Source organism: Lactuca virosa, chromosome 8 (assembly GCF_052849685.1).
Source record: "Lactuca virosa cultivar CGN04683 chromosome 8, Lactuca_virosa_CGN04683_v6, whole genome shotgun sequence".
NCBI lineage: Eukaryota > Viridiplantae > Streptophyta > Magnoliopsida > Asterales > Asteraceae > Lactuca > Lactuca virosa.
The window spans coordinates 40,448,501-40,520,589 of record NC_136433.1 but is presented as its reverse complement, the minus strand read 5'-3'; the positions used below and the strand labels follow the sequence as shown (position 1 = coordinate 40,520,589).

The window sequence follows — 72,089 nt, the reverse complement described above, 5'->3', positions numbered from 1 at the left end:
ACCTAAGGATATTAAAGTCAATAAGTTTGACTCTACTTCGGGTAAAGTCCACTATCTAACTCTGCTAAGTTTCTATTCTGAGATTCTTGATACATGATGTGACTGGGTCACATGTTGATGTTTTAAGAATCAAAGAAAAAGTGAAGAAACTTAAAGAAAGATTATGCTGAATCTGATCGCGTAGATGGATTTCTATCGCATAGTTTGAAGATCAGATTCTTAAGCTACATCTTAGGAGTTATGATATATTGCATAGGATTAGATAACAACAAAGTTTTCATGTGCTTTTGCATTGAAAGGATAGTTTTTCCGCAAAGTTCTAAAATAAAAGAAATTTTTTTTTTGATTTTATTTATTTTAAAATATCCTTACAATGGCATTTGTGAAAACTTTTGTTGCTTATAAGATTCCAGTAAGAGCAAGAGTGGAAATATGAATTTGATTCTTTCATTTGTGGTAGTGTCTAAATTTACCAAATAAGGAAAGATTCTCATCACCTAAGTTTCAGTTGGATAGAAACTTGGAATCATGCAAGTTGTATAGCATGATGAATAAGAACTTTCAAGCATTGGAAAAATTAAGACTAACTACTTGTTCACATGGATGTGTGAGTCAAGTAAAGGATCGAGTACACATTCTTGTGCACTGATCAAGCCCACCACAAATAATCGTTAAGACTATTCGTCATTATTTACTAAAATTCAGTAAATATGGTTATACTTACATGCTTAAGTGTAATTCTGAGACATTGGAAAAGGTTTCAATGTATGGCAGAGCGAATAAGAAGAATCAACTTAGGCAGAAAGATAAAAGTTTCTCAAATCTGAAAAGATGGGAGAGTACTTTAGTATCATGTTATATAATCATCTTAATGATTAAGAGACCTTATCACAATTCATCCTCTAAGTGCATTCTGGTAGCTAAGAAGAGGAGCTATGAATTGTTGAAGTGGTTAAATCAAGAAGATGATTTATACTTCGTTCCAAAAACAATTCTTAGAGTTATACTCTAAGATAGTAACTTGAGTGACATGTCTTAACGAAGGTTTAAAACACTTGTCAAATGTAAGAGTAAAAGTTTTCTACTCTTGTACATTTGAAATTGGTAAGTTGTGATGTTTTGGATAAAACAAAGACCAACTAAGGCCAATTGTGTGAAGTGTTTGTCTTGATTAGAATCCACACTATCTCTTGAATATCTGACAAGAAAGTCTTATATGTCAAGAGGACAGTGGGAGTCTTAAAGGTCTTGAAAGTCTCAAGAACTAATCAAGAATAAAACCTGAAGTTCTTCACTAGCACACGACTTGAGGTTTATAACCTATCGTGTCGACATGTCTGTGCCTATTCAAGTTGGCTTTGCATAGGAGTTCTGAGAGTTCTCAATTGGTTGCACAGCTACTTGGAAGCAATGGCAGGCCCTTGAGCTGCCAAATGGCAAGAATTTAAGATTGCACAAGTTTAATCCATATAAGTGTGGATTTGTCAGTAACCTTGTCTTGTGATTATGGTTTTGACAAAATTCATATGGATAGGAACTCATACACCATAAAATCTAAGTGTCATAAGGTTTCTCTCCGATTCATGAAAATGATGGTGAGGAAACACTTTCACTAAGTAGATTTTAGCTAGATAGCAATTGTGATATTTGCATTCTCAAAGTCGTTAGTGGAGCGTGTGTGGTTAACCAGCACACTAACATGGACTTGTGAGAAGTGGTAAAGGTCTAAACAATCGAGACTATGATTACGGCATCCCTTTTCACAGTTCTTAAAATTGTTTAGACACATCTGTGAGCTATCTAAGATAAGGTGTATGATATTGATAAAGTTTTATCAAAGCAATCTAGTATCAGAAATCTGAACTTTGGTAAGAAAGTCAATAAAGTATTGATTTCTAGAAGTCCAGCTGATTTCTGATTACATGTCAAAGCTAGTGGGAGCATAAGTGTTATGCTAATAATCATCATGTTAGTGGGAGCATGATAATTATGATAAAGGTTGCAAGTTAGCAATGTTAATTATAGAAAACAAAAGTTTCAATTCGTGAGGCTGCAGGGGTTGAAAAAGTTGTTTTGCTATAATTAAGGGAGAGAAAATTATACTTCATTTCAATTCTAAAAGCTTAGATTGAGATTTTAATCGTATTTAGTCAAGGATATATATATATATGAATTTCATGTTGGAATGACTCAACAGAAGGAAATTCTATATATGGGTCCATTATTTGCGTTCTAAAATTCGATTATGATTACGGCATCCCTTTTCATAATCTGAATTATGAGAACTTGGCAAATAGAAATGGAAATGTTATAGCAAAAGACTGGTGTAGTCTTTATGTGAGACATCATGACTCGTGTCCCATATGCTTCGGATATAGGATCGATTTCATGTGCTATATTCATCCTTTCTAAAATTTTCCAAATGCCTGGGGCATTAAGAAGGGAAAAGGTCTAGAACTGGATATGACTAAAAGGATTAAGCAATTGTCGAGGACAATCTAAGGTTTACCAAAGATTGGTTGCTCAAGGACAGTTGGAAGTATAATGTTAATTCTGGAAGGACCATATTGACATAATCTGTAAGGAGGCAACTCTTGTTCAGAAGTGATAGTCAAAATGGAATATGGAAATGTTTCAAAGTTGGAAATTATTCAATCTGTGTAAGATTAGGAAACTTAATGCAAGAAGGATGTTTCCAAGGAGTTGATCTCCTTGGAATGCTCTGTAATGTTTGTTGTCAAGTCCTTGTGACTCTGTGCATAATCATTACAGGAGGATCAATGCATATAAGTTTAGAATCTAACAGATTTCAGTAAATGGCATGAATTTGGAATTCTTGCATTTGCAGTAAGGATTTGGGACTGTGAAAGAGGATCATTGGAGTTATGTTCAATTGATCTAATTCACAAAGTGAAGATCATAGACAAACATAGTATGCATACTTGATGTATGGCATGACTAGTGTTTAGAAAACATAGTGTACATGCTTGGAGCATGGGACAACTATTGTTTTGAATTCAAGAATAAAGTTGATAGCTGAAACAGTATACAATGAATAATGTGTAATCATATGGTGATAAATAAAAGGTGTTTTATTTATGTTCATAGGTTTTGATACCATATTAGATTCTATTATTATTGTGTTTCATTTTGCATGTTTTGACTTCCAGAATAACTAGGTCGTTCTTCCTGATTGACTAAGTTATTCAAACTATCCACAGTCGGTCATATGTTGGAAGTAGATATGAATCAAGACTGTCATGGGTTGGCTTGTAGAGGTCTAAGATGTTGGACAAGGGGCTACAACACTCATGAGTGCTCATAAGTTCTGAGTATTGGATTCAACCCGCGCTCATTGGAATCACTTCATGGATTTTATCACGAGTGATCATGAGACGATAATATCTTATATTCTTCAAACCTAGAGATATGAGTTGTTACTATGAGTTGGTTGTACATTGATTGCACGAAAACGCATTCGGTAACTCGGTGTTATAAAACGTGCCTTTGTGTATGATTCAACAAGTAGTAGAACAAGCCATATGAGTCGAAGTTTATCCATTCCTTTTACCTTCGGGATAAAAGCGATATCTGTGGGCCCCTCGATGATTTGGTGATGACAAATGTAAGTGCTCGGCCGGGCCTGGACTGATTTGATTTGTTCAATTAGTCAATCGTTATAAATCGGAAATCGGGAAACAACAAATGGACAGAGAGAATGATTATAATCCATGTCTCAGTCCATATGATATCTAGAATGGAGGAATATATGATCCCTTATCTAATGGACAAGTCATTGACAAAGGTCAGAGTTCATCTACAAGGTCAGAGTTCGACAGCGGCTTTTGAGAGCTACGATTGCCAGTTGGTTCCTGAAGTCATACGCAATAATAGTTTTAGACTTATCCAAGTGGGAGACTGTTGGATTAGTGTCTAAGTCCATAACTATAATTGGTATGTACTTGACCCGACTCGGCATGGTCCATTTGGGTTGCATGGCATCGGAACATTTGGATAGACCGTTTATGAGGAAAAGACATTTTGTGACATATTAATATATTATAAGTTCTAATATATTAATATGAAATCATGTTATTTAATTAGTATTGATCAAGAATTAATTTGGACTTAATTTAGTGATCAAAAAGAGACTAATTAAATATATTGGGATTGATTGTGTAAATCATTCATTCTTATATATGTGGGCTTATGATCCAAGATTCCTTTATGTTGGGTTTAACCCATGTGGTGATCCATGGATACTCCATGGAGGTTAAAACCCATGGAGCATAAGGAATGGGAAAAGTCATGAGTTACATGGTGTAACCCTAATAGCCACACTATATAAGAACCCCTTTAGTTCAAGAAATTGGCACTAGTGATACATATTTTGAGGGCTAGCCAATTTGAACATGTATGTCTTCTTCTCATGGTTATTCCAAGAGTTCATGATGTTGTGTGAACCATTTGAGGTGTCACACTTGGGGCACTAGGCTATCAAGCTTCATGGAGTCAAGCAACAACAACAAGGTATGTATTCTATCTATTTTATTATCCTAGTATCAATGTTTTGGTATGCTAGTTAGGATAATACCTTGGATAATCATATTTGCATGTATAATAGAGAAAACATAGATCCAAGGTATTTAGGGTTGCATGTACACTTAGGAGTGTTAGAATGCTCAAAACCCATCAGTGTGAACCATTTGAGGTGTCACACTTGGGGCACTAGGCACTCAAGCTTCATGAAGACAAGTTACATAAAAAAAAGGTATGTATTCTATCTATTTTATTACCCAAGTATATGATATTTGTATGCTAGTATAGGGTAATATCTTGGAAACTTCATATTTGCATGTATAATAGAGAAAACATAGATCCAAGGTATTTAGGGTTGTATGTGCACCATAAGATGTTGTAGTATACTAAAACCCAACATAAGGATACTGAGAGACAGTAGTAAGAGCCTAATTGGACTTAGTCAAAGTACCTACTTGGATAAGGTGCTGAAAAGATTCAGGATGCAGGATTCCAAGAAAGGTGACTTACCAATCCAGAGTAACGCCAAACTGAGTAAGACTCAGAGCCCGAGTACAGAGGCTGAGATAGCTGAGATGAGTCGAGTACCATATGCTTCCGCTGTAGGCTCGATCATGTATGCTATGACTTGTACTCGCCCTGATGTGGACTTTGCTTTGAGCATGGTCAGCAGATATCAAGGGAATCCTGGCAAGGCTAACTGGACTGCGGTGAAGAACATTCTCAAGTACCTGCGGAAGACTAAGGACTAGGTCCTTACCCTTGGTGGGAGTGATGACTTGAGAGTAGTAGGGTATAGTGATGCCAGCTTTTAGACAGTCAGGGATAATTTCCGCTCTCAGTCGGGATGGGTATTTACCCTAAATGGAGGAGCAATTACTTGGAAAAGTTCCAAGCAGGAGACAGTAGCTGATTCAACTTGTGAATCAGAGTATATAGCAGCAAGCGAGGTGGCAAAGGAGGCAATATGGCTGAAGAACTTCATTGGAGACCTTGGAGTTGTACCAACTATAAAGGAGAGTATGGATATTTTCTGTGATAACGAGAGTGCAGTTGCCTTAGCCAAGGAACCAAGGGATCACGACAGATCCAGGCACATCGATAGAAAATACCACTTCATTAGACATCGAATAGAAGAATGACTCCTCGTGGCAAAGAGGGTATCATCAGATGAGAACCCAGCAGATCCCCTCACGAAGGGACTGTGTAGGGTTAGGCATTTACAACATGCGAGGCACATTGGGCTGAAGGATGATATTAGTTTTAGTAATTAGATAGCTTTCGAAACTTGTAATAGTTGAAATGTAATTGACATTTGATGTTTAAATAAAAGGTGTTTTTATTTAGTAGTATGGTAGTGTCTTGTGTCAATCATTTACTATTGTTTCATTTTACATGTTTTGACTTCCAAAATAATTATATTATTCAAACTGTCCACAACCGATCATACTTTGGAAGTAGGTATTGAAATAAGACTGTCATGAATTGGGTTTGTAGATTTGTCTGAATTGTATTAGACATAGCAAATGTTGCTGCAACATTCATGAGTGCTCATAAGTTCTGAGTATTGGATTCAACCCACGCTCACTTGTATCACTTTATGGAATTTATACTCATAAGTTCTGAGTATTGGATTCAACCCACGCTCACTGTCATGAATTCGAGCCAATTTAAAACTTTTTAAATCATTTGAAACCATTCAATTATTACAATTTGTTTTGAAAATAGTTTATACATCAGAGTTCCCAGAAATCATAATCATCAATCGAGGAAGTGTACGGTCACGCCTTCACCTACCCGCAGCCATCCGCTGAACCTGAAACAATAAACTGAAACTGTAAGACCGAAAGCTTAGTGAGTTACCCCCGCAAAATACCAACCTCATATAACCATAATCATATCATATCAACAAATACAAAACAGCCATGCATCTCGAGTCTACAGTGTGACTCGTCCGCCCGCACCGGGCCTTCAGTCCACCTGGTCCACTCTCTGAGTCTACAGTCTGACTGGACCGCCCGCACCGGGCCTTCGGTCTATCTGGCCCAATCTCCGAGCCTCGGCACGTCTGGACCGCCCTCTGGGGGCCTTCAGCCTATCTGGACCGCTCGCCGGGCCTTCAGCCTGACTATGTGCCCTCCCGGGTCTGCAGTCTATCCGATCCACCCTGGGTATGTTGGCCTACAGCACGAAGCAGGACCCGCCTCAACCCAACCCCCAATCAACAACCATGTGCACATATAACAGATAATCACATAACAGTCTATAGACAAACAACCGATCTAGCAGATCATATAGCATAGCAACATCCTATAACCAGGATACCGACCTAACCGGTCACTAACATAGCATCATCCTATATACCAGGATACCGACCTAAACCAGGTCACTAAACATAATACCGTCCTAACTACCAAGACGCAGGTCTAACAGATCAGTAAACATATCATGCAATTACCCGGATACAAATCTGATAAAGGGCCGGCCTTGGTGCCATAGACCCTGTTGATATAGTGAGGATAACTCACCTCGAAATGCCGAACCGGAAGAGATAAGATCAAACCCCGAGTCACAGTCCCGAACTCGACCACCTATAACCACCACAGGACCAAATTCATAAATTCCCGAATTACCAAAATACCCTCAGGAGACAAACTGGTCAATTCTTGGTCAAAGTCTAAGTCAACTGTTAAGGTCAACAGTCCATGTCGACCTCAACTCGTCGAGTACCCTCAGCTACTCGCCGAGTTCCTTGCATAACTTGCCAACCCGCCGAGTCACTCGTCTGACACGCCGAGCCCAAGGCAACCTTCATCGGACTCGTCGAGTCACTCGTCCGACACACCGAGCCCACGACCATCTTCAACGGACTCGCCGAGTCGACCATGCCACTCGCCGAGTCCCTTCAGACCTTCTTCCATACAGATGCATTTTAAGCCATGCAAAGGCTCCATATTGTAGATCCAAGCTCCTAGGGCATGTTTATCACGTAAAGTTGCAAACTTTACGTGCATACAAGGCGCTAATCACTTAAATCAAGCTAAAGAAGAGGTTCTAGGCAAAAGAGCATCACCAACATGCTAAAGACTGAGACTTTATGATGATAAGAGCCAAGATGATCCTAGATCTAAAGTTGCAACTTCAGATCTTGGCTCATCACTCGAAATGCAACACCAAATGCCCCAAAATGGTCCCAAAACTCAAATATAAAAGGGATCTAGCTAGAAGAAGCTCAAGGTGATGACTTGATACCTTCAAATGATGATAAACTGAGGTAGACTTCAGATCCCTAACTGTTCCTTGCACAAAGCGTCTTGATCTTTAAGCCTTTCCTCACCAAGATCCACCTTTCAAGCTTAAACACACAAGTATGGAGAGAAAATGGAGATTTAGGGTTTCTGGACTCACAGGGGCTGTAAGGGAAGGCTAAGGGGGAAAATGGTTCCTTAAATAGGGTGCAAAACCACGGAATTAGGGTTTTTCCTCCACCAGCTCCTACTTGTCGAGTCCTTCTTGGACTCAGCGAGTAGGTCACTTAAACACGTGGCCAACCCGCTGCTACTCGGCGATTCAGGCAACCAACTCATCGAGTAGACCTCGAAATCATGAGAATTTATAACCATAAATTGATACTCGGGAAAGCGAGGTGTTACAAGCCTCATACTAGCAAACTCGGCACTTAAGAGATACAAGTGAGGGCTAGCCAATTTTGGTGCAATATAATCTTCTCTCAAGTTATTCCAATGGTTGGTGGTGTTGTGTGAAGCATTTGAGGCATCATATTTGGGGTGCTTGGCTCACGAAGTCTTAAGGAATCGAAGCTACAAGAAAGGTATGTCATTCTACTAGAATTTTGTATTACATATACCCCATGATTTGCTAGTTAGGATGAAACCTTGGAAAAAAAATCAAAGTTTGCATGTATAATAGAGAAAACATAGATCCAAGGTTTCTAGGGTTGCATGTACACCATAGGAGTGTTAGAATGCTCAAAACCCAACAAATCGATTTTGAGCTAACTAGCCTATTCTCTCAAGCCTCCTCTTGCATTTAGTGTTTGTGACACATTAGAGGCATCACACTTGAGGTGCTAAAGCTTTCTAAGGCCAAGAACTACAAACTACACCAAGAGGTATTCATCTAACTTGGTTTTTATGTTGTATATCCTCTATTGTATTCTAGTTAGGATGTATGCTTTGGAAAATTGAAACTGCATGTATAATTAGAGAAAACATAGATCCAAAGCATCTAGGGTTGCATGTGCACCATAGGAGTGTTATAGTGCTTAAAACCCAACAAGGTTGTCGTTGGGTGTACAAGATAAAAACAAAAGTTGATGGGTCTGTTAAGCGGTACAAGGCCAGACTTGTAGCAAAATGGTATTCCCAATAGCATGGTTTTGACTACGAGGAGACATTTTCCCCAGTTGCAAAGATGACGACAGTACGTACTATGATTGCAGTTGCATCCGTTCGACAATGGAAGATCTTTCAAAGGGATGTCACGAATGCTTTTTTGAATGGTGACCTCCATGAAGACGTTGATATGACTCCCCCCAAGTAATTCAACACCGGCCGGGTGAGGTTTTTCGGATTCGCAAAGCTTTGTATGGTCTCAAGCAAGCCCCTCGTGCTTGGTTTGAGAAATTCTCCACAGTGATTACCTCTCTTGGATTTGTCCAGAGTAATCACGATTCTGCTTTGTTTGTTAGATGCTCGAGTGCAGGACGGATTCTTCTGTCCTTATATGTGGATGACATGATTATTACGGGTGATGACCATGGTGGTATTGAGTCTTTGAAGCATGATCTAGCTAATTGATTTGCCATGAAAGATTTGGGCTTGCTGCGTTATTTCTTGGGTATTGAGATAGTTCAGTCTAAGAAAGGGTATCTTCTTTCCCAGACTAAATATATATCTGACTTGTTTACACGGTCGGGCCTCTCTGAAAATCGGACTGTTGATACTCCTCTTGAAACCAATGCACGGTACTCTCCTACTGATGGTGTTCCTTTGTCCGATCCGAATCTTTATCGCACTGTTGTGGGAAGTTTGGTCTATCTCACAATTACTCGTCAAGATATTGCTCATGTTGTTCATGTTGTCAGTCAGTTTGTTACTGCTCCTACCTCTGTTCATTGGGGAGTTGTTCTCCGTATTCTAAGATATCTTCGTGGCACTCAGTTTCAGACCCTCTTGTTTCCCTCGACGTCTTCTCTTGAGTTACGTGCATATAGTGATGCTGATTGGGATGGTGATCGCCATGATTGTAAGTCCACCACTGGATTTTGCGTATTTCTCGGAGAGTCTCTCATTTCATGAAAGAGTAAGAAACAGGACGTTGTCTCTAGATCTTCCACGGAGGCTGAATATTGTGATGGGTTTTTGAGCATTCTAACACTTCCTAAGTGTACATGCAACCCTAATAACCTTGAATCTATGTTTTCTCTATATACATGCAAATTTCTTTTTCAAGGTTATTTCCTAACTAGCATGGCATGGGGATTACATAAAACATAAAACTAGTAGAAATACATACCTTGTTGTTGCTTGGATTCCTTCAAGACTTTGTGAGCCTAGCACCCCAAATGTTGTGCTTCAAATGCTTCACATAACACCACAAGACTTGGAATAACTTGAGAGAATACTTCTAGCACTCAAAATCGGTTATGCCCTCTCTAGTAACACTATGTCCACTAGATCCACTTTTTGCTAGCCATAGGGTTCCTTTTATAGTGTTGTCACAATTAGGGTTTACACATGAATGCCCTTAATTGTCATGACTCTTGATTTCCCATGACCCATGGATTTGTAACTCCCATGGACTATCCATGGAGCTCCATATGGTTACATCCATAACCCATAAACCATGGATCATTAATCCACCATAAAAGAATTGATGATTGTCATAATCAACCCTATATATTTAATTAGTCTCACTTTGATCACCAAATTAATACTAGATTAATACTTGATCAATACTAATTAAATAATACTATTATTAATATATTAGAACTTATAATATATTAATACTGATAAGTGCCTTCTTCTCTCATTTAGTCTATCCAAGTATTGCAATGCCATGCAACCCAAATGGACCATGCCGGGTCGGGTCAAGTACATACCAAATAAAGTTATGGACTTAGACACTATATCCAACAGTCTCCCACTTGGATAAGTCTAATAACTATATTTGCAAATATGACTTCAAAATCCGACTAGCAATCGTAGCTCTTTCAAAGTCTCTCGGAACTGAGATGATGATGATACGCCATTTAAGATAAGTGATCATATAATCCTCTATTCTCATGATATCAGCCGGACAAACACATGGAACATGGTCTTACTTATTGTCCAACATTTGTTTCTCGATCTCTGATTTGTTTCGACATAGAACTAAATTGAACACATCAATTAGGTTCTGACCGGGCCCGGTACATAGGTCAAAACCAAATCATCGAGGGGCCCAGATATCGCTTCTATTTCTAGAAGCAACAGATAAACTTCGACTGATATGCTTGTACTAACTACTTGTTGAATTATTCACAAAGGCACGTTTTATGACATCGAGTTACCAATGCGTTTTCGTGCAATCAATGAATAACCAACTCATAGTCAACAACTCATATCTCTAGGTTTGAAGATTTATATGATATTACCGTCTCACGATCACTCGAGATAAATTCCATGAAGTGATGCAAGTGAGCGTGGGTTGGATCCAATACTCAGCCCTTATGAGTACTCATGAATGTTGTAGCAACCATTGCATTGTCCAAAGCACTTTTAGACAAATCATACAAGCCAAATTCATGACAGTCTTAAATCAATACTTACTTCCAAAGTTTGACTGACTGTGGATGGTTTGAATAATTACATAATTATTCTGGAAGTAAAAACATGCAAAATTGAAACATAGTAAACAATCAACACAAGATAGTAACAACTTACTCATAAATAAATAACAACTTTTATTTATCATCAAATGTCAATTACATTTTACAAGTTTCAGGAATCTAATTATTGAAACTAATATCATCCCTCAGCCCAATGCGCCTCGCATGCTGTAAATGCTTAACCCTGCTCAGTCCCTTCGTGAGGGGATCTGCCGGGTTCTCATTTGATGATACCCTCTTAGCCACGAGGAGTCCTTCTTCTATTCGATGTCTGATGAAATGGTATTTTCTGTCAATGTGCCTAGATCTCCCGTGATCTCTTGGTTCCTTAGCCAAAGCAACCGCACTTTCGCTATCACAGAAAATTTCCATTGGCTCTTTTATAGCTGGTACAACTCCAAGGTCTCCGATGAAGTTCTTTAGCCATATCGCCTCCTTAGCTGCTTCACTTGCTGCTATGTACTCTGATTCACAAGTAGAATCAGCTACTGTCTCCTGCTTGGAACTTTTCCAAGTAATTGCCCCTCCATTTAGGATAAAGACCCAGCCTGACTGAGAGCGGAAATTATCCCTATCAGTCTGGAAGCTAGCATCGCTATATCCTTCCACTCTCAAGTCATCACTGCCTCCGAGGGTAAGGACCCAATCCTTAGTCCTCCGCAGATACTTGAGAATGTTCTTTACCGCTGTCTAGTGTGCCTTGCTAGGGTTCCCTTGATATCTACTGACCATGCTCAAAGCAAAGGCCACATCAGGGCGAGTACAAGTCATAGCATACATGATCGAGCCCACAGCGGAAGCATATGGTATATGACTCATTTCAGCTATCTCAGCCTCTGTACTCGGACTCTGAGTCTTACTCAGCTTGGCATTACTCTGGATTGGTAATTCTCCTTTCTTGGATTCTTGCATTCTGAACCTCTTCAGCACCTTATCCAAGTAAGTACTTTGACTAAGTCCAATTAGTCTCTTACTCCTATCTCTCAATATCCTTATCCCTAGGATATAGGCAGCTTCCCCAAGGTCCTTCATAGCGAAACACTTCCCAAGCCAGGACTTAACCTCCTGCAAGGTTGGGACGTCGTTTCCTATGAGAAGTATGTCATCCACATACAACACCAAGAAGCTAACTATGCTCCCACTAGCCCTGACATACACACAAGACTCATCCTCACTCCTAGAAAAGCCAAACTCTTTGACTTTCTCATCAAAGCAAAGATTCCATCTGCGAGATGCTTGTTTCAATCCATAAATGGATTTATCAAGCTTACATACTCTATTAGGGTATCTTGTATCGACAAAACCCTCTGGTTGAGCCATGTAAACATCCTCAGCCAACTTTCCATTAAGGAAAGCGGTTTTGACATCCATTTGCCATATTTCATAATCATGAAATGCAGCTATGGCTAACAATACTCTAATAGACTGAATCTTAGCTACTAGTGAGAAGGTCTCATCATAGTCAACTCCCGGAGTTTGAGTAAAGCCCTTCGCAACCAGTCGCGCTTTATAAGTGTGTACCTTCCCATCCATGTCGGTCTTCTTCTTGAAGATCCATTTGCACCCAACTGTCTTACGACCTGGTACATTGTCAACCAAGTTCCAAACTTGATTGTCATACATGGACTGAATCTCGCTGTCCATAGCCTCCTTCCATTTAGCAGACTCAGGGCCTGCCATGGCTTCCCTGTAATTATTAGGTTCATCCAAATCTATTAGTGTACTATTACTAATAAACGTATCACCTTCAGTGGTGATGTGATAACCATAATAAAAATCAGGTGTGTTCCTCACCCTAGTGGAACGTCTTGGAGGTACAGACTCATGTATCGGATCAACAGGAGTTTCCTCCTCAGGTTGGTCGATAGCATTTGAGGTTCCTTCACCACTTGACTCTTGAAGCTCTTCAAGGTCAATTTGCCTCCCACTGTCCCCTTGGCTTATGAATTCTCTCTCACGAAAGACTCCTCTTCTTGCTACAAAGACCACATTATCACTGGGTCTGTAGAAGAGGTAACCAAAGGATCTTTGTGGGTAGCCGATGAAAATACACCTCTCACTTCGAGGTTCAAGCTTATCATGAGTCTCACGCCTCACGAAAGCTTCACAACCCCAAATCTTGATGTGGTCCAAATTAAGAACTTTCCCAGTCCACATCTCGTGAGGTGTTTTGGCAACCTTTTTAGTAGGGACTAGATTAAGGATATTGGCGGCAGTCTCTAAGGCATACCCCTAGAAAGAGATTGGTAACGAAGCTCGACTCATCATGGAACGAACCATATCCAACAAGGTTCGATTGCGCCTCTCAGCTACACCATTCAACTGTGGTGTTCTGGGAGGTGTCAATTGTGAGACAATCCCACATTCCTTAAGATAGTCAAGGAACTCAATGCTAAGATACTCTCCTCCTCGATCGGATCGGAGCATCTTGATGTTCCTGCCCAATTGATTCTCAACTTCCTGCTTAAACTCTTTGAACTTTTCAAAGGTTTCTGACTTATGCTTGATTAAGTAAATATATCCATATCTACTGTAATCATCAGTAAAAGTCACATAATAGCGATTAGCATCCCTTGTAGCAACTCTGAAGGGCCCACACACATCCGTGTGTACAAGGTCCAACAAACCTTCACCCCTATCACAAGTACCTGTGAAGGGTGACTTTGTCATTTTTCCAAGTAAACAAGACTCGCAACTATCATCTGACTTGAGGTCAAATGATTCCAAGACTCCAACCTTTTGGAGTTGGCCTATGCGCTTCTTGTTAACATGTCCAAGACGACAATGCCACAAGGATGCTTTATCCAAGCTATCTGAAGAATCAATATACAACACATTATTTCCTAGATTGTCTACAACATTCACGGCTTCATATACACCATCACAAGGTAATGCTTTAAAGTAAAATACATCATTGTAATAAACATTAATAGCACCATTTTTATTATCAAATGAAAATGTAAAACCTTGTTTGTACAAGCCATGAAAGGAAATAATATTTCTCGCCATTTCGGGCGAGTAACAACACTTATTCAAATCTAACATTAACCCATTATTAAGCAATAAAGAATAAACTCCTATCATGGTAATAGGTGATGCTTTCCTGTTGCCCATGACTAAGTTTATCTTCCCGTGCTCCACTTGCTCACTTCTTCTTAGTGCCTGCAAATCAGTACAGATGTGAATACCACAACCTGTATCAAGCACCCAAGAATTAGCATTAGATGAGTTATTAGACAATATTGTGTAAATACCTGCATGGTTGGGTTTAACCTTCCCATCCTTTAGATCTTGCAGATATTTGGGGCAGCTTCGCTTGAAGTGTCCCTTATCCTGGCAATAGAAGCACTGTGCTTCCTTTGGGTTTGAAGAAGGAGTAATGGGACCTTTCTTTGTCCCACTTGAAGAGGAACCATCAAGAGTCTTACCCTTGGTACCCTTCGAAGGGCTTTTCCTCTTCTTACCCTTTCCCTGCCCAATAGCTAGAACATGGGCTGTTGAAGGAGTAGAAGTAGCAACCGCTTTACCCTTAAGGCCATTTTCAGCTGTCCTTAAGAGTCCTTGAAGTTTGCTAAGTGTGACTTCCTCCTTGTTCATATGATAAGTCATACGAAACTGATCATAACTTGGAGGTAAGGAATGGAGAATGATGTCAATCGCCATTTCCTCAGGAAAGTCAACATTTAGCTTCAGCAACCGGTCAACAAACCTTTGCATCTTCTGCAAGTGACCGGTGATGGGTTCACCATCCTTCATCCTTGCGGTTATCATGGAGGAGATGATTTCATACCTCTCCTGACGCGCGCTCTGATGGTACCTTTCCATCAGATCCAGGTGCATCTCATAGGGGTAGAAATCTTCATAGGATTTTTGAAGTTCAGGAGTCATGGTGGCCATCATGATGCATGCTACTTTAGTAGCATCCTTTTCATGTGCAACAAACTCCGCAAACTCTTCAGGAGTAGCAGTGGCTTCATTCACAACCTTAAGCTCCCTATCGAGGACATATTCTTTGTCCTCATAGCGGGTAATCATTCTGATGTTTCTGATCCACTCATTGAAATTGGATCCATCAAAGATGACCTTACCACACAAGTTCATAAGGGAAAAGGAGCTTGTTGTGTTTGAGCCAGAAGCATTTTTGGAAGACATCTGAAAGGAAAGAAAGACAAGTTTCATTAGATTAGGAATCCTTAATAATTCACCCAAATGAAATATTAAGGCTAGGATCCAACAAACTATTTATAGTTGGAAGAGGGATGCCGTAATCCATACTATAAAATATTTGAAGGTAGGTAAATGACGATTTACCAATTTCCACCATAAGAACGAAATATTTTATTATTAGGTTTTATTGGTTTTGAAACTCCTAGATCTTTTGAGATACATTGAACTTTTCAATGGCATGTTTGAATCTCGATTGTGCCCTCTCAAGTTTGTGACTGGGATGCCGAGGATCACAAACAAGGTGTGAATAACCATACAAATTGACTTGGTACCCTTAACAATATTACCTAATCGATGTGCCGGTTAACTACACACGCTCCACCGATCTATAATAAGGTCAAGTTACCCTTTGCCACTCTTACTAGTCCATGTTAGTGTGCCGGTTAACCACACACGCTCCACTAACGACTTGGTAAGGTACAAAGTGTAATTTTATGGGCTAGCACCAATTTCACATTTTCCTAAAGTAACTAAGATTGGGAATTTATAATGTATAGTTACTTTATAATTCATTATACTTTTAACAAGTATTTAAAGTCGTATCCTACCCGTTCGGCTAACGACCCTCCACCGATCAAGGAAGCGGTGGGTGAGAGTGGACACCCATTAAGTCACCATTTTATAGGCAACAACCTTATACCCCCCTTATAGACCGGCTTCGTGAATGAGGCCTACTAACGGTAAGAATGACATATTCTTATACATATCTATATAATAAAATTATAATAATAATATAAGTGTTGATTTTTAAACTTTTTTAAAAATCTAAGGTTTAATTTGGAATTAAAGTATTAGAGTGTAAGACTTTTCAAATTCCAAAACTTGAGGGCAAGATTTGAAACTATTCCAAGTCTCTTCAATTTGTAACTTATGAGTTTTAATGGTTCATAAAATGAAGACTCTTCATTTTATGAAACCTCTTTAGTTCTTTAATCACAATTAAAAGAAGTGACTTTTGGTTATCCATAACTTGAGGACAAGTTATGGACACCATCATAGCCATTAAGATCATGAATTAAACACACATGGTGGTTACACATAATTCCTATGATCTTCCTAAAACTCATAAGAACACAAATTCATGTCAAGCAATTTCAAGAAATCATATAACTATATACAATACTTGAAAATTGATAAAAGTCATGTAAAATGGGTTAACATAATCATTATCATTTTGAAAAACAGATTTTACAAGTCCAAAACAGATTGGGATAATGATCTTAATCCATTTCCAGCAACAAAACTCGAAAAAACTGCCCACCACGCTCCTACTTGCCGAGTGCACTATTCTACTCGGCGAGTAGAATGAATTTGTTCATGGACTCGGCGAGTCCTCCCCATGGACTCGGCGAGTACAGTCGTCAGAGTGCAGAATTTTCGATTTTTAAGCAGTTTTGCATCAAGTATACAGAAAACAATCCTAGGCTCTGATACCACTGATGGGTTTTTGAGCATTCTAACACTTCCTAAGTGTACATGCAACCCTAATAACCTTGAATCTATGTTTTCTCTATATACATGCAAATTTCTTTTTCAAGGTTATTTCCTAACTAGCATGGCATGGGGATTACATAAAACATAAAACTAGTAGAAATACATACCTTGTTGTTGCTTGGATTCCTTCAAGACTTTGTGAGCCTAGCACCCCAAATGTTGTGCCTCAAATTCTTCACACAACACCACAAGACTTGGAATAACTTGAGAGAATACTTCTAGCACTCAAAATCGGTTATGCCCTCTCTAGTAACACTATGTCCACTAGATCCACTTTTTGCTAGCCATAGGGTTCCTTTTATAGTGTTGTCACAATTAGGGTTTACACATGAATGCCCTTAATTGTCATGACTCTTGATTTCCCATGACCCATGGATTTGTAACTCCCATGGACTATCCATGGAGCTCCATATGGTTACATCCATAACCCATAAACCATGGATCATTAATCCACCATAAAAGAATTGATGATTGTCATAATCAACCCTATATATTTAATTAGTCTCACTTTGATCACCAAATTAATACTAGATTAATACTTGATCAATACTAATTAAATAATACTATTATTAATATATTAGAACTTATAATATATTAATACTGATAAGTGCCTTCTTCTCTCATTTAGTCTATCCAAGTATTGCAATGCCATGCAACCCAAATGGACCATGTCGGGCCGGGTCAAGTACATACCAAATAAAGTTATGGACTTAGACACTATATCCAACATATTGTGCTATGGCTGTAACTACATGTGAGATTATCTGGTTACGGTGGCTGCTTGCGGATATGAGAGTTCACATATCTTCATCTACTCCCTCACATCGTGATAACAAAAATGCGATACAAATTGCGAAGAATTTTGTTTTTCATGAGCGGACGAAGCACATTGAGATTGATTGTCATTTTACCCGTCATCACCTGCAGCTCGGGACCATATCGCTTCCGTTTGTTTCATCAACCTTGAAGCTTGCGGATATTTTTATGAAGGCTCTATCGGCTTCTCGGTTTCGGTTCTTATGTGACAAACTCTCAATGCTTATTGTTGCGGCATTGTGAGTTTGAGGGGGGATGTTAGCCTATATATCATTAGCCCACTTGTTTATGGGCCCTTTAGTCTTTAGCCCGTTAGGGTTTTGTCTAGCTAGTATTTATATCCGCTTTATTCTTTGTAGTCTTTATGCTTTCCATTGAGAACCCTTGTAATTTTATCTTTATCATAATCATATGGCAATGTTATCACATTTCTATGATAGGGATGTCGTGGATCATATTACAAATGATGAATCAACCAGGCAAAAACCACATTGACCTCGACTCTAGTTACGCTTGATATTCGCGAGTCTCACATCATTTCAAACCGTAATTCTCATTTGATGTGTCGGCTACCTACATACGCTCCATCACCAAATTATAAGGAAATATGTGTTTTTCATGGGTAACACACGATTCATGTTTTTATAATTATATAGAATGAAAATTTTGTTTTATTACTTTAGTTAATACTTTTAATGTTGACCATGTATCCTATAAAAACCTTTTGGTAACTCCACTCTCAAAATAAAAAAAAAAGACGGTGAGGGCGGTAAGCTATGAGATTTTAAAAATTAACCTCATTAGGAATCTAAGAGATTTCCTTAAACTTCTATTATAACATTAGAATGGATGAGCCTAGTCATGGTTCGATTGATAATGTCTTAATTAAACATGTGAGAACACATGTTGTAATTATGTCATACATATAATAATCATACTGTATAATAAATTTAAATCTTTTAAATTTTGTCATATTAAATATTCAAATTTAATTCTCTATTAACTAGTATTTAAGTTTTCAAATTAAATATTGAAATTTAAATCAATTTAAATAATATTTAAAATTTAAATATTTAAATTTTAAATCTAATTATGATAATATTTAAAATTAAGAGACTTATAAATTCAGATTTATCTTAAATATTCAAATTTAATTAACTATTAAATAATATTTAAAATTTGATTTAATTTAAATATTCAAATTTAAATCATTTTTAAATAATATTTCAAATTAAGTGTTTATCCAAAGTTAAAAAGTTGGCAGAAATCCGACGAGGTACGACGCATCTTACGAACATTTTTTGTTTTTCTTATTAGCAATGCATGTAACTAAAACCTATTGACTCTGATACTACTATTGGGAATTGATACAAACTATACACAATAGTTTGCGTAGTGGAATAAATATTTAAACCATATCTGTACATGCGTTCTAAGAATCTAGGTTTACTATTATAATAGTCTTCTTTAAATAAGAAAGTTACTAAACTCTTGATCTTATTGGTTTCTCAATTAAGATCTTGTGAACCATAATTGTAAGGAGGATCCAAACCGAAAATCCCTTTAGTAGAATCACACCCAAAACACCAACTAGCAAAAACAACTTTAGGAGAGATAGTGTTTTATTCAAAAATCCTATAATCCTAGAAAAAGGGTTATGATTTTCGTATATATAGAGAGAGGGGAGAGGGTTAGATGAATTTCTGGAGAAAAAGAAGTGTTATGTTTTGACCCGTATCATTTGTTTTATAATATCCAATTTAATTCAAATCTCCAAACATAACTTTTTTATCCTTATTTGAATTAGTCCATATCTTTTTATCTCTATGATAAAATTGATCCATTCTATATACACCAAGGTTCTGAACTATTTCAATTAATTACTATTCAACTCATTTAGTTAATTAAAACTATTTAATTAATTCCAAAATAATTTCTAATTAATTTATTAATTAATAATAAATTAACAACTTTTTTTCTCATTATTCCTTGTTACTAAATTGAGTCATGAGGACAACCTAAAAGGAACATTCTATTATTAGATTTATTACCTATTGGTTAACGACCTTGAACATTAAATCTATATATATATATATATATATATATATATATATATATATATATATATATATATATATATATATATATATATATATATATATATATGTGTGTGTGTGTGAGTGTTGCAGAAATCTGCATTGGGGACTGATTAATCGTTTAACGGCCTTGAACCGATTACAAATAGGGTGCTTGGCGGAAATTGGTCAAAATCGGTCAAACTCGGGCTTGGCGGTCATAGGCGGGAAATATTTAAAATTTTCAAAATTTTTAATTTTCAAATATTATACCAAAATTTCAAAATTTAAAATTTTCAAATACTTACTTTTTTAGGATATATTAATTTTTTAAATAATTTAATTAATAATTTAGGGTCTCCGATTAATTGCTGCCTAGTCCGATTAATCGCTTAATGTCAGTCGACCGCCGAACAAATTTCACAACCTTGATATATATATATATATATATATATATATATATATATATATATATATATATATATATATATATAGAAGTAGGTTCATGCGAAAACATAAATAACTTGCGAAAACGCGAAAACAGATTTTATCTTATAAAAATCAAACACATGTACTATAAAAAAATAAATTTATTAGCAATAAATTAAAGATAGTAAATTTACATTGGATTGTGTTATGGTAATATAAATTTAAAGATGGTTTTAATATTTTTTTTCACGTCCTTAATCATTTTTAAATTCATGTTTTCATAATAAAAATGTTAAAAATCATACTTTGCTAATATGAAACAATTTCTCATCTATCATCGATTATCATCATGTATTTCAAAGTTTGGATGAATTATTTTCCAAAATATAATGTTGAGGTGACACAATATCAAAGGTTTTTCTTGTTTTCGCGTTTTCGCAAATTATTTTCATTTTCGCATGAACCCTCCCCTATATATATATATATATATATATATATATATATATATATATATATATATATATATAGGCTTAGGTTATTCTATTCAAACTAATTATTGTGTTATTGTATGCATAAATGTGGGCCAATCATTTTACTTATTTTAAGAAAGTGATTAATACATATTATTGAATTAAATATAATTGAAAAATATCATCCAATTTAACTAGAAGGGTATTTTAATCAATTAATATATATTTAATAAAGGAAATTTGCATATTTTAAGGGATTATAAATTCTATTAATTTTAAAAATCCAATTTTTACTAATTATAAGGTTTTTAATTCGAACATTCTGACAGAATATGTTTGAGTATGTTCAAATTCTCGAACCAGGAATTGAAGAATTAAAACAAAAATTACATTAATTCTTATAGAATACATGTAACAATTGTTAAGAATTACATTTATTGTTAAAGAATAAAACTAAAAAACTTTCAAATCGGGAAAAAAACATCAAAATCTAATAAATACACTAATTCATTCTAAAAGAATAATGTTGCTGAGAAACACTTTTAATTTTGTTGTCTGTTCTTCAAGCATCAACTTCTGTGAAAACAAATCTAATTGTAGTTTATAATCCAATAACGCATTAGCAAATGATAAATAAAAAACTATATTCTTTGGAAAAATATGCGGACTTGTTAACTGCACCAAAACCAATAACCAAAAATTGTAGAACATGTATAATCAATGAGAAAATATCCATATTCCATTCCAGCAGAATTAGAATTTGTGTTTCCATCCCGATAGAATTTGAATTCGTGATTCTATTCCGATAGAATTGGAATTGTATAAAATACACAAACCGATTTAATGCTTCTAGAACATCAGAAGGGGCGAGATTAAGTTCATCAAGAACTATCCAATGACCATTTCTAACTGCTTTAACCAACACCCCTTCTTGGAAAACAAGTTTCCCACTTGCATCAGTTATATAAGAACCCAAAAACTCATGTAAATCAGTGTGTTCATGGTTGTTAATTCGAACAAACTCATGCCCAGTGATCGCAACAATATACTGAACAAGGCTAGTTTTTCCACTAGATGTGGGCCCCTGGAAACTCGAAATTGAAGCTGGAAACATCATCACCCACTGTCATCATGGAAACGGTTTCCGGAAGTGGCTGTCACCACCGTTACGGTGGTGGTGTTTGCGGTTTTTGATTAGAAAGAAGGAAGAAATCAAAGGAATATCGAAATTAAGGTACCTTTAATGAATGATCCAATCTCAATCAGCCCTAGGTCGAGTTCCTTTCATTGAATTTCTGATCTCCAGTAACTACAAGGAAAGGGATGGCCGCAGGTGGCGGTTTTCCGGATTTCGTCAGTGTGAGATCCGTAGACGCCGGAGGTGTCGAGATGAGTGACGCCGGAGTTGATGGCGTGGTGGATGACTTTGATAATCTCTTCTTCAGGTTTGGGAAGTCCATAGCCTTGATGTCGAATTGAAGATATGAAGTTGCTATGGTCGGCCGATGATAAGGGTGTGAGGCCGATTTATGAAGGGGATAAATTTAGGGTTAGAAAAAGTCAATACCATGATTATAGGGATTATTTTTGGAAGTAATTAATCATATTACTAAATTACCCTTATTTATTTAATTTTAATTGGTCCACATTTATGCATACAATAACACAATAATTACTTTAAATACATGAACCTAGGTATATATATATATATATATATATATATATATAGAGAGAGAGAGAGAGAGAGAGGTTCAGTTGAGAATTAAAAAATATTGAGAACTCGAAAATGAATATGACCCATACATTCCATCATCTGTGGTTTAAACGTTTTGGCGTACCGAGGTTACAACTGTAAAAATTAGGTCGATGTCCGTCAAATCAATGACCGTAACCAATATTAACGGAAGACTTAACGTACGATACTCTTATAAATATAAATACATACTTTAATAATGAGGATGGTTTTATATACATTACCATTAATACATGACTAGATATACGCAAATAAAGTCAATAAAATACATATATATATTATATATATATATATATATATATATATATATATATATATATATATATATGTTCTTGTAGTGAAGGAATTAATTTATAAGGATATCTAAATCCATACAAGTAATACATGAAATAACAAATGGACCTTAACATCATATGACAGGTATATAACAAATTAAATGAATTACGAAATATATGTGTGTCTGTATATGGGTAGTAATCTCGAAAATTTGCACCTTAAATACACAAAAGTCAAATTTTGACATATTGTACCTCATTTAAGGACTTGTATCCACCTTGCTTTCAACTACACTTAGAACTAGAATTAAAAACCCAAAGGTCAACCCCTATGAGTCTAATTTTCTTCTACTTGCATGTTTAAGGCTTCCAACCACCAAATCCCATCTTTCCATTATGGGTGAAAGTACACTCATTTAATAATGTTGATTCCAAGAATCAATTTAAGGTACATAGTAGTTGGAGTCTCCTACACCCTAACCTAAACCCCCATGTTTTTCTTTTCTTTCTCTTCTCCCTCACATATTTCTTACACTCATTTATGTTACTGGTACACATGCATGATGAATGTATGGCAAAACTTCTAACCTTCTCAATGAGTCAAATCAATTGTAACATCATGTTTTGGGTAGTCTATGGTTAGGGTTCGTTGGCTGAAACCCGGTCATGAGGAAGTCTCGGGGTTGCGACGAGTTACTAGAAGCATAAGGCATCTCGTCACCTTTCCGTGGGTATGAGGCTCTTTGGAAACGGAGTCATATCGAGGAAGCATTGGAAGTTTGAAGTGTTGGCAAGATAAGTCCCTTAATTGAGAAAGGTGGCAGCTGAGTACGTTGGGCGTACGTGTGTGTATGCTTAGCATACTCATGTGTGTGGTTTTTAAGTGTAGCCACCTAGTACGCTGGGCGTACTAGGCACATAGTGAAAACCCTAATTTTGGGCGTGTCCCTATATAAAGAATGAGATGGCCTCATTCTTGGCCACCATCCTCAGATTTAAAATCCTCCTAAACCCTAAACCTTCGTTCATGGAGTTTGTGGATGCATTTGAGAGACTTTGAGTGTTTTATGTGTTCTTGGAGCGAAGAAGAAGCTTTGGAGAAGAAGGAGTAAGAGTCCAAGCCCTTGGATCTGAGCATATCTATGTTGGAAGCTTCATATAGAGGTATAAAGCTTCAAGCTTTCTCACTCTTTTGATTTGTGCATCATAGTGGAGTATTTTAGGGTTTTTGTCCCAAAGTTGGAGACTTTATGAGTTATTGAGCTCCAGAGACTATGACCAACCCCTTTGAGTGTATTTAGTGGTGTTGTGTCATAAAAATGAGATCTTGGACGTTGAGATCGAGCCATGCTTGAGTTATGAGCATTTTGAGCTAAGAAAGTGAGAGTTTTGTGTGTTTGTGACCTTATCAGCCATGCAAAGGCTTAAAGTCACTGACTTTATGGAGTAAGTCCCATTAAGGAGTCCAGATCTGGGATTTGAGTTAATGTCTTAACGGGTTAAGACCAAATGAGTAGGAAAAAGCAATCTTGGTCGTACGCTGAGCGTAATTCCTGTACGCCCCGTGTACTGACCAGGTGTCCCCGATGGCTAATCCGGATTCGTGAGTACGCTGAGCGTACCAAGAGAGGTACGCCCCGCGTAACCTCACTGTGGACTTTTGGGCTAAGTCTCATCTTGGGCCTTGAGTGTTGGGCCTGGAGTTTGGGCTTGTTGCAATAGAGTTTTGGACCAGAGGAATAAACATTTGTGCTTTGGGCCCTTGAGTTGGGCTTTCCATTTAGTTTTGAGAGTTGGGCCTCGGGTGAGCCCATTTATTATTGGGTCTTGGTGGGCCCAATGGGTTTTAGGATATTGATGGGCTGGTTAGTGGTCTACCCTTAGACCTAATGAGTGAGAGTTTGGACTTAGTTCCTAATTGGGTTAATTGTGGGTTTGGCTCAGAGTTAGAGGCCGGTGCGCAACAACAGCGTTTATAGGGGCTGTTCTTCATCCGAGGTGAGTCTTCTCACTATACTTACCATGAGTGGTATCCTTGTGTGACTGAGATGTCTTATGTGCTTATTTTTGTATTGTGTTATTCTGCATTATGTCTCTATGATTTATGTTGAGTATTGTTATTATGAGCTTATTAAGTTAGGACCGGAGGGTCCACCTGAGTTTTGGGACCGGAGGGTCCCACTAAGACACATTAACCGGAGGGTCTTATCTGAGTATAGCCATGAGAGGCTACTGAGATTTGTGTGGTATTTTGGGGAACTCACTAAGCTTCGTGCTTACCGTGTTATGTGATATGTGTTTCAGGTTTCTCTAGATCGCGGGAAGGCGTTGGCTTGATTGTACACACCAGTGAAAGAGTTATGTTTTGAGGATCCTGGATTATTAATCAAACAATTATGGAGTTGCGATTTGTAATTTAAATAATGAGATTTTGTGAAATGTGTTATGAGAAGTATGTGATTTTTAAATGAAGAATTTGTTGAAAATTTACGGTGTTACAAGTTGGTATCAGAGCCTTGGTTTGAGGGATTCGGATGCACCTTCGGGTATATCTAGACTCAAACTGAGGATTTGAGAAATTTTTTCAAAAGAAATGATTTTCTAAAACGAGCAAGAGTTTCTAAGAGAAAAACGAGAAGGAGCAGTGTGCACAATCAGCCAGAGCCCGAACAGTGATTTCCCAAAATACCCTTACTTATTTGTGTTATGAGTTATTATTAAGATATTAGTGATGCATGCTGGAAGATAGGCTAAGTATTTCATATTCTAGGGCTAGAGTTGCTTGATTTATGATGCCTTAACCTAGGAATTTTTCTATCTGTGATGTGCTTTGAGTATGTGTTGAGTAAGAGTATCCAGCAGGAATCTCTTAGAGAGAACTTTGAGTAGAGGAGTAATCTAGGTGAGATACCTAGGTGAGTATTGGAGGAGTCTACTGAGAGAGTAGTTAGATATCTGCGAGGGGGTAGAGTTGCTTAAGTTCAGTGATATCTTTTGAGTACGAGTAGAGCAAGTGGAGTTGTAACCTAGAGTGGTTGTTCGTGTTGATAGAGATTATTCGATGCTCGAATGTTGCTTGCTTCGTGCTTTGTGGAACTCTTGATGATGGGAGTCAGCTACTAAGTGAATATGATGATATTCAGGAGGTAGATGGCTGGCATCATAAGGAGTTCTTCAACAGCTGATGGCAGAGAAGTGAGAGAACCTAGGAAGCGACCTTAGTCAGATGAGTACGCTGATAGAGGAGAGTATTCGCTGGGTAGCGACCAGGTATATCGGGATTGGCAATCGAGAAGGTTGGGCAACTACTTAGGAAATCTGGGATGATCCGTGTGGAAAGTATGGGTAGATGTGGCAGGTAGTATGGGCCCGTACTACTGAAAGCAGAGGACCCATACTCGATACAGGGAGAATTCCAGAGGTTCTAAGTAGCAGATTGAGAGGTGATCACATGGTTCGAGTGCCATGATTCGTAGCCGATTGAGAGGTGATCACATGGTTCGAGTGCCATGATTCGTAGCAGATTGAGAGGTGATCACATGGTTCGAGTACCATGATTTGTGGCGATTAGTGCTTCTGGTTTTACCAGTTGTCCCGTTGTGGTTGATGAGACTAAGATCAGATGATAGAGTGTGGGGCCAGAGGTCCATGACGAGCGAGTTTTAATAGAGTATACCTTGAGAGGGAAATCGAGTTAGTTTCCAAGAGATTTATTAGTGAGATGCCAGTTGGAGTCGCAAGGCTCAGGGATGAATATAGATGATGCTTATTGGAGGATCACGGTCTGAGTTGAGCAATTAACCGATAGATGAGACGTCACCTTCTGTGGCAAGAGTTCGCTGTCCCCATTTCCTTGGGGAAGCAAAAAGGGATAACGAGTTTCCGGGTTCAGAGTTTGGAGGTAAACCCCGTGGGGGTAGCATATGGTGGTGACCTTTTCACCTGAGTATTTGGGCAGTATGTCTGTTGTGAGGTATTTCTTGTACCATGGAGTCATTAGTGGGAACTGAGATGGAAGAGACCTAGGAAGGTGCCTCTATGAGTGTGGCATGCGTTTAGCAGTAGTTTCAGATGGTTAAGAGGAGTATACCGGGGTGGTGGCCCTCGTTGGTTGTGTTGTGTATCGACTGTGAGAGTGAAGTCTCTTGCTTTTATGATGATTACCGCGTTGGGAGGCTGGTCGAGAAGTCAGAAGCGAGGTGTGTGATAGTGCATTATTTCTGGACCTAGGGTTAGGATAAATTCAGAACAGTTGAGGTGTCCGGCGGTATATCGGTCTGAGGTTTCGAGATGACTAGAGGCAGTCATGTTGGGAGGATTCTGAGACTTATGTCTGAGATACAGGATGTTTGGAGTCGTTTGGTTGTCATCGGGAAGATCATTGATTGATTATGTGGTACACTCCAAGAGTCAAGTGTGATGTACCTGGTGGAAACAGTCTATGGAGTAGATCGTTGGTATGCCGATTGGTGGTGGTTCTAACCCTGAGTGGGGGAGAACTGAGGATTCTATCAAGAGAATCAGCGATCCGTTTGAGTGCGGTTAGAGAACTGGTTATGGAGGTCCGCGGTGCGGACACATGAGACATGGGTTATTGGTGGATGAGACGAAATGCAAGGTGGGATTATGTATGAGTATATGTGTAAAGAAGGATGAGTGAATCCACGACAGATGGCCGTTAGTCGGGGAATTTATTGTGGCCAGGGATTTTTCGGGCTTGCAAATGTTGAGTTCGAGGCGGTTGGGTCGCTGAGTTCAGGGTGCAATTGCTGAGATTTGTGGGTACAGGTATAGAATGTGATCTATACTCCAGGAGGGGCAGCAGTTGATTTGTCAACCAATTTCAGAGTCGATATGAGTAGTTTCATAAGGGTGGTGATCAGTAGAGGATGAAGCTTCGGATTTTTTTGGTCAACGTGTTTTCAGTCGTTGACGATTCCTCCGTGTTCCAATTTGTGAGATGGGAGTATTTCAAGGTTTCGAGTTGCGTGAGTGGAAGATCAGTGGTTGAGGCAAGACATCGTGAGATGTTGTGATAGTGTACCGAGGTACCCACGTATGATGCCCTAATTTTTGGTCATGTTGAGACTCGAGTTCTGAGGTGGCGAGTGGAGTACCGAGTGACTTTTGTTCCGGTGGGAACCCATCAGTTAATGGTCGCTGGAGTGGGACTGTCTAAGGGTGTATCTGCTGAGAAAAGTGCCTTGCCTACGAGAACTTACATCAGAGTGGTGGTGCATAAGTTGGGTGGGTGTAAGCACCTATCTATGTTGAGCTGCGGAGCATGAGTTGGTGAACTCAGTGTAGTGTTGACTTGATGAAGAGATTATGGGGTGATAAGAGAGCAAGTGGATCCGGGTGGGAGTAATCACTTGGGATTATCAAGAAAACCATGTAGTGAGCCCATGGTGATTTAGTGAGCGAGAGAGTGTTGTAAGACTACGGAAAGCCGTAGCATCCATGAGTCAGTGGGAGAGAGTATCGTGGTACTGCGGGGAGCCGTAGTATTCTCTAGTAAGCGAGAGAGTATCGTGATACTGCGGGGAGTCGTAGTATTCGCTGGATAGCGGGGGAGTGCTGTAATACTGCGGGGAGCCGTAGTACTCACTAGGCAGTGAGGGAGTGTCGTGGTACTGCGGGGAGTCGTATTATTCACTGGATAGCGAGAGAGTGTTGTGATACTGCGGGGAGCCGTAGCATTCACGAGTTAGTGAGAGGGTGTCATAAGTCTGCGGGGAGCCGTAGCATTCATGAGTCAATAAAGGAGCGCCTTAAGACTACAGGGGAACCGTAGCACTCAGTAGTTGATGAGAGAGATTACTGTTCATCGGAGGGCTGTAGTATTCACTATTCAGAGTATGACGCAGAGGAGTTCTTAGGCTGGGGTATCCTTACCACTTGAGTCTTCGGAAGCCTGGTTTCCGAACCAGGGGCGAGACGGGGGTCTCCGTGTCGGTTGGGAATCGTTGTGTCCCTGGAATGAGGAGGGATTATCGTAATCGGAAGGAATTAGAGAGATGGTGTGTGCATAAATCCGTGAATTTTGGGTCATGAGTTGAGTACCAGATTGGAAATGAGTGGCTCCAATTCTGCTGTTGAATCAGACTCTCGAGCTTGAGTATGGATCCCTTCGTGTATTGAGTAGGCGAGATGAGGTTTTGGATTTGTGGATGGGTTTCATTTTGATGGGGGTATTGATCTCCATCTGATATCTTAGACCAGAGTGGGTCGGTTTTTGTTGGTATGAGAAGAACCGTGAGACGCATGGAACCAGTAGGTGCTAGACGGCGGTGGTCGGAAGTGGGACGATTTCAGATGGGGTTGTAGTATTCGCTTGGGGTAAAGCGAACTTCGTGACTTGTGTGTCACAATGATCCGAGATAGTTATTGCGAAGTGAAAGCCGGTAAGACGTTTTATTAGGCGTGCAGTGGGTAACCTTTGGAAGTTCAACTATTGGGTCAGAGTCGACCTGGTACTCAGTGTTGGAAGGGAAAATGGAGAGAAGCTGGGGCTTATGAATAAGAGTGCCAGAGGATCGTTTCGAGCTGACTTGACCATTTTCTTGTGCCTGAGGACAGAGTTTTGAGGATCATTTCCTTCAGAAGAGTTCCGATAGCTGCTCAGGCGGCGGGTCCTTAGTGAGTTATGACCTTTCCGTTCCTCTTGAGTTCGACCGGGATCGATTAGAGAATCAGAGTTGATAGAGTGTTATTAGAGTCTGTTTTTCGATAAGCGTTAGCATGATGATATTTTGCGAGGGTGGTTTGGCAGGGAGACAGACCACTAGAGGTTTCAAGTTCTATCGCTATGGCAGAAGGGTTTGTCCTTCTTTGGGGTCGGGAGTTCCTGTTGGGTTCAGGTGTTCTTGGAGGAGATTGTTGAATGATATGAGGTCCTTTCGGTGGTGCTTCTTGGGTTTTGGGTTCGATCTTTGTGTTGATAAGGAGCGATTTCGAGGGCGAAATCTAATTCAAGTGGGGGAGAATTGTAACATCTTGTTTCGGGTCTTCTGTGGTTAGGGTTCGTGGGCTGCAACCCGGGCATGAGGAAGTCTCGGGGTTGCGACGAGTTACTAGAAGCGTAAGGCATCTCGTCACCTTTCTGTGGGTATGAGGTTCTTTGGACTTGTATATATTAGGGTATTAAGCTTAATTGTCATAAAGTCTTAATATGAAAGAGTTAAACGAAATGATAAAATAAAAATATACAAACGAATTATAAACTCGTATATAGAGTATGAAAATAACCCACAAGTATGTATATACTATGGTATAATACGAAATCTCGTCGATAAATAATGTGTATGTATTTTTAAGACTAAGTTTACTTACGGATGAAAACAATATATTTTCAACAATAACTAAAAGTTAAAAATACAATAATAATGGATTAAGGCGACAAACAGTCAACCGACATAATACCGACATATATGAGTTATTCGACTACGCGAATGGAACGTCCTCCCTATCAGATTGTAGTATGAAACTACTCGAGTTATTATCGTCACATTATTTGAACGCTAAGTTAAATTCAATATTTAACTAAATTCACTAAGCCTTAAAAATCTTAATAATTTAAAATTTACGTTGGTGACCATCGAAAGCGACGGATTTATGGACCGAAGAATTGTTGTCATGGAATTTATGGATTTTTATCCTGTGTGTATTTGTGTGAGGAATTATCAAAAGGGGTGAGAGAGTTTTAAGATGGGGTGTTTTTCTTTCATTAGGATCAAAATCCTAGAATTGAAACCTAGCTCTATAACCGTTAATCCATGAGGGGTCTTATACTGTAGGTCTATGTACACGTCATAGATTTATAATAAAGAATGTTGGTGTAGATCTATTTCGTAAGGAATGATTTATGCAGGTTGGTCTTTTTCCCCGTCTGTGGTTGCTAGCTATAACTTCGTCTGACGAGGCAAATTCGTCTGCGGGTTGATCTATTTCGTCTCGATTCCTCCCTTTTTGTTGTGTCTGTGTGGATTATGGAACCTCGATAGTGTCGGTTATATGCTAATTGTTAGAATGAAGATTTATATTCGGAGAAGTATATGTTTAGGATGAGTCAATTCTCCAAAATTTGGGTCGAATGTCTAAGATTGTTTAGGTTGTTAACTACCTCTCTTTACGACATAATTCTCCGTAAGCGAACGGGGTCAAAATAATAAAATCGTCACGAGAATAACTAGTCCTTGTCGTTAAAATTATTTGAGTAGTAATAATATGCGTTATAATTTACCGGTCATTGAAAAATATTTTGAATTATTGAAACACTCGGAGTCAAAAGAAAATATATAAAACTCACCAACATTATTGTTGACGTATTTTCAAAATGTATATATCTCTAGGTATTCAAAGTGACCGGAAGAACTCTCACCCAATGTGAGGACGAAGGATTTGATGTTGGAAATAAATAGTCGACTCTATAGTAGCCTTTTGTCTATTTTATGTTGTAGGAAATTGTATTCCGCGTTTAACGCTTATGGATTTATTAAAAAGTGTATTTCGTCGTATTCAGATTTCGGAAGAATGTAATGTCGTATAAATTATGTTATAATTTAATATATGTTGTTGACTATGATCCAAATGTTTAGGCTCAACCTCGACGTTTCCACCGTTGGTCGGGGTGTGACAACCAATGCGACGAGAGATGTTCTGTTCATCTATTCAAATAAATGAAGGTTTTTTTGCCATTTTTCACACTTTCATTCAATTTGCTAAATGTCATTTTGTGGTTATTTGATTTAATTTTTATTCCACATGTCATTTTATGGTTTTTCTATTTTATTAATTCCACATAGTATTTAAATACAATAACAAATGCATATTAATTTTTTTAATGAACTTTCCTTTTAATTTCAAAATTACTAAATTAAAACTTCATTAATTTTCTTTATTTATTTATCTAAATTATTTGTTTAAATTTAGAGAAAAAAAACAGTTTAATTTTTATAATTCAATATTTTTCTCATTTTTCTTATAAATTCAAATTTCTCAAATGTTTAGAATTTTATATTTAGTTTTTTCTTTTAAATAAACATATGTAATATATATATGTGTCTCATACCTAGTAAGTGAATATATATATATATATATATATATATATATATATATATATATATATATATATATATATATGGAAAATCTTCAGAAAAGTCCTAATATTTTCGGAAAAGTTACATTTTAGTCCCAAGATTTTTTTTTTGAACGAAAAAGTCCTGAAAACCGGCAAAAATTTGCAGTTTGACCCTTTTTAACCGGTTGAAACTGGTACCAAATTAATTTAGAACTATTTCGTAAACTAACTTAAAATATTTGGATTTTTCTGTAAACAAAAAATATTAGGACTTTTCTGTAAACAAAAATATTAAGACTTTTCTACAAACAAAACATTTATTATTATTATTATTATTATTATTATTAAAAATATAATAAGAATACTATTTTTTGAACTTGTTATTATTAATATTGTTACTAATACATATAAATGCATTTAAATGAAAAAAAATAATATTAATGACATTGTTTAAGGGTGGAGGTGGAGGAGATGATGATGCTTTTAGCATTGAAATCGTGAATGTTTGCTTGTATATTTTTACTTTGTATATGGTCATTTCACATTTGTTATTATTGTTTTCAATTCAGAATATTAATACTTAACAATTTAAAAGAAGTGACATATTTGTAAAATTGTTTATAAATAGTTTAAGGTAGAAAGTGAGAAATCTTTCTACCTTAAATATTTTTATATACAAAGTGAGAAATATTTCTACCTTAAACTATTTATAAACAATTTTACAAATATACAACTTCTTTTAAATTGTTAAGTATTAGTATTCTAAATTGAAAACAATAATAACAAATGTGAAATGACCATATCGAAAGTAAAAATATACAAGCATACATTCATGATTTCAATGCTAAAAGCATCATCATCTCCTCCACCTCCACCCTTAAATAATGTCATTAATATTATTTTTTCATTTAAATGCATTTATATGTATTAGTAACAATATTAATAATAACAAGTTCAAAAAATAGTATTCTTATTATATTTTTAATAATAATAATAATAATAAGGGTTTTGTTTGTAGAAAAGTCATAATATTTTTGTTTACAAAAAAGTCATAATATTTTTTGTTTACAGAAAAGTCCCAATATTTTGGGTTAGTTTACGAAATAGTCCCAAAATAATTTGGTACCGGTTTCAACCGGTCAAAAAGAGTCAAACTGCAAATTTTTTGCTGGTTTTCAGGACTTTTTTGTTCAAAAAAAAAATCTTGGGACTAAAGTGTAACTTTTCCGTAAATATTGGGACTTTTATGGAGATTTCCCATATATATATATATATATATATATATATATATATATATATATATATATATATATTAAAGTTATCCACCCTTAGGAACAGTAAAGTTCCTAAGGGGTTGTCACAAATGGCGCACTGTTTATGGGTATGGTTGCAATTCCCGCTTCGTTTTTGTAAGGGGTATTTTTTGACGTGTTGTATATTCTGTGTCACATGTGTTAAGGATCTACCGCCTTATCTTCCCCCACCGCTTTCTCATCCAATCATATTCGGATTCCACCGTTTTTCGAAAACCCTCCATCTCTCTCTAAACTCATCGGCTTCAGAGAGTTAACATCCTACAATCGATCTCCACCGGATGACCCTTCTTCCGTTTCTACACCGGCTTCCGAAGTGTCAGACACACGATCCTCCATAGGGTTAGTTTAATCACATCTGCGATTCCCTCTACACATTTATCTCTTCCATCACCATTCTTCTCTATCACCGACTCAGATGCTTCTCTAACCTTTTTTCTGGTCGGCGGCTTCAAAGATGAAAGAAAGTGTAATTCATTCTTTAAACCCTAGAAAATAATCTCCGGTCTGTCAATCACGTTCTTTCTTTCACCTCCATCTACTCCGCTGACCGATCGTACCACACTTAATCCTCAGGTTACTACTTTTTTTTAGTTCTTCAAGTTAGATTTCAGTGAAATTGCACAAATTTGGGACTATGAGTGTTCGTTCTTTCTATAGAAAAGGCGTTAGCAGACCGATGACGATGAGAGGTGTGTGATAACATTTTCGCTTCTTATGTTTGGTTCTTTGTCCGTGTTGTTACTGAATTTGTTCAGATAACTGAGTCTGGGTTTTTCTGTTGCAATTATCAAATAAAAGTCAAGGAGCATTGTTTCAATGTTGAAGAAGCCCAACTGTTAGAATGTTGGAGTAAATCAACTGGGATGCAAAGCCTATGGAGTGTCGACCAGGCATGGAACCGATCAGAAATAGGGGGTGACAAAAGGTAGGATTCATTGATTGAATATATACACATGGAGTTCTTTTTCTCCAAAATATGAGCCACTGATTCTAAGAAAACTGAAATCTGCTACAGCTCACCAGCTACATGTTTCATATGGATCTGAAATTGTGTTCCAGGATATTACAACATCAGATACAACAGAACCTAGGGCAGGCCTACACTCTGACTCCCTGGAACATCGTGCTAGCATTGCAACTCAGGTATGAGTTTTTTTACAAATGGATTTATTCTTATTGAATTCTTAGTCTACTTAGTTAATATGTCTAACAAATATTTTTTTCAGTTGGCTGTTGAAAGAATGTTGGCTTCTAAAGGAGAAATATGGAGGAACCCAACTATCGTTTTGCTGGTGAATCAAGGTAATTGCTCAATATTAATAGAGTTTTTTTTTTTTTGTTCCATCAATGATAATGTTCATCAAAAGGTAACCCATGTATGTGTTTCTTTATTACTACACTTAGGAGTGACTTTCTAACAATAGCAACTACGTACAGGGCCAGATCAAGAGACAACTTTGACCGCAGTAGCTGAGTATATATTTTCTGCAGCAACAAATCAACCTTTTCGGTTCCCATCAAACTTCACTTTTCTTTTAATAAAAAAGGTTGAATTGCAATTAGCAACCAAACACTTCAATTGAATGGAAAAGCCAATCACGCCACTGGATATGCTTATCCGAAACTAATATATTAAAGACCTTAGTAAATAGAATAACTTTTTAATTGCTTAATGGGTTAAGGTGAAATAAGCATAAACAAAAGATGAGGTGCAAATTTGGGCAATCTGTCTGGATTTTCTAAAAATCATACTAAATTTATTATACATAATTAGAAAGTGAAATTTAAATTTTTAGAAAGGTGGGAATGTCTACTTCCTTTCACCTTTAGAAAGTAATGGATGATTCCGAACTTAAAATGGTCAACCTGTGTTATTTGTCCAGGTTGTCCAGCAACCGAACATTACGCCATTTCAGTTGTTAAAATCGTAATAAATTCCATCAAAATAGTTAAAATGTGAAATTTACAAGGTTCAAAGGTTGGCGCAGTTCACTGCTTGCATCTTCCAACCTCAAAAAATCATAGTAAATTCTAAGGAATCCTATTTCTTGCACTTTTTCAGTTTCTGGGCGACAAGGCACTTGAATATTTCAAATATGGGTCATTGGCAATGGAGGTAATTATATTCACATCAATATATTCCATCAATCATCATCATGTTTGTCTTTTAACCTTAAACTTACAATTTTAGCACTATATTATTTGCATAATTTGATCTACTGTTACTTAAGATTACAATTTATGATCAAAATGAAGGGGTAGAATTGGTCTATTCAACGTTTTGATGCCCAAGTTCACATAACTACAGATACACTTTGGTTCTTTCTTTTCTTCTAAACTTTTATGGATACATAATGTCACATGGATGATGGATGATGTATGAAGGATAATGGATGCATTCTTGTATTATAGGTAAAATACTATATGCGACAGTTTCTAAGTGAAACAATGTACACTTTGACCTTGAATGTAGAGCTGACTATTCTCCACTACAGAATTGTTGTGTACTACATTAAACTGTGCAACAACTACTCATATATTATTATTGTTTGAGATATCTTTAAATAAATAGTAAAAAAATAATAATATGATTGATTGGATACCTAAAAAATGTCAGTTTTTGAAAGTTTATGACTGATTGTTATACAGTTTTTCTGTCTGGTTGGATAAAAGATCACATTTGGGCTTTTCAAACATGTTAACTTAAAACTGGTCTGAAGTTTCGACTCTAACAGAACAAAATTGTCAACATCATTGAACTTTTTGTCATTTACTTCAAAAAGAATGATACTATTATATTTTCAGCAAAATCCATTCCATTTGCATCCCAAAGTGCATGTCTTCCTTTTCTGAATTCTACTTTCTTTCTCTAAAGGATCTGATCGAATTGTATGTTGCTACTTTATTACATGATTTTATCTTAATTCTGTAACTGAAACAAAAGTATTTGTACACATCTGAAGAGGAAAACGACTACTTTCCCTGACCCGTAGCGAAGCGAAAGCATTCCCTCTAGTTTAAATATAATTATATATAAATATTTTATAGTATATTGATATATATATGATTATTCTATGATTTATTATATTTAACTATCTTTATTTATAATTGAACCTCTATCTATTTTAACATTTTTCTAATATGTATTTTATATATTTAAATTGTATTTATCTATAATTCAACCTCCACTCTCTTTATTTTTCAGTTTTATTGTTATACATTATTTCGCTTCGGTCACTAACCACCAAGCACTATCTATTACAAATGTTTTCTTTAAATATATATATTTTTTAGTTTTATTTTTCCTTCATGGTTAAATAACCATCATATTATATTATATAGTATTAATTTACATTGCGGCGTTCTGGCTTCTTTTCTCAGCCGATGACAAATAGCCTATGTCGGACTTCTCCTCCAATCACTTCCTCCACCGCCATTGACTGCTTTTGTAAATACCTCCGTTATTGACTGGTTTCGCCCTATTTGTATTTTCTTTTGATTCCATTCGATATTGGCACCAGTGGGAGAAGAAGACAACGGACGTTACCACACGCAATCGCCTATATTTCTACCGGTGGTGACCAACAAAAGCCCTAAAATCGATTTCAACCGTCTGTACCTACATCTCCAAAGGTTTTCAGTACTGGAAAACGTAAGTAGAAATAATAACTGATTAAGGGGGTGTATATGAGTGATTTTCAAAATGATTTATTAACTTATTAGCTTTTCAAAAAGTCAATAAGTTAAAAAAATGTTTGGTAAACACTATTTTTTTAAGCAAAAACAGGCATGAAGTGACTTTACCAAAAAGCCAAAAATTTTTGGCTTTTCCAAAAAGCCAATAAATTGTTTCAAAAGCAGTCCCAAACACCCCCTAAGTACCAATGACTCTCACCTTACTTGGGAAGGGGTACTGCTTGAGTTTATGTTGGCTTGGATATCTAAGCCAATAATTAAATTAGTATAATCTTGAATAATTAGCAAAGTCCTTTTGGGTTGTCATCATAACTAGAAACAGCTAGAAACGATATTAGGAGAAAAAGAGATATATAATTTGTTAATATATTATGTGATCAATATATTAACTGAAAATAGATAATTGATATGCTAATTTATTATGCAATTAATAAATTAACATGAGATCAATTGTTATATAACTGATTTGCTAATTTGTATGATTAATAAATTAATAAGAAATAAATTAGAATTAATTAATTATTAATTAGAATTAATCTAGAATTAATTTGGGATTAATCAGAATTAATTAAAGGTGCAATGGGTGAATTGTAATTGTTCAATAGTTGAACAAAAGAAGCAATTCTAGAATCATCCAAGGGGTGGACGGTTTTGGGAGCCCCCTTAGGGTTTCCAAAAGACTTGGATGAAGATAAGGAAATGATTTGATTTGGGATTAAATCTATTATTTAATTATTCAAATCTTTCTTTGTCCAATATGATCCCTTATAGCCTCAATTTCGTTCATGCTCTTCCTATAAGGCTTAGGAACGAAAATTATACATCTATTCCCTCTTCTCTCTCTCTCTCTCTCTCTCTCTCTCTCTCTCTCCTATTCTTTATAGAGTTTCTAGGGTTTTGGATGTGAGCTATTAGAGGCACAAGATTTATGGTGCTTGCTTTCCAATGTTTTCCATAAGGAGTTTGAAGTGATTTGTTTACTACAACAAATCAAAGGTATGTAACTCTAATTATTGTATTTGATTGTACTAGGTGTTCATTAGGGTTCAAATTATTTTTGTTGTTCATAACATGTTACATTCAAAGTGTTAAAGACATAGATCCTTTAGGTTGCATGTGCCCTTAAATATTAAGTGAAATTCCGCAAGCACATAGTTATTGTCATCTATAAAACCCATCAGTTTATTCCCTAGAGGTTTCTCACGTGTGGCCAAGTTTTGATCCTCACTTGGGGTATTTATGCCCCTGAACCTTGTAATTCATCTGTCATGGGAAAGGTGCATGCTTCCAGGCCGTCAGATAAATGCCGACCTGGTTTACCACGTCCGAGTACTCAAGATAATTATTTGTCGATTGAAAAAAACACCCCCTAACGGAAATTGTAGCCCATTTTTTTTTCTGGTTTTGGATGCCTTTCAATTCACACGGTCAACAATTCCTCGATTTAGCTACGGGTTTTCCTTGGAAATTACCAGAAAAAATGTATGTGTAACACCCGGTTTCAAGTATGAATAAATTAATTTAATTTTGTGAACTTTGGATGGCCACGACATGGTGATGAAGGATCGCCACGGCGTGGCAGATCAACAAGAATCACACATCATTTAATCCACCACGACACGGTGACGCCAGGGTGCAAAACCCTAAATTTCCGGGCCTAAGGCCCTATTTGAAGGATGTGATGGCTAGGGTTTGTCCACTCTCAACCTCCATCACTCCCTTGAAAGCCTTGATCAAAACCTATCATCCCTTCAAGCTTTTGAGCTCATTCTTGGTGATTTTGTGATCTTTAAAGGAAGAAGAAGAAGTTCTAGTGCAAAGAACCATCAAGTAACTCATATCCACCCTTGTTGTCATCTTCTGGACCATTGTAAGTCTTCAAGACTTGATCTTTTTTGGTTCCTTTCTTATAGATCTAGGTTATGTTAGCATATTTTGGTCCATGGTTAAAGTTTGCGATTGTGTATGATAAAGTTAACAACTTTATGACTTACCACGGTCCATTGATCATTATATCTTCTGGATCTAGAAGTTTAGTGTGTTTTAAGAGCCATGTATGGGATTTATGTCATTTTCTTACCATTTAACCTAGTCTGAGTGAAGGAAATGCATGGTTCGTGCATGTCCTTAAAGTTTAGATTTTTATGAGCCTTTAGGGTCCCAAGAAGCTTTCTATAAAGTTAGAGCAAAGGGATTAATCCAATAAGTTGTCTAGGAGCAGGAACCACGACATGGTGAATGAGGTTTGCGTGACTAATTTTCCGTTTAGCTGCCACGACGTGGTGACCTTCTGAGTTGATTTTGACCGCTGACTTTGACCTAGTTGACTTTTGGTCAAATTGGTAGTTTGGTTAGTAGACTAAGGGGTTGACCTTATATGGTTCTTTAGGTGGTGTGTAGCGTCACCCTCTCGACTATACGAGCTGTAGTCTATTCGACTTCAAGCGTGATGTAAGTCTTCTTACTATATTGTGTAGGATGCTAGAGTGTCTTTATGATTATTGCATGTATGTTGGACGGAGCCCATTATGTATGTTGGGCGGGACCCGTCATGTATGAAATATGGGCCCGTTATGTATGTCGGGCGAGGCTCGTATTGGTTATGTGGCATTTTGGGGAACTCACTAAGATCTGTGCTTACGGTTTCATGTTTAAATGTTTTAGGTACTTCTGGTTTCAAAAGGAAGGACCTAACTTGATCGCTCTGTATCCCCTATCCCCTCCCCTGGAATTTTATTTCCGCATTATTGATGATTTTACTTTGATATTTAAGAACACACTACACTCTACTTGTTTTTTGAACAAATGATTGAATGATTTTGATGGTTGAAAAATGATTTTTTTCACTTAGTATTTTCGAGACTTTTATCTTTTTGCAGGTTTACTAAAGGGTTTGGGGCATTTTATATTTTTGCAGATTTAATAAAGGGTTATTCTTGTGAAAGTTTATATTTCTTGAACCTCTATTCACTGTTATGGGTACTCGTTGATACCCTTCCCTAATAGATTACAATAAATGCTTCAATGATCATCAAAAAGGGTCGACTTGATGGAAACGTTGGTGACTGAGAAAGAAAGAAGAGCGAGATTGCATGGATGTGAAGTGTGAACATGAAGTCGATACTTCTTTCCGAAACGTTGGTGACTGAGAAAGAAAGAAGAGCGAGATTGCATGGATGTGAAGTGTGAACATGAAGTCGATACTTCTTTTCGAACTGAGATTCTTCTAAATTATACCCTCTTTTCATCTTCTTTTTTGTTTGCTGAGTTTTTATCGATTAGTTTTTAGATGTAATTTATGTTGTTTTTGTTTTCAGTTATGCACAATCATAACTACATTAATAGGTGAAGTACTTGAAATATTTTAATTTGTATATTGGTTCGTGAATATTAAAGTTTTATATCTAATATTTTGCGTTGTCTGTATGTATCAATAGCCAATTATTATAATATGAGTTAATGTTTCTGGGAATGCTATTCCCATAGCAGGTGTTTGTTAAAATGCTCCATAAAAAATGATTATGGGTATTATGGGTCGTTCCAAACATGTTTTGGGCCCAGAGCGAAAAATAAAAATGGGCCATTAGAATACATAAATGTCATCAAGTTTTTTTATAATAACTCAATAATTGAAAGAAAATTTCTTGTACTATCTTTTAAATATAACAATTTCCATAAAAAAAATTTAACCCCTTTAAAAGATGGACCCTAAACGATCGTCTCTATCGCCCACCCTCTAAGACGGGCCTGCCCCTATAGCATCTTTTTCACATATCTCATGTGGCTTTCAATTGTACTTTAGTAATTCAAGTTTTTTTCCTGATCCACATCCTTTCTTTGGACAGCTTCAGGATTTAAGTGGATGCATTTAAGGATCCACAATAGTCATGTATGGTTTCTATCGTATTTCTCAATTAAATGGGATCATTTGATTTTGGTTCAGGTATGCTTTCTTAAAAAAATTAGGCTTAATAGACTATTATTGAATATTGACATTTTTTTTGTATATATACAACCTTAAGTTGTTTTTGCTTTTGAATCTTCATATAAATGGGCTTTAAGTGGGAACCCTCTTCATAATCGTGTCTTTGGAGAACTCTACTCACTTGTAAGTATTATATTTTTATGACTTAAATTTTTTCAGTTTTCCTTCACTCATTTCTGAATTGCGGTTTTTAATTTTCTTATATGTTCGTTTCTCACAAATTACTGAGACACTTTTGTTAATGGAATAAGTATGTTGCGAATCCAATTGCAGATATAGGGCGTAGCGAGGATGGTAAAAGAGCCATAATTCTGTTCAAAGATAAGGTTTTGAAAAGCATATTATTAAGGCGTACTAAAAAGGGTACAGTTATAGATCTTGCACTTCCTCCTAGAATAGTAAGTTTGTCTTATCTTTATATTATATATATTAAAACAGAAACTTGATGATTTCACACTCAACAATCAGAACCATTCATTGGATTTTTTTGATTGATTTCAACCCCTAGATCGTTCTTAATATTTCTGGTGATATCATCCTAACAAAACAATTCACTATTTATTTCCGTCTATCATAACTACTTACCATATTTAAATCGAAAAATCAGCCACCAAAGACGGGAACTTAACTAACCATCAACATTATCCTAATTTTAAATTTTAAAAAATAATCCTAAAATGTTCTACATTATCTATCCTAACTACATTTTGAAATTCAACATTTAAGGGATAAGATAAAAAATGACTTTTATCTTATCCCTCCAAAACCAACTTGGATTCAATACATATATATGACATATTCCACCAAAACTCATTTTTATTTTTCCTTCCACGCTCCTGCAAAAGGTGGGTTTTTATTGTGTTTTATCTATGTTTTTACCTCTTCGTTTATATTGATATTCAAAATACTAAATCAATACGTCTTCCTTTCTATAGCCTTCTATAGCAGTAAACAATTGTTAGCTTGGTTAATCAAAGGCAAAAAGGTACGCATTTCATTGTTTATCAATACTTCTTCCTTTCTACAACCTTCTACAGCCTTCTATATGATAAGTGTTCATACTCTTTTTTTTTTGCTTTGTTGTTTTCTGTGAAATATATCAACATACTATGTATGTTTTGATTTGATACCATCCTACTTCCATTAATCCATAATTGCAGCCAACTATTATTTTGCAAAATACAATTAATGTTTATTTTTGTTTTTTTCATGGTTAAGTATGCCAACCAAGAATGTCTATGTTAATTGAACAACATCATATTATTATATATATATATATATATATATATATATATATATATATATATATATATTAAAGTTATGAAAAGTTTTAACAGTAAAATGACACAATTTTGGTCCTCCAACTTACAACATTGACCCTTCATCTTTATGCTTTTGTTCACAAACAACCCTTTCACTTTGGTTTGAATTTTTCATAACCCTCGCCTTTTATTACATATTATTAGTATTTAATCTTTTGGCAGAAATGGTCCCTCATCATTATTATTATTATTGTTAGACAAAATTACACGATTGGTCCCTGTGGTTTACCAGATTTAACATTCTCTTTTTGGTTTTAAATTAATGTTTTATTTATTAGAAAATACACACCCAATACCATAAACCCACTCCCCATCTGCCATCACCACCACCACCACCACCACCGCCAAAATTACATAAATGGTCCATATGGTTTACCCATGGTGACAAATTCAGTCCCTACTACCTGAAAAGACCAAATTACCCTCATATTAACGGACAAAAAACAATCAACATGCTACTTTACTTTACAAAGCAATACCTTCCGACCCCGACAACGCCGGGGAATCTTTTCTAGTTTACATTAAACAAAAACCTTGTGAATCTTTGAATTACTTTTTCACTATATCTCATAATTATCTCTAATACTTTTCTATTTCTCATAGCACAAGCGAAATGACACATAACAGTGACAGTGAAATCGTCATTAATAAGCTGGCTGACATAGATGCCTCCAAAGAATCATGGAATATTCATGTTCAAGTTGTCATTATTTGGAAACAGACATAGAAAAACAGCCCAAACATGGTCAGCAGCTTGGACATGATTTTAATGGACCAGGAGGTAAGATTAAAATAATATGAAAAAAAACTTGTGTTTTATTTTTGTTTCATATAATAATATTCTTTATCACCTACATGGCACTAGAATACATGCAACAATAAAAAAATCTCATAAATGCATTTCAAGCCCTCCTGGAAGAAGGAGCTGTAAGGCAAATCACTAACTTTGGTATGACCAGAAACGAAGGAGATTACATGTTGGTTGCTCACAAGCATAACATAAATTTCTACAAAACAACCACAATTCGTGTATCAACTCCTTTTGTTGATAGGATCGATCCTTTTAATTTTGTGAGTTTTCATGATCTGACAGCCAGAAATTTTGACACTCGTGTTGCATTTGGTGAGTTTTTTTCCCTTAACAGTTTTGCATTTATTATATTATATATTTTTTTAACCAATTTATATTATAATAATTGATTCAAATTTACTTTTTGTAGATTTTATTCGTCAAGTAGTATCTACTGAACCCATGAGAGTGATTAAGGAGAATGCAAGGGAAATAAGGCTAATGAGTATTGTTGCACAAGATCTGAGGTACTTTTCTTTATTTTTCATTAATTTATCATGTTTAATATTTTATTCATATAACCCAAACAATCAATTATAGTGGTAGGAAAATGTAAGTTGCTTTGTGGGATGGTTTTGCATTGAAGTTGAACAGCTACATATATGAACATCAAAATGAAAATGCTCCTGTGATCATCCTCCTACGTATGGAAAAGCTCAAGACTTGCGGTGGTAAGAATAATTATTTTTAGATGTCTATGCTCATTACATTAATATTTTATTTATAATATGAAATAATCTATTACTTTAATTGCTATTTATAGGTCAGCCACAAGTCGGTAACTGTTTATTTGGGTCGAGATTGCATATTAATGATGATATGCATCATATTTCAGAATTTAAAAAGGCGTATGTATTTGATGACTATGATATAATTATTTACTGTTTTATTTTTACTTATTCTTAATCAATAATTATTATTATTGTTGATCTTCTTCATTTTTCCTTCTTATATGTAGCATTGCTGATATCGATTTGAATGTTGAGTCTTCCATTAATACTACACAACTTAACACAGAAACTGTTGTGGCCAAGCCAGAAGATTACTACCTCCGTTTCAAATCAAAAACATTGATGATATTCCAGATTACAATGAGGTATACTTAATATTATTCATATTTTTCCATTATATATAACAATTTTTTAATGTGTGTGTGTGTGTGTATATATATATATATATATATATATATATATATATATATATATGTATGTATTTTTACCAATCAGGAAATTGGTTTGTCTATCATTGCTACTATAATCGGTTTCGAGTTGGAGGAAGGATGGTATTCTTTTTATTGTCGTGACTGTTCAAAAAAGGTAACTAAAAATGCTGATGATAGTGATGGTGAACCATTTAATTGTAATGGTTGCGGAGAAGTTTCTGATGTATTCAGCAAGTAAGTTCATAATTTTACATTTGTAAACTTCTTGTCTCATGAATCTTTATTACAATGTTTCAATTTTTATTTCATTGTCCATTAACGTGTCATACAATAATATTTAGGGTAAGGGTCGTAATACGTGTTCAAGATGAAACTGGGTCTGCTTCTTTTGTATTGTTTGACAGTCATGTTAAAGATCTTATTCACCGCGGTAATCATTGGTTGAAGGAAAAGATATCAAATGTAGCGTTATATTATACTATTCTATTAATTTGTACACACGACAAGTTAACTATATATTGTTATTGCATTTTATTTCAATCGAGATTTATTAACTACTCACATGTTTTATTATAATATTCTTTAGGATCAAGGACGCCAAAAGATCCCTGATGAGTTCAATATGATGCTTAATAGGAAGTTTGTTTTTAAAGTTCAGATTTCAAAGTTTAATCTCGAGAACAATTATCACGCCTACACCGTTCATAAGATGACTAATGATGAACTTGTAGTTGGTGCAGTTTTCAAACATTCACCTGCATACGAAGAAAACAATATTCATTCTAATGGTACTCCTATCAACAAGTCTATTAAGGTAAAATTAAATTCATATAATTTAACATTTTAACATTGTTAATAAACATTTATTCTTGATGCGGTGACAATATTAATGTTGTTAATTAACATTGTTTTATTAATTTGATACAGGAAAAGAGTGTTTCTGTTGAAGGCGACAATATTAATGTTGTTGATCTTGATGTGGTGACACCGACAACTACTTCACTGAAACGCCCTACTGAGATTGTTACCACCACTGAATCGTTTGAATGGTCTTCCTCAAAAGATGGTGTTGCTCCTCATACCCTTAAGATTCCAAAAATGGAAAAACTCGAATATATTTAGCAGTTATGATTATTTGACATTTATCATTGACGATTTTTCTTTGACTTTTTATTATTTGCTTAAGGATTTCTTTTACAAGTACGTTGTTTTCATTTTGAAGATTATATTTGTTTTCATTTAATTATAACACGATAGTAGTCGTGTTATTTGAGACAAGTTCATAATTATGTTGAATTCTTTTTATGAATTTTAACTTTTACATCTTTTGATATATTTTCGCCTCAACTTATGTTACAAACTATGTTGACCAAGTCTATTATTGTCAATTTGTTTTAAGTTTAAATAACAAACTATGTTGACCAAGTTTATTATTGTCAATTTATTTTAAGTTTAAAGGTAATATTCTTAATCTTTGGCTTAAGCCACTGACTTTGTTATTCCACAAACAAGATTTTATAACAATAATTTTTTTTATTGTTCGTAACAAACTATGTTCGACATGCAATTCTATAAAAAAACAAAAATAGCATACCTGCAATGACAAACAAATAATTGAATAAAATACATGGCATTTCCAAATGAAATGTGTCTTTAATAAGAAAATGAAAATACAATGTCTTAATTTGTACCCTTTTCAAAATAAAATGCTTACATATAAACAATATGTAGTAGGGGCTGTTTGGTATTAAATATAAAGTCATGAAGCCGATTTGGTAAATAATATATTCTTGGGCACAATATGTAGTAGGGGTTGTTTGGTATTAAATGTAAAGTCATGAAGCCGATTTGGTAAATAATATATTCTTGGGCTGTTATAAAAATTATCATTTTTTCCAAACTAACCATCAACATTAACCTAATTTTAAATTTTAAAAAATAATCCTAAAATGTTCTACATTATCTATCCTAACCAAGGTTCTAAAAAGCTCGTCATGACTCCGCCATGGCTCCAAGGCTTATGCCTGCCGCCAAGCTTTACCAAAACGCCGCCTTAACTCATATATGTGTATAAAATAGAATAATAGTTGAAAATACATATAAAAATATTAATTATATACAAAATTGCCGCCTTAAGTCACGCCTTACAAACGACATGGCTCGCCAAGGCTCGGAAAAGCTTGAGGCTTGACATTGCCGCAAAGTCACGCCTTACGTTATTTAGAACCTTGATCCTAACTACATTTTGAAATTCAACATTTAAGGGATAAGATAAAAATGACTTTTATCTTATCCCTCCAAAACCAACTTGGATTCAATACATATATATGACATATTCCGCCAAAATCCATTTTTATTTTTAATTCCACGCTCCTGCAAATAGTGAGTTTTTATTGTGTTTTATCTATGTAGAATACATTTAAAAAAAAATCAATGATCCACTAAAATATTATTTATTATATATAGAATATAATAAATTAAATGTAATAATCCAATAAAAAAACCTAATAATTTTTTTTTTTAAAAAAAATAATCCAATAAAAAAATTTTAAAAAATAGTTAAAAGAAATTAATAATATAATATTTATTAATATATAAATATTATATATTAAAAATAGAATTAACTGATATATAATAATCAGATAAAAAATTAATCCAATAAAATAAAATTAAAAAAAAAATTAATGTTCAATAAAATTAAAAAAAAAATTAATATATAATAATTCAACAAATTTAAAAAGAAAAATTGCAGAAATAGTCCTTATAATTTGGTAAAAAGAGATAACTGCAAAAATGGTCCCTGAGGGTAAAATTGTCATTTTTAAAAGAGTTAACAACCAAATGTTAAAGTTAACGAAATAGGGACCAAAACCACAGCTAAACCATCAAATAAGGACCTTTTTTGCTAATAATTTTTTTTGGACCTTACCCAAAGAAATTGGCAAACCACAGGGACCATTTTTGCAATTTTGTCTTTTATGTCTTGAAAATATTTCCATAAATTTGTTTCTGAAATAGTTTTTTATTTGCTGATATGTTGAAGCAAGAACAGTGATGAACAACTTTGCTCATATTTTTTGACATTTTAACACGCTTGTTACATGTTACTAGCTTAAGAATATTATTTTTGAAATTTTATTACGGAAGTTTTTATTATTATTCCATGTATTATAAAAACATCAACTATTTGATAAAAGTCTTTAATGAATTTAATGTTTTAATTTATGTTTTTGTGTTCATTATTATTCAAAAATATCATAAAGGCATCTGTTTTGTGTAGAAAAAATTATCAATTCAACACTACCATTACATATGAATTTTGGAGTTTACTTGTAGTTTGCAAATAACTCCGACATGAAACCTCCCTCTAAAGTCGGAGGAAAGATGGTAATTGTCAACCTTAAGGTATTTACTCAATTGTTTAAAATATCCTTAGCCTATATTTTTACAATTATTTATTTATTTGTGGGTTTTAATGATTCTAAACCTTCTATTTATTGAATCAGTCGAGGTATGACTCACATCCATTTAACAAAATACAATGTACTTTCCTTTGTTTATGTGTTATAGCATTGTCCTTTTAAATGTTTTCTTATGAAGCCATTGTACTTTGAAAAAATAAAGTGGAATATTATAATAATAAATAAATCAATGAAAGTACATTGTTTTCCTTGCATTTAACCTATACTCCATTTAATCTATTAACAGAGAGACCGGAACTAAAAACCGTTGAAACACTACAACATCCGTTTTTGCTGAAAAGCTTTTATTTAATTATATACATTCAAAATAAGTCGATGTATCTTGAATAGGTGACATATTAGATTATTTTATTTGAAAACATTATATTGATATTTTAGTTGATGATTGCATATTGAACTTATGTACGGAAGCTTCACAGTTGAGAATAAAAGGGACATTGATACTTCATGAAGCCGATTATTAACCACATATATAAACCAGAAATCAGAAGTTTAAATTGATTATTACTAGAGACGTAGATGAAATCAGCTCGACAACAGAAAAGAGGTGGGATTATCGAGAAAACACAACCCCGAACACCTCCTTCCTCGCATAATTGTTGGATCAGAAAAGAAAGAACAGTCTAGAGGCCTCCGGAGCAACCATGCGACTGTTACTATCCTTCTCAATCTCTACACCCCAATTGAAGGCCGGATCGTTGTAGATCAGTTTCAATCCCATCCTCCACCTTACCGGTCGACTTTAAAGCCAAACACCCTCTCTTAAGTCGCTAATCCGCCTTGGCCCTTTTCCCTTTCGCGTTTTCTGTCGGACAGGAGGAGTGCAGCCTCCCTCGCCACCACAGATGACAGCGACCACCACAGTTGCCGCCGGTGATGAAGATTAAACCCAGAAAGGGTCGCCGATCAAGACGGACCCCCTTCTCCCTCCTCGCAATTTTTGATCCACCCCAGACAACCTCTCTTGCTGCTTCGTCTGTTCTTTTCTCAATCTGATGAAAACGAAGGCGCCTCCCCTTTTTGATTTTTGATCCACCACCAAACGACCTCTCTTGTGTGTTTTTCCTTCAGTTGCACAGGTTTAGAAGAAGGAGGATTTTACGATAGAAGTCATCTCCACCACGATTTCACCCTCCGACGACTTCCATGAGGATAAATGAGAGAGCTCTTTTATTTTTTAATTATTAAAAAAATAAATAGGTATTAATTTTTTTTAAAAGAGGGATATTTTTTTTCAGGTGCAAAAATAGTCCCTTAGAAGTGAAAAGACAAATATACCCTCATGTGAAAGGCAAATGAGGGGTTAACAACAACAAGTTAACGGAAATTAAGTCCGGGGACCAATTTCACATACAAACTACTCCAAATAAACTGTGAATACAAAAAACTCGGGGTTTGGACTAAAACCCCAAAAATTTGCAGACCATTTTTGAAATTTTGTCTTGTTATTATTGTTTGTTATCTATAATCTAAGGTTCTATGCAGAGTGAACTTGGCGGTAAGGCCAAACCTAAGCCATGACGAGCCTCAAGGCGTGGCAATTTCATATATATTAAAAAAGATAAATCATATAATTATAGAATTATATCAAATATATCAAGTTTTTAGAAATGTTATATTATCATTTAATATAATTTTTTAACAAAAATTCAATTGTTTTAGGCTCGATCAGAAAAAGGAAAAAAAAACACGCGTCTTAAAAAGAACTCGCGCCATAACGCGATAAGACGCACCTTGACACGCTACTTGTGTGTCGCGTTTAACAAACTCGTCTTAGACATTTTCGTAACGGCTATACAACGCCGGGGTCGTCTCAATCAGTTAGGGGGCTCTAAGCGAACCAAAAGTTGGGGCCCTTTCATAAATACAATTAAAGTCATTTTAATTTTGTTCATTATTAATTTCAACATTAGACATAATTTTTCTTTTCCTTTTTAATTGAAGCTCCTTATTCAAATTTTCTCTTAGACATAATTTTTCTTTTCCTTTGACAACAACTATCACCAAAACAATAAAAAGCCAAATGGAAAGTAAATAAGTTATTAACAGATTATAGATTGGAAATACCTACTTTACCTGCTTGGCAAAGTGAGTTCTTGACAATTCTTGAGTCTTGACAACTGAAATTCATTCCAACAATCCAACCAAAATCGTTCCAATATCCAAAATCAAAAGCTGATTCCAATATCCAATATCTAAAGTCCAAACCTAATTCAAAAATCCAACTTGACACAGTCAAAATTAAAAAAAATTAAGTCATATTAACCCTAATAGATAGTCTAATCGAAAAAGAAGAATCAGCAATTGAGTTATCTAATAATGGAATATGGAGAAATAAAGAATCAAAGGAAGAACATACCGCTTCAGATTCAAGAATGGACTTATGTAGAATCGATTTTTGAGCAGTCAAGATTCAAGAAGCGTTTTTTCGATTTTTGATCAAATTAAGATTCAAGAATCGATTATTTTTCAGACTTCTGAGCCAGGAAGAAGAAGAAATCGAGAACATATAAGAAGAGCAGTCGTTTAGAATTCAATTGGGAATCGACGTGCGTGTCCGCGAATGGAGAATAGGAAAATCGGCATTCGTCCCTTAACTAATCGACATTTGGGTTAAGGTTAAGTGGGGCCCCTTAAGATTGGGGGCCCTAAGCCCTTACTTAATTTCAATGAATGTAGAGCCGGCCCTGTACAACGCATCGCGCCATGACACTCTCTGCGCGCGCGAGTATTTTAGAACCATGCTATAATCTCTCCCTTCTCCACCTATGCAACCCAACTATTTCAATATATATATATATTCAATTCAATCCTCTCTTAGAACGAATATCAAAATTTTATTAATATTGGTTGAAAGAAAAATAAAATATATATTTCTATGTATTTTATTTTTAATATTGATCAACTACGAGTAACGAAATAAAACTTGTAAACAATAGAATAAGTTAAAATGGTAAATAGAAAAAACAACAACTAGAGGCTTGAGCAAGACCCAAACTTGCTGAACTTTTTTTTTCTTTTTAATGTATAGAATTGGATTGTTGTAGCTTGTGGAAAATTTAAGTTATGTTTATTGGACTAACTGAAAAACAAGTTTTTGTCTGATAAGCAAGTTTTTTCATAATAATTTAGATGATAGTTGATAAGTTAATCGGTGGTTAATAAGTTATTTGATATATTAATGATATTTTGTAAAAAACTAGTTAATAAACTAAATTATATTATAAATGTACAACGACATTTATACATATAATTAAAATTTAATGTTATATTGTATGAAACATTATTAAAACAAATCTTAAATTTCATCATATTAACTATCTAATAATTATAATGATTTTTTCAATAAGGTTATAAAATAAATTTTATAAGCTTATTAAAACAAACTAGTACACGTTTGTTTAAAAAATAAATTGTTGTATAATTAGTTATATCTAAAATTGTACACATATGTTGTTTTAACTGATTTATTAAATTATTTTACTAATTTTAAGTTGTTAGGCATTACATATAAATTATTGCATATATATTTTGGAAAACTTGTGAAAATAATTAACTTATAAGTTAATCTAGTTATTTCATCAAATACTATACTAAAATAAGCTTAAATATTAAACTAACTTATGCACGCAAAAGTTAGTCGTAGTCTTATAAATGTACTCTTATTTCAAATTATTTATAAATATGAAAAAAGTATTCTTTTTATACACGCTTCCATGAATAATGAAGAAAAACATACATTAAATTCACATATTTCTATTATATATATATATATATATATATATATATATATATATATATATATATATATATATATATATATATATATATATATATATATATATATATATATATATATACAGAGAGAGATGTGGGTTCAATTGAGAAAATAAAAAATATTGAGAATGGGGGAATCATTCTCAGCCACTCATTTAATCTACGCATAAAAAGACACGGTGACAAACTTGTAAATATGATAATAACCTTCAATTTCAAATACGTAACTGTACAGAAATAGATAACAGTTCAAACCTATTTCTAATCGATCGTTCATCATCCAAATTTCTCCTCCAACCTTCAACAATCATCCAGATTTCTTCAATTAAACCATCATCAACATCATCCAGTATTAATCAATCATCGATTTTCGTCAATAACATGTTTATCAACACGATTCAACAGTTAACAACAAAAATTCGTTTTTTGTTCTTTTAATCCAACCTTCAATTCTGCTTGAATATGATCAGATCTTCAACATCTACAATTAATTATACTCCCAGCGTCATTAGATCAACATCATCGATAATCAACAAAAAATTCACTTCATATCATTCATTCAACATCAATTATCAAATAAAACTTCAAAATTAAGGTTAGCAAAAGATCAAATCGTTTTTTTTTTAGAAAAATTTTATATAATTCTCTATCAATCTACTATTTTGTAAGATTTAAATAGTCAAAGTATCATGTTTTTAACATTTTTAAAAAGGTTAAATTGTATGCACTCCAACTGTTTGATGAAATGCATAAACTAAATTATCACGTTATATTCATATATGAATATGTTTTCTCACCTGAATCAGTATATGATTATTAAAACAAAAAAACAAATATGCAAGTTTGTATGTTATTCATATGTGAATAACATATAAAAATTATATATATTTGTGAAAATACATTGTAATATTCATATGTGAATATACTGTCTAATATTCATAAGAGAATATATCATCTAATATTCACAAGTGAATATACTATGTAATATTCACATGTGATATACCATGTAATACTATGTAATATTCAGATATGAAAATATTATCTAATATTCATAAGTGAATATACCATCTAATATTCACAAGTGAATATTAAGAAATATTAAAACTTAATAAACGAGAAAAAGCATATATCATAGTCTCACACAAGATATATCGCCTTTTTCCAGAATATCTGGCTCACATATTCACTTCACTGAGTTTAGTTAACCTCACTTTCAACCCATGTTTCATCTGAAGTACTATTGAAGCACTTGGACACACGGGTTCACCGTCCACCAACTCAATGTGATAATGATAAATGATCGTAGATGCTACTATCTTTAGTTGAGTGAAACTCATGTCCTTACCTATACAAGTCCTCAGCCCACCATTAAATGCTGGGAACTTGTTAGAAGATTCATGTTTGATTCCTCCTTCTTTTGAAAACCATCTTTCAGGCTTAAATTCCATACAATCCTCACCCCATATCGTTTTCATCCTTCCCATGCCATAGAAATATAGCATAATATTGGTGTTTTGATTAACATGGTGGCCACTTGGAAGTATATCTGGCTGTAAGGGAGTTTTGTGGTTAAAAGGAACAGAAGGGTAAAGCCTCAAGGCTTCACATAAAGCCCCATGAAGATAAACCAGTTTGCCTAACTCTTTGGAATTCCAGTTCTTTTGATCATCTACTTTCTCCTGCAATAATGTGTGAATCTCCTCTCGGATCTTGTCCTCTACGATTGGATTTTTTGCAATGAGATAGAAAAACCATGAGAGAGTTGTGCTGGTTGTATCTCTCCCGGCACCAATTAGGTTCGTTATGGTATCTTTTAAAAACTTGTTGGGATCTCCAATATTACTTCCACATTGGTGTTTGAATTCACTAATCAACGATGTTAATCCAAAATGTTCCCTTCCATGTTCACTTTTTGTATTAGTACTATTGGACTCGGTTTGTATTCTAGCTAAGCACTTGCACACAAAGTGATCCAAAGCATTGACTGCTTTACTTAACTTCTTCTCATTCCCTATTCGAAGTAGTTGTTGAAATTTCCAAAAGATTGGGGGTGTAAACTGCCTGTATAATACACTTTCTTCAATGTCTGTTAACGACTTCTCATAAAGAAGGAAAGGGAAATCAAGAGATAAGCTTTTCGGGTCAAAGTCTAAGAACAACGTGCATATAGTGTCAAAAGTGAACCTTTGGAATATATCCTGCAAATCCGTCTCCTTGCCTAGTTTGTAAATAGATGCTAATACCGGTAAAAGCCCTATTTCCACCTTATTCCATACAATCGCTTCGAAAACATTTTGAAAGTTGGGTTGCCTAAAGAGGGACATGATGGTTTTGCGCTCGATCTCCCATAAATGTCCATCTCCGAAGACATCAAATATTTTACGGAATTGTGGGCCTTTTGGATAATTAGAAAAGTTCTTGCTCAAAACATGGTGGATGTCTAATGGGTCTGTGATAAAAATCATATTCATGTTGGCAAACCAAGGTCCTCTAAGCTTGAAAGTACCTCCACTGCGATTAAGATACATGGCCAAGAAATCATGGATTCGGTGCGGGTTTGTGAGGATTTCAAAAAACGCACCAAGAGGCTGCCAGTATCTCTCGATAAGAGTTTTGAGGTTTTTGGGTTTGTAATGAAAAACTAAAAAAGAAAGGAAAATGAGAATGGCCAGAGATTCAATGAAAACCATATTGAAGAAATGCAAAGATATAGAAATGAACTTAAGTGGTAAAGGAAGAAGGTTAAACAATATAGTAGTATATATATAAAACTCCCCGTGGCAAGTACCTATACCATTAATTTTAAATATGACTATTGAACAACATGATATATATATATATATATATATATATATATATATATATATATATATATATATATATATATATATATATAGGAGGGTTCAATTGAGAAAAAAAAATGTTGAGAATGGGGAATCATTCTCAGCCACTCATTTATTTTTGTCGCAAAAGCCTCCGTCTTACCAGCGGAAATGGGAAAGGAATAGACATGTGTTTTCCAACAAAACATGTTTCCTTAAACTATGCTAAGCATTACCTGAATATATATACAAAAACATAGTTTTTCGTTTTTTTTTTTTATTTTTAAGAAGCTATTTTTATCGAAAAATGATTTTAAATATACCAAAATTCATGATTTTTTATTCTCTACAAATAGACATTCATATTGATATAGTTTTAAGATAAAATAAAAAATTTATTTTTTTTATATTTTCAGCTATCGTTATTCATAAGTGAATAAAAATGAATCAGGTTTTTACTACAGTACAGTCGTTATTCACTTATTAATAAAAACTATGATTAATTTGTTTTACAATTTAAGTATCATTCATATATAAATATATCATATAATAAACATAGTATATTCATATTTAAATATTAGATGATGCATTCACTTGTGAATATTATATAGAATATAATCATCATCGATATGTATGTGCTAAGAACATATACTCACCATCACATCATGTTTCTAAGTATCTAGATAGAAGCTGGTATGTAAGATGTATCTCAGATTTTAGTTTGTGGAATAATAATTTTAAACTTTACCGTATTTTTGTTATTTTTGGATTTTTAGAGAGATAAAACATCGAATGGTTGTACATGCTCAAGAAAAGTTGCAAATGATTAGGAAATATATACACTATAAAAGAGGTGTTCAATTTTTTGTTATGTTTTGGAATGACCTTTTTTTCATCGGTTGTATCGTATCAAACAACAATGGTTCTACTTTATCAATTAGAAAGGATTTTATAATTCTCGCCTGCGCCCTTTAGAATTGAATCAAGACGGATTTTGCAAACAACCATGTATCATGCAATATATAAGCCATAAAAGCTATATACGTTCTAGAAATTAATAAATAAAGAGAACCCACACATGAGAACCCTCTTTTTATAATCATCTCTAATAAATGAAGGTTTTTTTTTGTCATTTGTCACACTCTCAGTGATGAACATAATATTGCTACACATATTAGTTTTACCATCTATTTAACTAACTATTACGATTTAAGGCAGTGTACCTTCTCGCAAATAATATAACACTAACAGCCAGGTATCGAACACAGGGAACATATTTAATTAACTAATTTAACTACTAAAAATTAACATAAAAACAAGCAAAAGTTTAAATTGGATTTTATATGATTTTGCAAGTTCAGATGAACTTAATCTCTTAACTAACGATTTTAATTAATTACTAAAAACACTTCCATTTAGTTCGAATCCACTTCTCTTCTATGGTTAGTTACTAATTATGGATTATTAATGTTGGTTATCAAATATTATATTATTAACAATTCAAGTCCAAATTTACTAACATTTTCATGTAAACTATGTATGGTCATACAGTAGCAAACATATAATCAATTATAAGATGTAGATAAGCTATGTAAGATTGATCTAAATAAACACAATTGTGGTCACAATTTATGTTCTCCAGTACAGCTAAATTGGCTACTTTTATCACTTATCTAAGATTGGGTCGATCCTAGCTCTAGCAATTTAATGGTCACTAAACTACTAGGTAACAAGTTCATGTAATTTAATGTTCAATAAGCTACACAGAACCTGAATTCAAGCAATTAAAGTATCAAATATTAACATGCTAGGTAAAGATAATCAAACACAAGCTCATAACCAACAATTAAAATCCATAAATCAATAAACTAAACCATAGAGTTAAAGCTTCATCTAGCTAAACGGAAGCTACTAGATTCAACTACTCATGGATGATAACACAAACACAAATCCAATAATAAAAGACATAATCATAGTGTAGCAAACTAGGATGATGAATTTATTCTTCAGTCTCTCGATCTTCAGTTAATTCTCTTTACTAGAATGTTTTCTCTCGGTTTTTCTGAACAATTCTTTTCCAAAATTCTCTCTGAAAATCTTCCAAGCCTCCTCAAATCGTGAAAGTGAATGAGTATTTATAGTTTTGGGAATTTTCGCGCTTCACAACGTGAACAAGGATTTCACGTCGTGTATTTGAGGTAAATCCTTATTGGGCAAAGACTCAGACTTCCTGTGCACTTATCTTCTAGAACACTCACTCCACGTCGTGTATTCGAGGGTCACGTCGTGATTTGGGCTTTTCGCAGATATTTTTCTTCTTTAAAGCTCCCATCCTCCAAAGTTCCACTTTTTGTCGATTATGGTCCTTATTCTTCAAGATTGTTCCGTTTGGCTGCAAAATACAATTTAATCTCATAAGTATTCTATATCTTTGTAAATAACCAAAATATTAATAAAAATGTATTAAAATATTGCCTAAAATGTGTATAAATATGGCAATATCACTCATTCAATTTGCCAAATGTCATTTTGTGGTTATTTTGAATTTTTTTTCCACATGTCATTTTATGAGTTTTCTATTTTATTAAATTTCATATAATATTTTAATGTAACAATTGCAATAAATGTAGTAATAAATGGATATCAATTTCATTAATAAAATTACCTTTTAATTTCAAAATTCCTAAAATTAAAGCTCATTAGTTTCTTTTCTTTATTTAAATTGTTTGTTTAAATTTAAAAGATAAAAAACATTTTCATTATAATAAGTCATTTTTTCTTATTTTCTTATAAATTCAAAGTTCTCAAATATTTTGACATATATATATATATATATATATATATATATATATATATATATATATATATATAATAAATTAACCCATGTAATAACTAGTAGTATTTCAATATATCAAACATTATTCTAGTGTTCTTGTATACGAGACTAGCAACCTACAAATCATTACAATCTATATTTATATCTATATCTATCTATCTATCTATCTATATATCTTATAAAGCTAGCATTTTTCCTTGAACCTCATGCATTTGAAACTCCCAAGACCATTTTTCCTTGAACCTCATGCATTTGAAACTCCCAAGACTATTCAACTTATACAAATTCATTTATGATTAATTGAAATATTAAGATTTGTAACTCTTAAAACTCTTCAAATCATGCTATTTAATTGATGAGTTAAATGAAATATTTAGCATGTATAAGAAATTTGTAGATTACATATTGCATGTATGTCAATACAAAATGATAGATTATATGTGTAGGGTTTGAATAGTTATGTGAGTGGTTTCATGGATGTAAAAAGCAATTGCAACATTTCCAAATATAAATTCATGTAAACTCAAATTGGGTGCATTTGAAGTTTTAGATATTAACCACGGTTCAAATTTAGGTATGTTTGTAAATGTATACTTGAGATTATTTTTTAAGTTTATGTGTTATGCATCTTTCTATAATCACAAAATGATGAAGTGAGATTGATAATTACTTCTCATGAACTTTTGGTAAATTAACCATCAAGCTATTTATCAGTTAGAACAATTAACTTTGTTAACATGTGTGTATCTTTATGTTGTCTCTATCTTTTTTATGTTAAAAAAAATATTTTGTGTACAAGAGAACATTATTCAATATGTATTTTATGGTATGTATATACTATGTTAGTTTCTATCGCTTATTTTGTTGTAAATAACATCGATGAAGTTTTTTTAATTGATTTTGATGAAAGAAGTTTACAATTATTATTCAAAATTGTTGGTGATAATGACGAATTAGAACGAATGATTTTTTATGTGTTAAAAAAATGAATTATTTATGTTCTACTAAAACTTATATGGATATACCCAATTTTAAATGTTTTTATAATAATTAAAATAAATTGTCTTATTACATTTGTTAATTTTCTTTTTCTATATTCGTTCTTTATCGTAAAGGAAAAGTAAAATAAATAAAATATTAATATTTACATCAGAAAATATAAGTGATAAAAATATACCGCAAGTATAACACTCTTACTCCCCTAACCCACTCTTAACATATTTTTTTTAAGATTGGTCGTACTACATAACAATTACTATAGTTTGAAATTTAAATCACCATTTTATTTGGATTGTTCGTTCTCTTCCAATATTTCATAGCTTTAAGGAAAAAAATGAAAATACAACAAAAAAAAGTATGATAGTTTATTTGAAATATAATAATGAAAATTTTCAAATAAGTAGTTTTTAATTAGTAAAAAGTAATAATTGTTTAAAATCACGTAAAACTAAAGAATAGATTATATTATATTAAAAAATTATTGTTATTTGAAATAATAATAATAAGACAAAACTTCAAAAATGGTCCCTGTGGTTTTCGAAAATATCAAGTTTAATCCCTAAGTTCAAAAAACCTCACGGATCGTCCCTGTGGTTTCAAAACTTTTAACAAATGGTCATTTTCGTTAACTCCGTTAGCTTTTGGCCGTTAAGTGAAGGACATTTCGGTCATTTCACTACTACAGGGACCATTTATGAAGTTTTGCCTCATTTAAAAAAAAGAATATATATATATATATATATATATATATATATATATATATATATATATATATATATATAATTATTTAATATAAAGGGGGCCCACCCACTTCTCTCTCTCTCTCTCTCTCTCTCTCTCTCTCTCTCTCAATAAATACATCGTCACCATTGGGTGCTCAACCACAACCACCCCTACCTCCTTATCATCCTCCTTCCACCCCTCTCTCCAAACTCCACCTCCACTGTCGCTTTCTTCTCTTCCTTTCCACCACTACCACTGCTCTCTCCCTCCCCCCCCCCCTCTATAACCTCACCACCACAAAAACAACTTGACACCACTATTACTCACTACATATTCATTGACTTCGTATCTGCCCTAACTACTTCCAAACCCGAACCCTAGGATCAGATCTTGCCCTCTATCGTGATACCGGACCCGTTGGCCACATCATCCTCAACCTTTACAACAACCTCTTCCCCGTTATTGTTTCCAATTTCAAATCCATGTGCACTGGTGTCTCCGGTTACTACAAAGGAATGCTAATTCAGAAGATCTTTCCTGGTCAGTTTTTATGGCGGGACATCAAGGACGGAGGGATAAAGGAGAAGTAAAGACACTGGTAGGTTTGGTTAGAAATAAAAGAGAGTATCGACCCTATAGCTTGAACCTGTAGCTGGTTAGATGTTTTGTTGATTGTACTTCTGTTTTGGGAGAATTGAAGTTGATACAAAACGGGGTTGATTTTAGGAATACTGATGGGGACTATATTTGGGATTGCGATTTTGGGTGGTTGGCGGTAGATGATGAGATACCGAAGTAGTAAACGAATTGCTTGTTTGGGTTCTTTGATATCTTTGTTTGGTTTTGATTAACCAATTTGATTGTTAGGGTCTTACTTCACTACTGATTTTCGTGATTTTGTTGATGTTATGGTTTACTGTAATATGTAATTATAACATAATTTACCATCAGCAAGAGCTGTATGACTGTAATTAGATGTTTTAGTGATCATAGACTATGAACAAGAAATGGGTTATCAGGGGTTTCTTTTCATTGTTGAATTTCCATGCTTCTTGAACTAAACCTGATGAAGTGAAGAATGGGGATGAGATTAAAGTAATGTTGCTGGTTTGGGTTTTGGTGGAGGAGATTAAAGTGAAGAAGGAGGGAGTAAATTTGTTCATTTGGCCCCTGTATTATTCAAAAGGGTTAGGAAGAAGACGAGAGAGAGAGAGAGAGAGAGAGAGAGAGAGAGAGAGTGAGTGAGAGACCTTTAATATTAAATAATTATTGTTTTTATTAAAATAAGGCAAAACTTCATAAATGGTCCCTGTGATAGTGAAAAGACAGAAATACCCTTCACTTAACGGCTAAAAGCTAACGGAGTGAGCCGGAAGGACCAAATGTTAAAAGTTTTGAAACCACAGGGACCATTTGTGAGGTTTTTTGAACTTAGGGACTAAACTTGATATTTTCGAAAACCACAGGGACCATTTTTGAAGTTTTGTCTAATAATAATAATAATAATAATAATAAATATTCAAATAAATGATTTATAAATTAGTTTAAAATACATATAGTTTAAAATAATTTTAAATCAAAAACTTAATTCAATTTGATTCAAACACAACTTTTTATATCTTTCTTATCGTATATTTAAAATTGTTATAATAGTAGTTACAACTTAGTATAAAAGTTATTATTTCAATGATAAATACTTATAATATTGTTTTTATAACATATAATTGTTAATATTTATATAACATTATTGGGCGCAAATCAAGAGTTTAAAATTCTTAGTACAACTCAATAGTTTTTTTATTTAAATGTAATTATGATTTCAAATTTAATGTAATTTACCTTTATATTTTCCACTACATTCAAAAGTTTTTTAAACTTATGATTATTAAGGTGCAATGTTTTTTTATTTTCCACTTATTTATTATACATATTGTAGCTATATTAGTAGTATATAAGTAAGTTTTGATTAAAAAAATCATATTTTTGAAAAGATTTGCAATATAAAATGAAAGAGTTGAAAAAAAAGTTTTGTTTGATGTAAATGTTATAATGTTGTAATGTTTTTATTTTATTAAAAGCTATAGTATTTTTCATACTATTTGTTATTTGTTTCATATACAAATCGGCATACGTTTTATATATAATTTCCACAACTTAAAGCGTTCTATAAAATCATCAAAAGTTGTAATATTTATTTTTTCATACCACGTTGTTTTTTTATACATAGAAATCAATATATGTTTGATATATAATTTACACAACATATCTATAAAATCATGAATTAATAGTTGAAATAACTAATGATATAAATTTATTAAAATTAATAAAACTAATATGTTAACTATAGAGTTTGTTTTGCTATTGACATTGGTTTTACATGTATAAATATTAAATCACAATTTGTTAAATGTTATTATTTTAATTAAATAATTATATTCACGTGCAACGCGCGAAGATTCGACTAGTATTAAATAAAACGATTCTTAACTGATGCATTAAATCTAACATAAAATGCAGTATGCATACTAATAAATGAGGTTATAACTATTTTTATTCAAGGAAATAAAAACTGATATTCTATAATAAAATCAAACTTCGGAACTAAAATATGTTATATAATTTCAAATTGAAGAATGTGTGACTTAAATTCACCCTCTTTACTCGTTCCCAATGATCCATTGGCGATTAGGCGAGTTGTACTATTGGTCCCTCATCAAGAATTCAAGGAGAGCATCAAAGGATCTTATCCATCAACCCGACTTAGTGGTGTGGGTAATAATCCTTTAAGGACAGTGTTCGCTACTCCAAAAAGACGAATGTTCCTATAATTTTTTTTCTAAATTCCTTGGATGTTCATATGCATTTCCGAGAGAATTCCTAGAAAATGAGAAAAAATGTGTTTAAGATACAGTTCATCGAGAACCCTCGGAAGTTCCTAGGCGCTTCTAAGAGAATCTTACACATAGCTGTTTTTCATCGGAAAGTCCTCGAAATAATTTATTTAAAAAAAAATGCTATTTCATTTGGGTTTAAAAAAAATATTGCTTCTGTGGGGATTCAAATTCGAGTGATTAAGTTCACAACTCACATCCTTACCAATTAACTTAGGTTCCAACTCAATATTATTTGTCGAATTAACTGACTAGTTGTTGTTATTATAGTTATACTTCTTCATGTATCATTGGTATTATATACAATTTTTTTTCTAACAGGTATTCATGTTTTTTGAAACAGAATTGGTGAAAGATTTGGCTACGTCTGCCAAACGATGTTGCAAGACTTCTCTTACCCATCCCTAGTTGAAGAACTCTGAATTTGAACTTGAGACCTCGCCTATGGGGGAGCACCACTAGTATTATATATCATGTTATTAGTTATTATTGTATTTATTATTATAAATATAATTAATAAAGATGAAATATATGGAATGGAAAAACGACGTCTGAAATTTGAAAAACAAAAAAAAAAAAATTTGGTGGTTGGAAGTCCCTAGGAAAATTCCTACACCAATCAAAAATCTTTTTCCTACACCAATCAAAAATCTGTCAATCATAAATTTTTTTTAGGAAATTCCAAGATAATTCCTAAATTAAAAATTATTTTTCGTTTTTGAGGTTCAAATATCGGTTTTTTTGTTCTATATTTTATAAAACATATTCATATATTAAATACTTTTATATCATCAACTTATGCGTATTATAAACAAATATACGTGAACATACACAATCGAAGTCAATTCCACCAATTACTTGGTTTTTTTTGTCCAGACATGAAATTCTTAACGATAGTTGGTTGTATTCACCTATATTTGAAATAACAGTTTGGTCTATATAGATAATTAACCGCACTTTATGTGTAAGATCGATTTACTTACTTTTGGAAGACATTACATTGATTTTCAAAATTATTGTGGAAAAAGAAATGTCCCCTTTTATTCGATACTTATATGGGGTAAAGATTGTTTGAAAATAAGGAGCAAAAACATTTGTTGGTAACTTTAATAATGAAGAATAATCCACATCCTTTTTTTCAAATAAAATATATAAAATTGTTGAGAATGTAAGAAAAATGATACAAGCCTTTCATTCTATTCCACATTTTGGAAATACAAAGACGTATTTGTATCCTTATAAATCGGATAGCACTATGTGATTCTCAATACTTATATTGATTCTATTTACTTTGTTCATTGGCTCCTAAGGAATTCATTTCAATCAAGATGCTTATATATTATCCAAATGGTTAACCTTGTCGATAAATATTTTATAAAAAAGTGACAAAACTTCATAAATAGTCATTGTGGTTTCAAAACTTTTAATGTCTAGTCTTTATGGCTCACTCCGTCAGTATTTGTCCGTTAAGTAAATAACATTTTCGTCATTTCACTATCTATGGACCATGAGGTTTTCTATTATTTTTTTTAAAGAAAAAAAGAAAAAAAATGAAGTTTAATATGCAAGGGTTCCGACGTCGCCGGTGACGCCATTAAAGATTGGATACCTCGCTGTGCTAATACTTTTGAGAAACTCGATAAGGTAAATTTTAAAAAACCTAAATCTCATCACTTATATGTGAAGAATTTATTTTCATTTCATCAATTTCTCGAGTGACAGGTTATGAGATGTTGACTTTCACTGATATAAATTTCTTCAATAGTTCATGGTCAGATTGGGCATGGAACATATAGCAATGTATATAAAGCTATGGATTTAATAACAATAATATCTTTAAAGAAAGTTAAGGTTGATAATTTAGACCCCGAGAATGTGAAGTTCATGGCAAAAGAGATTATCATCTTGAAAAAGCTTTATCATCCAAATATCATAAAGCTTAAAGGATTTGTTACATCTAGAATGCCCTGTAGTCTTTACCTAGTGTTTGAATACATAGAACATGATCTCTCTGGTCTTGTTGTTTTTTAAGGTATCGAATTTATAGAGCCTTAGGTAATCTTCAAGATCCAAATTGTTTCATACTTTCATTATCCCAATTAAGTGGTGGTTTAGAAATAAAATTGTTTATGTTGCTCTTATTCCTATATTTGCATATCAGATGCTTCACTAAACAATTACTTTCTAGGCTTGAACATTGCCGTACGAATGGTGTATTACACAGAGATATCAACGGATCTAATTTGCTGATAGACAATGATAGGGCTTGAACTTCCTTGGTATTTACAATGGAAACAATGGGATTGTCAAAGTGATTGTAGATACCATTGTATGCTAGAAAAGGAGCAAGAAAGAGCATCATTATGTCAAAGTCAAGTATCATGGAAAACAATGAATGTTATAAATAACTAAAGATACTCTCATTTTACAGGAATCTCAGGCATCAAATCGTCACTCCTGCAAGAATTTGGTGTTCGATTGGTGGAGGTGGTGGCTAATGGTGGTTGTGGAGGTGACTAATGGTGGTTGTTGGAGATGAGTAATGGTGGTTGTTGGTGATACTAATGGAAAAGCAGTCACAAAAAAATGGTCATTGGGAAAAAAGGGTAGAGAGAGAGGACCCTTTATATATTAAATAATTACATTTACTTTTCTCTTTTTTTAAAATAACAAAAAACTTCATAAATGGTCCCTGTTTTGTGAAATGACAAAAATTTCCTTCTATTAACGGCCAAAAGATGACGGCGTCAATTAAAAAAATCATTTTTTAAAAGTTTTGAAACCATAGGGACCATCTGTGAGGTTTTTTGAACTTAGGGACTAAAATTCAGATAGATTGGTATGAGTTTTAAAAGTTTTAAAAAAATTCGATAGATTGCTACGAATTTAGCTAAGATGCATTTTTTTTCCAGTAAGTATAGACTCTTTCGGAATATTTATAGCCCTTTTTCATATAAGTTTGTTTATTTATATTTTTAAATTTTTGAGTTCCTTAACGCATTTGTTAAAATAAGCCCTAATAGAATTTTTTTATGACAAAGTAATCTTATATATAATTGGTCATATAATCGAGATTACATAGATGCCTTTAATGAAAGATTCTTAACCACGAGATTAAAAAATTGGCCGACTTTGTTTTTTTTATAGACGAATAATTAATGCAATTCCAGATGAACTTGTTCTTATAAGTTTCTTTGTAAGCGAGGTTATTAAACCAGTAGAGGTCGGTGTATTTCTTTTTACCTGTTCTTCTATTTTTCTTATGAAGTTTTTTTTATTGATTTAGTAGTTTTCGATGTTTGAATCTTGTTGACTAATCACGTTGACATTGAACTTGGTAAAATGAAATAATTGAATAATTAAGAAATGAGATTATTCGGTCGGTAAAGGGTGAATACACACTGAAATAATTGAACAAAACATCGTTCGACGAGGTGAATTTTTAGCTTTTACTTTAAACAAAAAGTCTTAAACCAAAAGCTAATTCAAGTATTTCTTTTTAAGAGTTTTTAACTTTTGATAGTTTTTAGCTTTAGTTTTTATGTAATTTTAACCTTTGAAAGCAAACTACTTTTCGTGAATTCTAAAGACACTAAAAGTATTTGTCATATTTTTTTTCATCTCATAAAAAAATGATAAATATGTTTTCATATTTATAAGAAAATATAAATAACCTTAATTCTATTTGAAAACTTTCATCCTTGTACACATGTCGAGACAATAAGATTCATTTCATTAAGCCCATGTTGTATTATTATAAATCTAGTTAATTAAGCCGTGTGAGAGCTTTTATAGTTCAGACTAAAAAGATAAGCAAATAAGTTTCCATTTAAATTTCAAAAATTATATAAGTTGAATCAAGTATTACAAATTATAGACTTTTAGAAAAGGCTAACGTGAAGATTCAATCGTCTTGTACTGCAAAGTGGAATTGGGGAAGGAAGCCATTCATTGAGCAAGTTCCAAGTCAAAAAATAAACCAATTAAGTTTCATTGTTTTGTGTCGATAGTCAATATGCATTATCTATGTTTATTGTGAAGTGTTAAATCGTTGTCGGTTTATAACAACTTAGAATACAAGCCAACTAGCCTATCAATGAATTTCAATGCAAAACTAAGGCGTTGTTTGTTTTTTGTATGCAGATCTTCTTCGTCTCTTCTGTCTGCAACGCGCAGACATTAGGCTCTGCAGACTGTTTGTTTTTCGAAGACTGCTGACCAAAAAAGGTCTGTGCGTCCTCTTCTTGGCGCAGATGTGGACCATAGTCTTCAAACCTCTTCAGACATCTTCTAACCTAAAAAACACATATACTTTTGTTGTTTTTTTTTCTTTTTTCTTTTTTTTTTATTTTTGGTAAACTTCAATTTATTCTAACTTTATCTATGATAAATAAATTGGAAAAAAAGTTATAATACTTAAAGAAAAAAAAGGTTCGATAACACAATCATGACATTTGTGACAAATTTATAAATAAATATTTAATTACAGTAATAATTTGTGTAGTTGTTTATATAGATATGCAAAAAAATCATAATATTTTCTTATATTTTTTTGTGTCAAATTTTATAAAACATTATTTAATGCGACATCGTTCATTTCTTAGAAAAATATTTTTGGTCAATTTTTAATTGATTTAATTGAAAAAGTAAAAAAAAAATTGAAAATTTTCATTTAAAATCATAGTTTATTTCCATTCATGTTGTGTGTTAAATTATTTTATCTCTAATTACAATGTTTGGGTATAACTTTACGATCAAAGTTTGTTGGTTTTTATCAAATATATACGATACTTCTTACCATTTTATTTTCACTTTTTATACAATAATGCCTAAAAGTTAATTTACATTTGTGAATTATCTATAATAAAATCATAAAATTATAAAAAAAAACTCTTTTAAGTTTTTTTTTTTTTTTTTAAACCAGTTTAATTAGATTTTAGTTTATTCTAACACCCTGCATATGTTAAAAAACAAACAGTCTTCTTCTTTCAGACTGCAGACATTTGGTCCACCTCTTTTATTGCAGAGGTTTGCAGATATGGTCCGCAGACTGCAGACATATTGTTTCAGAAAAAACAAATAGCACCTAAGCCAACTAGCCAAATAGTCAATATTTCAAGTTTCATTGCCAAATTAAATTAACTGAAAGCTTGTTGCCTACTATACCAAAGCGAGTTAATCCACAAATTCACGAGCAATCAAAATTGATAAATCCACAATCCAAATTACAGATGCATAAATTTGACTGAATCTATAATTTCTTTTAGACAAAAAAAAGTGCAAATTGCAATAAACTCATTATATTATCACAAAATTTCGATTTTGACACGATTTTTTTTTGAAATTATGTAACTATATTTACAATTTTGTCGCAATATCAACCAAATGATCGGTTTTCTATGTTCTTCCGGTAACAACTTTTCCTGAATTGCAATAAAGTCACTAAGTTTACGAAAATTTTGCTTTTGACACCGAGTTTCAAATTGAAAGAAAGTCACTATATTACCATAAAATTTCGATTTTGACATCGAGTTTTTTTCTCAATTATGTCATTACTGTTAGGACGAAAAACGAGATGACGAATGCAATCTGAAGAACAATCATGAATCAATCACCATAATGTTGCAAGTAATCTGTCAAAGTTTTTGTATATCATAGATTTGGAAATTATTTTGTATAAATTCCGATGTCAATCCAACATAGTTCCAATTTCAGAATTCCGAAATTGATTTCGGTTTCGATCATGAGACTTCCAATTTCTGAATTATCAATTCTGAATGATTTTATTCTGATTTCCAGATAGATTTTCATCCTTGCTGTCGTATACGAACACATCAATCTTGTGAGATCATTCAATCAATTCTGAAATTAGTGATTGAAATTGAGTCAATTTGCAAGATCGATTTTTGTTCTGATTTTGCTTCACCAATATCGATGCCGATGAATTCCGATCATGATGTTAGTTTTGATTGCAATTTTTTTGTTCAATTCCGAAATCTGTAATGAAAGTTGTTTCTGAATCTTTAAATCACCAGATTCCGATCATTTGAGAATCAATCAACAGTTCTGATATGTTCCAATCGTGGGAACTGTTCGGATTATGAACAATATATTCTGATTTCTAAATTGCTTTTCCGAATTATGGTATTTACTTCCCTTCGCCTCTGTTCAGTGCGAGACCATCTTCTCAATTGCGAAACCATAGTCGCACAACTTTTCTTCATTCCGATGTCAATTTTCCATTGCCTTTGAGAAAATAAAAACTCTTCACACCAAATTAAGGTGGAGAGGCTGAGAATATATAAGATATAAAACTTACACTTTACAACCTTGAATATTAAACAAGTATACAACTAAGTACAACACAATTATTATCTAATATCCCCTTTCAAGCAAAACGGTGTAGGACCAATACAAAGCTTTTCCCGAAAGAACTCAAACTGATAGCGTGACAAAATTTTGGTGAAAATATCAGCCACTTGAAGCTTGGTAGGAACAAACTCGATGTGAAGCTTGCCGGATAACACAAGCTCGCGAATGAAGTGATAGTCAAGGTCACTGTGCTTAGCACGTTTGTGGGAAACCGGATTATGAGTAAGAAAAAGAGCACTTTGATTATCACACAACAAAGTCGGTCGATCTGGTGGAAGCGCATGAAGCTCTTTCAATAAATAAGTGATCCAAATGATCTATGCAGCAGTGTTGGCCATTGCTCGATATTCAGACTCACAACTGGAGCAAGAGACAGTTGGTTGTTTCTTGGCACTCCAGGATACAAGATTGCCCTCGAGGAAGATCGAGTAACCATAGGTAGACCGGCGGGTCTCAAGACAATGAGCCCAATTAGCATCAGAATAACCCACAAGAGTGGTGTAAGACGGCCTAGAAAATGAAAGCCCAAAAGAGAGTGTACCCTTATCATATCGGAGAAGCCGTTTGATAGCCTGATAATGGGAAATAGTAGGAGCTTTAAGGAATTGACTGACTTGATTGACAGCATACGAAATATCAGGTCAAGTGATCGTCAAATACTGAAGAGCACCAACAAGAGACCGATAATGCGAGGGATCAGAGTAAGGATCACCACTGGTAAGAAAAGTCGAGTTAGAGGCAATAGGAGTGGTGACAGGTTTAGCATCGAGTAGACCAGCCCGAGAAAGAATGTCATGAGCATACTTCGATTGACTAAGAAATAAGCCATTTGACGTGTAAGCAACTTCAACCCAAGAAAGTAGCTTAGACGACCAAGATCTTTGATTGCAAACTCGTTGTGTAAGCGAGTGATGATAGAATAAATAACCTTGTCATCATTGCCGGTAATAATTAAATCATCAACATAAACCAATAAATAGAGCACACATGAGTCACGCTTAAACACAAACAGCGACGGGTCAGCGCGACTACATTGAAACCCATTGGTAATCAAGAAAGAGATCAACCGATGAAACCAAGCTCGTGGAGCCTGTTTGAGGCCATAAAGGGCCTTGTGAAGGCGACACACGTGATCAGGAAACTGAGAATCAAGAAAGCTCGGAGGTTGCTATATGTAGATGGGTTCACGTAAGACGCCATGCAGGAAGGCATTGTTAACATCAAGTTGATGGAGAGACCATCCATTGATGACATCTAAAGACAAAACAATACGACTGTGGCAGCCTTCACAACGGGACTGAAAGTATGAGAATAATCGACACCCGGAATTTGACTAAACCCTTGGGCAATAAGACGGACCTTATGACGATCTATCGTGCCATCAGAACGATACTTGGTGCGAAAAATCCACTTGCAACCTACAACATTGCGATCTACTGGTCGAGGTACTTGTTGGATATAGTGTCTAAGTCCATAACTTTATTTGGTATGTACTTGACCCGACCCGGCATGGTCCATTTGGGTTGCATGGCATTGCAATACTTGGACAGACTAAATGAGAGAATAAGACACTTATGATTATTAATATATTATAAGTTCTAATATATTAATAATAGTATTATTTAATTAGTATTGATCAAGTATTAATCTAGTATTAATTTGGTGATCAAAGTGAGACTAATTAAATATATAGGGTTGATTATGACAATCATCAATTCTTTTATGGTGGATTAATGATCCATGGGTTATGGGTTTGGTTATAACCATATGGAGCTCCATGGATAGTCCATGGGAGTTACAAACCCATGGGTCATGAGAAATCAAGAGTCATGACAATTAAGGGCATTCATGTGTAAACCCTAATTGTGACAACACTATAAAAGGAACCCTATGGCTTGCAAAATCGTGACCTAGTGTTACTAGAGAGGGCATAACCGATTTTGAGTGCTAGAAGTATTCTCTCAAGTTATTCCAAGTCTTGTGGTGTTGTGTGAAGCATTTGAGGCACAACATTTGGGGTGCTAGGCTCACAAAGTCTTGAAGGAATCCAAGCAACAACAAGGTATGTATTTCTACTAGTTTTTATGTTTTATGTAATCCCCATGCCATGCTAGTTAGGAAATAACCTTGAAAAAGAAATTTGCATGTATATAGAGAAAACATAGATCCAAGGTTATTAGGGTTGCATGTACACTTAGGAAGTGTTAGAATGCTCAAAAACCCATCAGTGGTATCAGAGCCTAGGATTGTTTTCTGTATACTTGTTGCAAAACTGCTTAAAAATCGAAAATTTTGCACTCTGACGACTGGACTCGCCGAGTCCATGGGGAGGACTCGCCGAGTCCATGAACAAATTCATCCTACTCGACGAGTAGAATAATGCACTCGGCGAGTAGGAGCGTGCTGGGCAGTTTTTTCGAGTTTTGTTGCTGGAAATGGATTAAGATCATTATCCCAATCTGTTTTGGACTTGTAAAATCTGTTTTTCAAAATGATAATGATTATGTTAACCCATTTTACATGACTTTTATCAATTTTCAAGTATTGTATATGTTTATATGATTTTCTTGAAATTGTTTGACATGAATTTGTGTTCATATGAGTTTAGAAGATCATAGGAATTATGTGTAACCTCCATGTATGTTTAATTCATGATCTTAATGGCTATGATGGTGTCCATAACTTGTCCTCAAGTTATGGATAACCAAAAGTCACTTCTTTTAATTATGATTAAATAACTAAAGAGGTTTCATAAAATGAAGAGTCTTTATTTTTATGAACCATTAAAACTCATAAGTTACAAATTGAAGAGATTGAAGAGACTTGGAATAGTTTCAAATCTTGCCCTCAAGTTTTGGAATTTGAAAAGTCTTACACTTTAATACTTTAATTCCAAATTAAACCTTAGATTTTTAAAAGGTTTAAAAATCAACACTTATACTATTATTATAATTTTATTATATAGATATGTATAAGAATATGTCATTCTTACCGTTAGTAGGCCTCATTCACGAAGCCGGTCTATAAGGGGGGTATAAGGTTGTTGCCTATAAAATGGTGACTTAATGAGTGTCCACTCTCACCCACCGCTTCCTTGATCGGTGGAGGGTCGTTATCCGAACGGGTAGGATACGACTTTAAATACTCGTTAAAAGTATAATGAATTATAAAGTAACTATACATTATAAATTCCCAATCTTAGTTACTTTAGGAAAATATGAAATTGGTGCTAGCCCATAAAATTACACTTTGTACCTTACCAAGTCGTTAGTGGAGCGTGTGTGGTTAACCGGCACACTAACTTGGACTAGTAAGAGTGGCAAAGGGTAACTTGACCTTATTATAGATCGGTGGAGCGTGTGTGGTTAACCGGCACATCGATTAGGTAATATTGTTGAGGATACCAAGTCAATTTGTATGGTTATTCACACCTTGTTTGTGATCCTCGGCATCCCAGTCACAAACTTGAGAGGGCACAATCGAGATTCAAACATGCCATTGAAAAGTTCAGTGTATCTCAAAAGATCTAGGAGTTTCAAAACCAATAAAACCTAATAAGAAAATATTTCGTTCTTATGGTGGAAATTGGTAAATCGTCATTTACCTACCTTCAAATATTTTATAGTATGGATTACGGCATCCCTCTTCCAACTATAAATAGTTTGTTGGATCCTAGCCTTAATATTTCATTTGGGTGAATTATTAAGGATTCCTAATCTAATGAAACTTGTCTTTCTTTCCTTTCAGATGTCTTCCAACAATGCTTCTGGCTCAAACCCAACAGGCTCCTTTTCCCTTATGAACTTG

The 72,089-nt window shown here is 34.2% G+C and overlaps 2 protein-coding genes, 1 long non-coding RNA gene and 1 pseudogene across 11 annotated transcripts; 3 read left to right on the top strand and 1 right to left on the bottom strand.

Moving 5' to 3' along the window:
- The first annotated feature begins 33,518 nt into the window (after window positions 1–33,518).
- On the top strand, window positions 33,519–35,882 carry LOC145128563 (protein ACTIVITY OF BC1 COMPLEX KINASE 7, chloroplastic-like). Of its 9 annotated transcripts, none has more exons than XM_079063373.1 (7): window positions 33,519–34,054; window positions 34,164–34,290; window positions 34,381–34,508; window positions 34,592–34,667; window positions 34,803–34,912; window positions 35,428–35,481; window positions 35,622–35,882. In XM_079063373.1, the coding sequence occupies exons 4-7, from the start codon at window positions 34,607–34,609 to the stop codon at window positions 35,625–35,627; spliced, it is 231 nt and encodes a 76-aa protein (XP_078919499.1). In that variant the 5' UTR covers window positions 33,519–34,054; window positions 34,164–34,290; window positions 34,381–34,508; window positions 34,592–34,606; the 3' UTR covers window positions 35,628–35,882. The 9 variants fall into 9 exon arrangements, 3 of the variants coding, with proteins under 3 accessions (XP_078919499.1, XP_078919498.1, XP_078919497.1); XR_013716994.1 differs by having other exon boundaries at window positions 33,522–34,054; window positions 34,425–34,508; window positions 34,803–34,875; XR_013716992.1 differs by having other exon boundaries at window positions 33,522–34,054; window positions 34,425–34,508.
- A 7,482-nt stretch (window positions 35,883–43,364) lies between these two features.
- LOC145129673 (uncharacterized) lies at window positions 43,365–43,881 on the top strand. Its single transcript, XR_013717594.1, has 3 exons — window positions 43,365–43,491; window positions 43,589–43,685; window positions 43,759–43,881. It is a non-coding gene; the product is annotated as an uncharacterized LOC145129673 (long non-coding RNA).
- A 924-nt stretch (window positions 43,882–44,805) lies between these two features.
- LOC145129282 (uncharacterized) lies at window positions 44,806–45,525 on the top strand. Its single transcript, XM_079063988.1, has 2 exons — window positions 44,806–45,194; window positions 45,308–45,525. The coding sequence occupies exons 1-2, from the start codon at window positions 45,003–45,005 to the stop codon at window positions 45,500–45,502; spliced, it is 387 nt and encodes a 128-aa protein (XP_078920114.1). The 5' UTR covers window positions 44,806–45,002; the 3' UTR covers window positions 45,503–45,525.
- Window positions 45,526–52,814: 7,289 nt separating this feature from the next.
- LOC145130275 (alkane hydroxylase MAH1 pseudogene) lies at window positions 52,815–54,329 on the bottom strand (annotated as a pseudogene).
- Window positions 54,330–72,089: the final 17,760 nt, after the last annotated feature.

Coding starts and splice junctions, on each gene's coding strand:
- LOC145128563 (XM_079063371.1), top strand. CDS start 34,000: ATGAGTGTTCGTTCTTTCTATAGAAAAGGCGTTAGCAGACCGATGACG. Junction 34,055..34,163: donor CAGACCGATGACGATGAGAG/GTGTGTGATAAC, acceptor ATCAAATAAAAG/TCAAGGAGCATTGTTTCAAT. Junction 34,509..34,591: donor GTGCTAGCATTGCAACTCAG/GTATGAGTTTTT, acceptor TATTTTTTTCAG/TTGGCTGTTGAAAGAATGTT.
- LOC145129282 (XM_079063988.1), top strand. CDS start 45,003: ATGATGCTTAATAGGAAGTTTGTTTTTAAAGTTCAGATTTCAAAGTTT. Junction 45,195..45,307: donor CTATCAACAAGTCTATTAAG/GTAAAATTAAAT, acceptor AATTTGATACAG/GAAAAGAGTGTTTCTGTTGA.